The sequence below is a fragment of the Hevea brasiliensis genome, chromosome 7 (assembly GCF_030052815.1).
Source record: "Hevea brasiliensis isolate MT/VB/25A 57/8 chromosome 7, ASM3005281v1, whole genome shotgun sequence".
In the NCBI taxonomy this organism is placed as follows: domain Eukaryota; kingdom Viridiplantae; phylum Streptophyta; class Magnoliopsida; order Malpighiales; family Euphorbiaceae; genus Hevea; species Hevea brasiliensis.
In genome coordinates, this window is record NC_079499.1 from 13,426,557 (window position 1) to 13,498,645 (window position 72,089).

Sequence of the window (72,089 nt, forward strand, 5' to 3'; positions counted from 1 at the left end):
AAACATAAAACAACAACAACAAAAACAGAGCATTGAATTTTCAATTCCCAATTCTACATTCAAAATCAAAACAAAATAATGACTTTTGCAAGTTGCTCTTAGCAAGCAAAGCCCACCATCCAAGCCAAAGGAGAATTGAATTGAATCCATTTTATCACAACAAAAAAGACAAGTAAACAAGCATAAATCTTCAACATAATTGGACAATGCCAATTTTCAAACCATAACAAATTAAAAATTATTCATTGCAAAGCAACCTGAAGCTCAACATCAACATAATCAGCTCCCAACTCCATGGCTAATCTAAGAGCATCCAATCTACTGGGTTCGTCACCTTCATACTGACCTCCCTCCCATATTGGTCTAGAAAAACACTTTTTAAATCAGCTTCGAGAATTAAAAGGTTAAAACCATCCATATCAGGAAAATAGATATCAGCAAAAGTAATTTAAAGAGAGAGAAAGAGAGAGAGAGAGTGAATCTGAGTTCAGGCGAACCTGTAAGTGAAAAGAGTGGGCAAAGGAGAACGAGTTATAAGGGTTTTAAGGTCTTCAGTAGGATTAAAGCTCTTCAAACTATCTAATCGAATCTCCACGAGATCAGCACCGCTAGCTTTGGCCTTATTCAAATCAATGATCATCTTATCGACGGAATCCGCCATGATTGGAGCACAAATCATTGTTGGATTTTTCCTCATACCTCTTACTCCTCCACCACCCATTTGCTCCACCGCAGTAGAAGATGAAGCCAACTGACCAAGACGTTAAAGCAAGTAGAAACATTGGATAGAATTGGAATAAAGCGAAAACGAATTTGCTTTTGTCTCTTTTTTTGCTTTAATTGAGAGAAACGTAAAGTTTACCAAGACACCGCCGCCGGAGTCCATTTTCACTGTCGCAATGCTGATTCTCAGAGAGAGGGAGCGAGGGGGACAACAACGCGAACTTTAGGTGTTTGGTAGAAACAGAAGTGTTTGACAACGGCGTCGTTTGATTGCAGGGAAAGAAAGAATGACAGCTACCAGAAAGAAAAGAAAAGAGTTGAACGGGGACTCCACTTTCTTGTTATTCCATTACCAAGTCGATTCAGAGGGAAGCAATGTAATTGGTGACAGATCCACGTTGACCAGGAGCAATGTATAAAATATTTTGTCGACCCGAAATTTCAAAAAGTTCCATCCCACGCTTCATCTTTGAAAAATTGGAATTAAGTAAATTTTGCTATTAGATGACCAAAGGTCTATTTGGCATTAATATTAAAATTATTATTAAAAAAATTATTTTTAAAATATATTAAAGAGTATTAAAAATAATTTAAAATTAAATCTAATAAATTTTAATTATTAAAATAATAAAATAATTTTTTATTATTTTTTTAATAATATTTAAAATAATATTTGTATTAAAAAAATAATATTAGTTCTCCAAAAGTAATTTCAAATAAACACTAAAGCATCTGCTTTAATAAAAAAATTTTTTATTTACACCCAAATATAAGTAAAAATTACCTTTTATATTTTTATCTAATATAATAATTATATATTAAATTATGATGAGATTTACATAAAACTCATTATCAGAAATCATTGGACGTACATAGTTTCATTTTCATTTTATAGTTTATCCTTCAGAAGATGTGTTGATGATCAATTAATCAAATACTTATCTTACATATGCACTTTGCATATATTTTTTTTAACTTTCTTCTCTCTCATCCCTTTTAGACATAAACAAGTCGTTTTATTGAACTCATCCCATTTTCTTTTATCTTCTTCTTCTTTTAATTTTACCGAGACTTCTTCTAAATTTACTGAGAAACAAATACGAGATTGCATATTATTTTCATTACTGGGGCTGATTCTGAGCAAGGTCAAGAGTTTTCAGTTTAAGTTTATGGGTCAAGGTTGTTAGAATAGGACCTGTAAGCTTATTGTTCTTCAAATTCAAGAATTCAAGTTGCTTGAGTTAAATATAGAAAAGGGTATATATCTCAAATCCAAATGAAATTAAGGTGTGCTGTTCTAATTTGGTTATTTGTAACAATTGAAACAAGAATCAAACTTTTGTTTTGTCATTTTTTTTAATCAGAATTAAAATCAAACTTTGATTCTTAGTATTTTTGGTTTAGCTTTGATTCTACTTTCTGTTCTAATTCGGTTCAAATTTTAGTTTGGTTCTTGGTTCCTACACCCAAAATTATAATATTATTTTATTCCTTGTAAAATTATATAAAAAAAATTATAAATTTCTAACATCAAAAAAACAATAAAAATAATAGTACTAACATTAAAATAACAATACTCATATCAAAATAAAATATCAACAAACTAGCATGAAAATAAATACTTATTCAAGAAAAATATTAAATTCAAACTAATAATCCTCATATAAAAAAATATAAGTTAGCATCAAACATCCATAATAAGTTATAGAATATTTCTATCCCAAATATAAAATAATACTAAGGGCATGTTTAGATTGGTTGTTAGCTGATAACTGATAGCAGATATTTTATTGTAGCTGATTTATGTTAAGTATTTGGTAAAAGGTTAATTGCCAAAAAAACTCTGAAATTTGTCAATTTTTGCAATTAAACCCTGAAGTTTACATAATTGCTAATTAATCCTCACGTTTGATTGATATCTCAAATTGACCCGATCGTTAATAAAATGTTAGTATACTTAATAGGAATTCTACGTTAGTTGCCATATCATCACTGAAGAAGTCACATTAGAAACCCTAAATTAGGTTTAATTGCCAAAAACACTATAAGTTTGCTAATTTTTGCAATTAAACCCTAAATTTTGTATAATTGCCAATTAAACTCTCAAGTTTAATTAATGTCTCAAATTGACACAACAGTCAATAAAACCGTTAGTATGTGATGCTTGGAAGGTAATCGTAATGGTTTTTATTTTGACTATTTTGGTTGGAAGCTATACTTTATTATAAGTTTGTTTATATCTAATATTAATGAATAATTGATTTAGAAAAATAACTGTTTTAGAAATGACTATTCTTTCTTCCATTGGTTTGATCTACCTTGCAATGGCTGGGAGAATAAGCTACTTACACAATTATTTCAATAAAGATATGCTGTTAAAGAGAGAGTTATAGAGTTGGAGGAGATTTACAACAAAATCACTCAAAATGGAGCAACTCAGTGAAAAGTGTGATTAAAATGATACACTAATTAATGATATACAAAGCAGAGTTAAAATGTTAACAAAGACCAAAAAAAATTTAAAGGAAAAAATAGTTTATTTGAAAAAAGAGTTGATTGTGCAGAGGACGAAGAATTTGATTTTGTTTTATTTTGCTTTGTTTCCAAGGTTGTATTTTGTTGTTATGCATATGTACAGTAACAGTTAACAAACTTGTTAATATTGGCTTGAATGTATAGTTTAATTAAAATGAAATAGTGTATTTGTATCTACATAACAGAATTTGGCATTTGATTTCTGATTTATTGAAGTTTACTAATGGTTTATTGATGGTTGGGTCAATTTGAAACGTCAATAAAATGTGAGGATTTAATCAGTAATTATGTAAACTTCATAATTTAATTACAAATATTAGTAAATTTCATGATTTTTTTGGCAATTAACACAAATTTTGAACTTCTGATGTGACTTTTTCAAAGATGATATGGCAGTTTATATGGAATTTCGTTAAGTATATTAATGCTTTTTTGACAGTTGATTTAATTTGAGATATCAATTAAACGTAAGAGTTAATTGATAATTGTGTAAACTTCAAGGTTTAATTGCAAAAATTACCAAATTATAGGGTTTCTTTTTGGCAATTAAACCTTTGGTAAACTGTATATGACTATTACTGTTGATATGTAAAATGATTGATAAGGTATATTTTATACTTTATTTTACTATTGAAATAAATATATAATTATTAATTTATTATATAATATTATTTATTTTATTATTGAAATAAATAAATAAATAAATCTAAAAAAATGTAATTTAATAATTTAAGAAAAAATAAAAGAAATAAATGTTAAAAAGAAAGTGAAATTAGAGTGACAAATTAAAATAGGATGAATGAATTCTTCTAATATTAAATAAATTATTTTCATCTTTTACTGTTATATATATATATATATATATATATATATATATATATATATATATATATATATACTTAAAGAGTTATTCAAAAAGTATGGTTGTCAATATTCTTATAATATTATTGTTCTGAGAGACAAAAGAAAAAAAAAAAGAAAAAAGAAAAAAGAGAGAGAGAGAGAGAGAGAGAGAGAGAGAGAGGGAGAATTGTGTTTATGGGTATTTTTGTCAAACAACTCATATTGTAGATTTGATAGAAAAGGCAACTGATAAATGTGTTTTATCAGTTATCAATTGCCATTTTAAAGGAATTACCAAATAACTTGATTCTATTATTTAGATGCCTATCAGCTATTAGCTGCATCCAACAACTGAATCAAACACCCTCTAAATCAACAAACATAACATAAAGTCAAGCTCTATTACCAAAATTTTCACTCTAAAGTACTCCGATCAACTTCCAAGTTCTAAGCCTTTTTCTAATATGATGACACCTTTATTGTCATACAATTAATCTCATTACATGAAAAAGAAAGTAAGTTGAAAGAAAATTTATTATTAGAACACCAATAAAAATAATAATACTAATATCTAAATAACAATACTAAATTACTAATATATATATATATATATATATATATATATATATATATATATATATATAATCCTTAATAAGTATATTATATATATGACTAAAAGATAATTTAGTCACATCATAAGGTGATTTAATTCATTGATATACATATATCTATTTCTATTCCAGTTCGATATGGTTTCAGTTCGGCTCTTGATAAAAAAATTAAAACTAACCAAAACAGTAAAATAAGTTCAGTTCAACAAGATTCAGCTCCTATATATTCTTTTTTGGTTTAGTTTGGGACCCCCTGAAACTATGCACACCCATAAATGAAATAGAGAAGCACATTTAATGACATGAAGGCTTTCCTTACATCCACCATTTCCCTCACTTATATATATGGCAATCTCCTTTATCATTGAGTGACGAAGCTAGAGGAAAGAGCAGCAAAAACACCACAACTATCAAACAAGTTAAAAATCACTAGCATCTTTTTCTTTGTTCCTCTCCCTACTTCTTTCATTATCAAAAATCCAAAACCAAATCACAAACAACAAGACACAGAGATTGAGCAAGGCAACAAAGTAAAAGCAAACACAGAGCTATGGTTGAGAAGCATAAGATGAGCATGTCTCCACCATCATTTTTCATAAGGGGAGAGAGAGAAAGACAGGTGCTTGGTCTGAATTATGGCAAAAGAGAGTTGTTGTTGCCAACTTAAGGAATCACAGAGCTTGGAATTCATTCCAAGTATATGTGGATGAATATATAACTGAATAACCTTAATACCCTTTTCTTCAATAATAAAATATCAATATTTTATTTATTTTCAAAGTCAGCATTTTTTTTAACTTTCACTTTCTTTTAGAAGTACATTCACACTTCTTGATGATTAGGATTGTAGAGTTTACTTAATTCCAGTTTTTAAAGGATGAGGTGTGAAGGGGTGTGCAGTTTTGATTACAGTTCTGATTCCAATTCGGTTCTTTGTGAGAATCAGAACCAAATTTCAGTTCTTTTATTTTTTGGAATCAAAGATGAACCAAATTTTAGTTCCGATTCTGATTCGATTTGACTCTCAGTTTTAATTCTGATTTTGATTACACTCAATTCGATTCTCTGTTCTAATTTTGATTATAATTCGATTCGATTCTTGGTTCTTACACTCAAAATTATAGCATTATTGTATTACTTTTAAAAAGAACAAAAAGAATTATATATTTCTAACATTAAAATATCAATAAAAATAATAGTATTACCAATATCAAAATAAAATGTCAATAAAGTAACATAGATAATAATTTATTCAAGAGAAATATTAAAATCAAACCAATAATTCTCACATAAAAATAGAAGATAATGCCAAATATCTATAATAAGTCATATATTTTTTCCATCCAAATTATAAAATAATAGTAAATCAACGAGCATAATATGGGGTTATAGGGTTAATGTACCAAAGCCAAAAGTACTAAACTACGTAGTTTTGTGTGTTAGATAAATTCTTTATTATATTTTTATTCAATTCTTTAAAGTTAAAACGTTCTTTGGACAATATATAACTTTTACTAGTTTAAATTTTGATTCACTTTAAGGAGTATTAAAAATAAATTTAATTTTAATATAGTTAATGTTGTCCATAAAAATTTTGTAGATTATAATTAAAACATTTTCAAATTAAAAATAAAATAGCCAATGTAATTTTAAAATTAATGAATTCAATTATTAACATTCACTCCTAAATATTCTTTCGGCCTATATTCTCCACTATCACCGCAGACTTCACAAAATATTTTATTCAGATCATACCACTGGCATTTTGAATGGGTCATAATTCAATTTCATGAAATAATATATCCACAAATTAAGTTATTTCATAACATATATTTTAATAAGTATATTTTACCATCTTATACATATTTTTTTAATTATATAATTTTTAATTAGAAAATATACTGCACAATTAAAAGGTTACTTAATCACATAATTAATGACTATAAAATAATTTAATGTATTTATGATTAAATATAATAAAAATAGACATATATACACTTATAATTAACGACAAATTAAGTTATATATATATATATATATATATATATATATATATATATATATATATATATATATATATATATATATATAATTTTATTGAAACTATATAATATATCTAAAATATATATAAAAAAAAACACATATGTATAAAATTAGTTTTTCATTTGATTTGGTTTCAGTCCAGTTACGGTTTAATTTTTTATGAAGAACTAGAACTGAACCAAAATAGTAAAATAAGTTCAATTCAATTTTTACAGTGACAGTTCTTTTTCGATTCTAGTTTGGTTCTTTGGTTTGATTTGAAGCCCCAGGAACCATGACACTTTGAAAGATCAGGGTGCCACAAGACTATTTTGATAAAGTTCAGAATTGTTCTTATATATTCGGCTAAAATTCTTACTTACAGCAAAGTGTTTGTACATTCAACTAATGAAAAAAATTATTTAATTAAAATAATATTTATTAACGCCAATAGAGATAGCCTAATTGGTTTTCCTCAACCTTTGAAGTGCATGAAGTGAAAAGATCTCGTGTTTGAGTATTCTTATCTACCAATTCTCAAATTATTCGCTTTTATAGTGAGAAAGGGAGAGTCTACCTAGAGATTTACCATTGATTAGATTTAAAACCTATCCTCACATTAGTTAATTTAATTTTATTTCAATAATTCAAAATATGATTTTAAAAAATGAGTATATTTAAGAAATTTTGTTAAATTACATATTTTCTATAAAAATTATAATTTAAATATATTCTAATTACTTTTCTCGTTAAGTTTTAATATAAATTAAAATACTATTAAAAAGATATTATGATAGTCTAAATATACTTTTTTGAAACCTGGCAAATAAAAAAATATTCATAATTTATATATTATTAATAAGAATTACATGAATGAATTTAGAAAAGTAAATGTGACAAAATAGATAAAAGTGAAGTTGTAGAGATTTTATGTACAAATTATGATAAGAAAAATGGGAAAATTATAAAAAAATCTAAACTTTTAAAATTTTTGTAATTCTATCCTAATTAAAAAAAATTACTAATTAAATTTTGTACTTCTTATGTTTCTCTAATTTTACATTACTGTCCCTTTCAAAAAACCAAAAAAAAAAATAAAAAATTACACCTTATAGTCAACAAGATTGTTAATGAGCGAACAAAAACATCAGGTCAAATGTCTTTCACCCCAGTTAACCCAATTTAGGCCCCAATTAACTCAGGGTGTGATCATACAAAACCAGATTTGAATAATCACAAGGTGTGATTAGCTATCAGTTCTTGGCTTCAGGCAGGGGAGACATCAGTTATATACATGGAAAACGTTTTTATGAGCTTTGATTTAAAGAAAGGAAGAAGAAGGTGAGTTGGATAAAAAGAAGGAAAGGGAGGCAATAAAAGCTCTCGACTTTTGGGGAAGAAGAAAGAAGAATTGATTTAAATCATCTTCCTTTTATTTTATTTAATTAGTCTTAATTAGGGTTTCATTGGGCTAATTATGGGGTGAAGGACGTCTAATATGGTGTTTCTATTAGCTTCTTAATGATCTTATTAACAGTATGATGTAAGTGGACAAATATAAAAGGTACGGAGTTTAATTGGTTTTTTTTTTTTTTAATTTAGAGCAGAATTGTAAAAATTTTAAAATTCAGGTTTTTAGGTAATTTCCCCTAAGAAAATTTATTGCCTTTTAGTGTAAAACACTCTTTTTTCACTTGCAATATCTGTTGAACAAAGTGTATGCAGATTTTTTTTGAAGTAAAGTAAGGTAATAAAATGTAAGGTATCAAAACCTCCCAACCCACCAATTTAGTGAGTTAAAAAAACGAGAATTTTTTTTTTAAAAAAAGTTTTGAAATTTCTAAAAACTTTATCTTATTTCATAAATCTTTCTCCATATAAATTTATTACTTTAAAAACTCATACCTTACCTCTGAAATTTCCTCTCAAATATACTATTAAGGGAATTAATGATTTAATCTGAATTAAGCTTTAAAGAGTTCATATTGACTCGTTACATTTTTTTTTTTCACAAAATTTGACCTTAAACTCAACTCATGTTTAGATCTGAAGGTTGAGCTTCGCTTGTATTTAATTCATTTATTAAGATTGTGACTTAACTCTCATTTATCTCCTTTGTTAAATTCGTAAGCTTTGGCTTACATTGCAACATTTCGAATTTTTAAATAATTATTTTATACGTAAAATTATAATATTTTAATGTATTAAATATTATGGTAATTAATTTGAATTTTCTGAGTTTTCAAAATCGGGTTTTAATTTTTCTAGGCAATTAATTTTATCGATTTTTAAAAAATTAATTTAATGACCACATAGTAAATTTAAAAATATATTTGGACTCCATAAATTTTTCTGAGTTTTTTTTTTTAATTTTTTTTGAAATTTTCGGACCTCCTTTTGGATCACAGGACAGAGTAAAAATCAAATTTCGGATACTTTAAATCGAATCGGCCAAATCAAACTAAACCAGATCGAACCGATCGAATCAAACTGACTCATCTTCTTTTTTTCCCTCCCCTCCCTCGCGTCAACTTCCTCCTCCCATTCGTCTTCTCTTTTCTCTCCCTCCTCCCTCCCCCACCACTGGCCGACCACCTCCAGCCCTTCCCCACATGCTGGCGCTCCTTCTGCCTGCTTCCCCGTGGCCTTCCACCTTCCTTAGTGATCGAAAAATGCCCTAAAAGTCCTCCCTTTGTGCGTGAGCCATTTGAGCTTGTAGGTCCTATTCTGGTCGATGCGTCTACCAATTAGACTGGGTCTTGTGTCCATTTTGCTCTACTCCTTGAGAGCTTTCCATAGATACCTAGAACACTCATTTTCATTGAGCTGTTTGTGCAAATCAAACTCGAGAAGTTTTAGCCCATTTTGCCTTTTGGACTAAATTTCTTCGAAACCGAGAACTCTACGGGAATTCTGATACCACTGGCACGCTTCACTACGTGAGAGTTTTGCAACGACATATATTTCAAATTTTTTCGACACCGAAATTCTGGTGGGTCCTATAAACTTTGCAATATTTTTTTAGGCCTTTATTGGGTCTATTTAATTAATAAAAATTATATTCTAACTCATGATATTGTGGGCTTTGAGTAGGTGTTCTCATTTTGGAAAAATTCTACCCACGATCGATATTGCATTTTCAGGCCGGACAGGCGAGCTGCCTAATCCACTTTGGAAGTGGGTCAATATTAAAGTCCTTTCCACCATTTTCTTATGCCCAGGATGCATTCCAGGTGTCAAAATTAGCGTAGGTAAACCCGAACTCCAAATTGCCTTATTTACCTATTGTCGGGTTTAAAATAAAAATTCATAAAATATTCATAGGTAGCCAAAAAATTATTATTCCTTTTGCAATAGTATAATAGCATTGTTAAGGACCGCGAAACATATTTATAGAATTTTTGAAGTTGGGTTAGTTGATTTTTGCAGAATGTTAGTTTTAAGCATTATAGCTGAATTATCTGATTGTTTAAGCTTTGTCTAGTTTGGCGAGCCTAGGAGGGGCCGTGTGATGTTATTAAAATGTGGACTTGAGACATTGGGTTATAGAAGTGTTGTTTGAGTTACTTAACAGGTTAGGTAGGTCTTAGATACATGGAAAACTCTGCCCAATTTTTGACATAGATTAGGATGTCTTTGACTCTTTAAATCCTTGTTTTGTGATAATACTAATAAATTCATAATATAATTGTTTAGGTGATCAGAGTCAGCCTTCTTCCTCCACCCAGCCGACATAGTAATTTCTGGTTGATCTGTGAGTAGATATTAATTTTATTTATAATTTTAATATTATTATATAATCAAGGCATGCTCCTGCATTTATTTATAAATATATGTATATAGTTATTTATTAGACATGTCTTGTATTGCATATTTAACGGATGATATTGTTGTGGATGTCACATTAAGGTGATTTGGAGCTGTGTGCGTGTGTCACCATGCGTATGGTGTGTTTATGGATATGGGTAGGACGGGTAGTCACGGCTGGAGCTTGACTCACTGGGGCTCGATCCTTTTTGTAGATAAGTCGGGATGAGTATGGCTTTAAGTTGATCTTGGTGACTCTCACATTTGGATTATTAAGAGAAAGTCCAGCTCAAGTTGATCTTGTTGGCAAATATTAGAATTAAGAAAGCTGTATAAGGGATTAGCTCCCATATATATATATGATATGATTGATGTGACACACAGGTATGTAAGTGCTCCAGATTATCTTTTGTGTGAATATTGTTTGAATTGTTTGGTAATATGTGTGTATGTTAAATTTCATACATAGAAATGCATTAGGCTTAGACAGTTATAGAAATTATATTTAAAATCAATATCTTACTCTATGAGTCGAACGCTCACTCCTGTTCAACTATTTTTCCCCATGTGACAGGAGGACTCTTTGAGATTAACCTGCTTTCTTTCTCACAGGTTTACCAAAAGCAATTTCATTGCATTTTTATTTCCTTGTTTAATATTCTAGAATTTCACATGTACCAGTAATATATTAGACTTTTTTTGAAATTATAATAACTTATGTAGCTAGGTGTTGTAAAATTTATTATGTGAATGTGCTTGTATGGGGGAGCTGAGCTCCCATTGGATTATATTTATTTGTTTGAGGATTGTAAGGGTGAACTGAGATATATTGTGCTTACAGATCGGATGACCTAAAAACTCCCCGTTTGATAATCCAATTTATGACCGGACTTTATCTATTTATTTTCTTAAAATTGGACTATAATTATTGGCCTTATAGTTGAGCTAGGAATAGTTAGGCTTACTACGGGCTTTGGAGGCCTTATACTGACCCAAGTCCTAGTGCCGATCCAGCCTAGAATTTGGGTCATGAGAAAGTTGATATTAGAGCTTAGGCTCCAGATTCATGGGAAAATGTAAGTCTAGGGTTTTAAAAAGGAGTCTTCTTAGGAGGTCACATGCGGAGTATAGGATCCATAATCGTCCTTGTTTTATTAGCCTTGCATCTAGTTTCTGCCTTTTATACCTATGTGTGTTTGTGATTATGCAATTATGATTAGTATATTGTTTTGGTTTTATGGGCTAATAATGCTTAATTTTAGGCAGAATGCGTAAATGTAGGAGAGCCGCCACAGCACCAGAGCTGGAAGTGTCAGATGAAATATCGGCACAAGATAAGGCACCCACCCTAAGAAAGTTTGGTAGGAGACCCAGAGCTGATCAAGTGGAAGAGCAGCCACAACCTCAGGAATAGTGTTATAGGGCCTAGGGTCCCATGGATCCGATGGCAGCTACCCTGGCAAGTCTATAGAGGACTGTTGACATGATGGCCCTCAATGCAAAGAGCTGAACCATATAAGTAGATAATAAATTTTAAGAAGCTGGTGCCTCAAATTTATGACACTAAGAGAATGCCTATCAAATTTTAAACTCTTGCAAACAGGAAGGAGTGGAGCTACAATTGACAGACAGGAGACTGATTGAGTGTGTCCAGCATGTGTTGGGGCTTGTACCAAGGCAATGGATGATTGACTATGTACTCCCTCAAATTGAAAGGCTATCCTGGGCACAGTTTGTAGAGTTGCTTATAAACAGGTTTGTGCTAGAGAGCTTCAGTGATCAGAAATAGTGAGCCTTTAAGGCTTTAAGACAAAATGGGAGATCAGTAGAGGAATATGCCTTTGACTTTCTAGAATTGAGCAGATATGCTCCAACTACCATGGCCGTTGAAAATATAAAAGTGAAGAGATTTTTAAAAGGATTGGATAGGAGATATGCAAACCTGGTTATGTTATTGGATCGGCCTTTTAATGTGGTAGTGGATAGGGCCTGACAAATAGAGATCAGCTATACGGGTGATGATAGCAGTAGAGCAAAGAAGAATAAAGTTGAAGGGTCATCAGGTATAACCTATATGAATACCATGGGTGGTGGCAGCCAGAGTCATTATAGTGGCAAAACTAGAGAAAACAAGAAAGGTAGCCTGAAACACAGATCAAGAGGTTCAGATTGGGATATGGTTCTAACAGTCGATAGAGCTCAAGCTACAGCAATTCTGGATTTGGTTCAGGGTCTTCTTTTGCACCTTGTACACAGTGTGGGAGAGTACATTCAGGGCCTTGTTTGATGAGTTTAGGTGGATGTTTCAGATGTGGCCAGTCGAGTCACTTTGCCAGGGAATGCCGGTCTCAAGGTTCTGTTACTAACTTACCCCGTCAATTACACCCTGGTACTTTCGATATGGTAGGTAGCCAGTTTAGTGGCCAGCAGAGCCGTGGTCAAGGAGAACACAGTTTTAGAGGTAGATTTAGTGGTAGGAGTTAGTTTTAAGGGTCCACATCCCATGGCAGAGGTTAGGCTGGGGTTTTCACCTTGACACACCAAAATGCTCAGGCTTCGAATGTAGTGGTGGCAGGTATTCTTCCTGTCTATTCTTTTAAGGCTTGTGTTTTAATCGACCCAGGTGCTACGCACTCATTTGTTTTTCCTATGTTCACTCTGAGATTGGATAGAAATCCTACTACTTTAGGGTATCCTTTGTCTATAACTACCCCTAGTGATAATATAAATGTGGATATGGTTTTTTCGGGCAGTCTAGTGGTGGTTGATGGAAAGATCCTCCCAAAAAATTTAGTTCCTTACCGATGATGGATTTTGATGTGATCTTAGGTATGGATTGGCTGTCAACTCATTATGCCACTTTAGATTACATAAATAAAAGGGTGTATTTTCATAGTTCGAGGGTAGAAGAATTTAGTTTTGGTGGTGATTTAATCTAGGGTTCTAAAATTAATCTGATTAATTTTAAAATTTTAAATGGCAAATACAGATCCAAAAACATATTAAAAGAGTTTTAATATGTTGTTTATCATTGAAATCAAATAGATAAAAATAAATCTTACATGATACATGTGACCCTAGGTAAAAAATTTTGAATTCAATGGTATAAACTTGTGTTACGCTTTCGTTCTATCAAATACAACTGCTCAAATGTTTGATACATATAGTACATTTACATCATAAATATGAACTAATGGAGAGAAATCTCCTTGTGTTGGTTGTACAGGGAATAGAAAATCTTGTGAAAAGATATGGAAGAGAAGGAAGAGAAATAGAACAGTCTGTGACAGCGAAAGTACAAGAGGAGGCCCCAGCTCCTCAGAGTGTTGAAGGCCCGACTGTACCAGTTTTGTCAGTACAAATTACTACACAAATGGCCTAGCAACCTAGTGTCAGCCATTAGCGCTAGAAAAATATTAAAGTATGGATGTTAGGGTTATTTGGCACTAGTAAGAGATACATCTGTTGAAGGTACTGATGTGTAGCACATACCTGTTGTTGGGGAATTTATTAGGAGTGGCAATTCGAGCTAATGGGTCGTGTTCGTGTCGTGTCAATATGTGACACGAATACGATTAAGATCGATATGAACATGACACGATTAACAAATCATGTCAAAAATTTAAACACGAACACGACCTTTTTATTATATGGGTTACACAACACGACACAATTAATATTAAATTGTATTAGATGTATTCAACATGACATGACCCATTTAATACGAAATGACTCATATAACATGGTTTGACATAACTTAACCCATTTGACACGCTTTGACATGACTTAACCTATTAACAAGTTTTGACATGACTTAACCTATTTAACACATTTTGACATGATCCAACATGACTCATTTGTCATATTTTGGCAATATCCATCTCATTTGTCATATTTTGACAATATCCAATACTTCTAATATGTATAAAATAAAATATTATATAATCCTACATTAAACAAGCAAACTAAAAGTTTTAATGAAGAAAATTTACTAATAAAAGACTAAAATAAAAGAAGAAAAATATGCAAATACAATATTAAAATAATACATACAAACCAACTAAAATAAAAACAGAAAAACAAAAATCAATCCAACACAATTTCTAAATTTAAATATTACAAACTTATCACACTATATTAATAAAGTTAGAACAATCTGAAGGAGTTGTTTCTTTATCTTCAGTTTTAAGCTCCATAACATCTTAGGTAAGCTCCTCTAAAGCTAATTTTGCATTTTCTACAAAAATAATAAAATATAAAATTGTTAAAAATAGGAGAATATAATTTCATATTTTAATCAAAACTAAAATTATAAACATATTACCTTGTTCACCATAAAGGCAATCTCGAGCACAAACTAATGCCTCCACTAAATCAGGTCTAAGAGCACTTCGATATTGATCAAGCACCCTTCCATTGACACTAAAAGCACTTTTTGATGCAATTGTGGAAACAGGAATGCATAAAACATCACGAGCCATTGCAACAACTTCAGGATATCTAAATTGATTTGCTTTCCAAAACATCAGCACATCCAATTTAGTTTTCCTATCCACCCTTGGTTCATCCAAGTACAACTCAAGTTGTGATTTTTTTGGTGCATCTATGCTATGAAATGAGTCAAATCCCTATATAGATATTAGGACTAATTAGTTATCATACATGAAGATAAATTTCAATAAATTTATGAACATTAAATTATAACCTAAAACACCATTTGAATTCTCAATAATGTAAACTTGAAAATACCAAAAATATAAATTTAAACTCATATACCATTAACTCATCCAAACTTTCTAGAGAGAAGGAGCCTTCAGGTGCATGTAACACATTTTGAGACCCTTGGCCTTGCTGGCAATTTCTTTCCAATGATGTTGATGATGTTGGGCATGCAGAAGCATTAACATATGAATTAAAAAGTAAGAACAACTTTTCTTTCACATGCATAGCTTCAGAAATCCCATTTTCGCTATAAACTCTCTCATAGCACCATTCCACGAAGTGGAACTTGTATCTAGGATCCAAAGTAACTGCAATGGCTAAAATGTCACAAAAAGTGGACCAATATTTTTCAAATTTGGTGAACATTTGACTAGCCACTTTCTTCATGTATTGATCATTATTATTAACTTCTTTCATCAAAGTGACATAGGTTGTATACACTCCTGGAAAATATAAATTTGCAGTTGGATATTTGGTACCCGAAAAGATACACGTGATGCCATAGAAAATAGATAAAAACTTATTCATCTTCTCTATTTTGTCCCACTCAGTCATAGAAAGGCCATGCTTAAAATTTGAGTCACTTAATTCAAGGTGCATAAATGCATGACAATAATAAAGTGCATTGTCAAGCATAATGAATGTTGCATTCCACCTAGTGTGAACATCTTGTCTCAAGCCTCTTTTAGAATCAAGAGAGCAATGAGTGACACACTCCAAAAATTTTTGCTTTCTACTTTGTGATCCTTTGACATATTTTATGCTTTCATGAATTTTTTGAACAGCCTCATCTATATCCTTAAGCCCTTCTTGCACCATCAAATTAAGGATATGAGCACAACATTGAAGGTGGAAAAGTTCGCCGTTACATAAAAGTCCTCCTCCAAAAGACAATTGAGATCTCAATAAATCAACGGAAACATCATTTGCCGAAGCATTATCCAAAGTAATTGAAAAAATCTTCTTCTCAATACCCCATTTAGTCAAAAGAGTGTGTATTTTTTCAAACACTGATATGCCAGTGTGAGGAGGTGGCATAAAACTAAAATTCAAAATTCTCTTTTGAATACGCCAATCCTTATCAATGAAATGAGCAGTTAAGCATATATATCCATCGGTGGTCAAAGAAGACCAACAATCAGAGGTTAAACTTATTCTACCAAGTGTGCTCTCTAACATAGCATGAATCCTCCCTCTTTCCCTCTTATATAATTTAAAACAATCAGCCTTGCAATTATTTCTAGTCACTAAATTCAAATCTTCCCGAAGATAATGTAAAATTGCTCTTATGCCTACCCATTCAACAAATTGAAAAGGAAGATCATGCATGATAATAGCTGCAGTCAACAACTCCCTAAACTTTCCATGATCAAATTTAGAAGTAGACAAAGACATTGAGCCACTACCATGTGCTATAAGTAACTGACCTATATCGTGTGTGTCTCTTCTCACACATGTGTCCATATGTCGCTTCAAATTGCCAGTTCCATATTTAATTTCAGCAAGATAAACAACTCCACATTTCTTACACTTACATCTTCTCTTCTTATCATCACCAATAGGAAGCATTTCAAAGAATGCCCACACTAGCGACTTGAGTTTTCTTTTACGTTTACCCGTTGTCTTCTTAGCTCCCACATCACTAGTTAACTCAACCACATCATCCTCCATTTCTTTAGTTGGCACTTCCATGTTATTCCCACCTTCTACCTCGATGGAATTCATATCATTAATAATGCTTGCCATCTGCATACAAACAATATATTATTATAACTTTGACCAAACAATTAGATATTTCTCTTTTTTTTTTTTTAATTTTCCCTAATGGTTAATTAAATGAGCATGTGAAAGCATTAAGCATACAGAAGATCAAAGACAACAAGTAATCAAAGTATATATAGTCACCATGTTTGATCACCAAAGAGTCCTTGAAAAGAAAATAAATGGAAAGATCATGGAAATGTATTAAGAAAAACAATAATGTTATTCAAGGAAAACCATATTGACTAAAAATGATTCCACACAAAAACATTTCAAGCATGTGGAGATTACCATAATTACTCAATTACTTCTTTTTTCCTAATAATTAGAGAAATGGAGTTTGCAATAATCAAAGCTTGAAAGTTGAAACATCATATGTATACTTTCAATAATAAATATTTTGACCTATGTGGAAATGATTAATTTTCAAGTATCAAATACAAATATTAAAAGAAACTTTTGAAGTGTATCTATGTATTAATTAATTGTAAAATTGAAACTTTCTAAACTCATAGTAATTGAACTAAAATCTAAAAAGTGTGATCGCCAACAGTAAAAAGCTATTTAATTATATCAAAGTATTAATTGAAATATTCAAATAAAAAAATTATTTAATTGTGTTCAAATAGTAAAAAATTGTTTGGATTATTAAATCTGAAATCAAATCAAACTTAAATTAAAAAAAAAAAAGAAAATTGATCAAAATGACATTCTAGGCTTGTAAAAGATTACTCAACAAATATCTAGTATGTGAGATTCTTCCGTAATTAAGAACTAGACCCATTAAAAATATTAGATATTCATATCATTTCCCACTTTATGTGTGCATTGTCACACAGTAGTTACTATAATCTCACCTTCCCTAAAGACCATTAAACAACTCTTTCTCACACTAAATAAATAAACAAAAATTCATGATGCATCAATTACCTAATTTATAGTGAGCTTATGCTGCAAATTGCTATGTGCTAAATCTTTCAGCCTAAGGATTGATTGAGTCAATCGGGAAAAGTACAATTTGAGAAGAAAGCGAGAAGGAATAGAGTAAAGACATAAGAAGAAAGGAAGCAGGTGAAGTGGTTAAAGAAAATTCTTCTCTTAAAAAAACATTCTACTCCAAATCGAATATCCCCAATTTGAAGAGTTAGAAATTAGATTCCATAAAGCACATGAATTTCTTATTTGCTATTGTCTCCATAGAGGGATTTTAATTTGGTGAATAGAGATTAAAAAAAATTGTTAGTTAGATCAATTAGCCTCAGCAATGTTATATCACAGACAATTCAAATCATCCAATCACCTTATAACTTTTAGGTTTAAACCATGCCTACAAATTCTATTGAATGTACCAGTAGTATCTAATAGCAATCCAATCTAATTACGAATGACAACAGAAAGGAATAATATTAATATCTGATACACTTCAAACCATCCAAAATTTAGCACTTAATAAGCTAATCTAGTGGTTACTTTAAGTATCTAAAGTAACATAAGTTGAACGAGGAATTACAATTTCATTGCTGAAATTTCCCAATTATCAAGTAAAAAAAAAACTAAATTTAATGTAAACTACATAGCAACTTCAACCATCCAAGTATGATTAATATAAAATCATAAAAAATGTAACTCTCTCAAATTCTTAAGCACTACAGACATAAAGGAAGCTAATTAGGCTAAATTATCCAAGAACCAAAACAAAACTAAATGCAGAAATTGAAGATAAAAATTGAGCAGAGTACCCATAATGAAGATTATTAAAGTATAACAAAGAAGAAGAATATCACACTTGATAAAAAAAAAAAATCACAGAACTAAAGAGCAAATTAATTTCTTGTTACTCAAATCACCCAAATAGTTCCTTACATGAATCAAAGAGTAAAACTGCTCATAATAGAAACCAAAGAGCAAATCACCAGAGTTTATTTTAGAGCAGCAGCAAAAAAGAATAGAAAATCAAAATAAAATGGCAACTGGTGTCTTCTTGGCACCCCTAATCAAATTCAAATGAAACTCAAAAAAAGGATATCGCGATTGAGAGAGGGTGTGTGGGTGTAGTCGTAAACCCAAGATAAATTTGTGAGCTGGTGCAAGACCGAGAGAGAAAGAGGGTAAGGAGAAAAATGAAACGCAGATTGGATTTTATCAATTTGGTATTGATGGACAGAGTTGGCGGCTGCTTTTTCTATTCAAGTGTAAATTTAGGTTAGGGCAAATGAGAGAGTAAGAGATGGAGAGGTAAGTTTAGGTCTTAAGTTTTTATATAAGTGGGTTAAATGGGTCATAGTGGGTTAAATGGGTTAGTGGGTCATGGGTCAACACGTGACACAAATTTTAAACCATGTCATAAACGTGTTAAATCGGGTTAGCAGGTTAACCCGTACACGACACGATTATACTCATGTCATAAACGGGTCGACACGAATTTGACACGAACACGAATAAGCCTAACCCAAACCCTATATTTTCGTATCGTGTTCGTGTCGTGTTCGCGGGTCGTGTCTAAAATTGCCACCCCTAGAATTCATGAATGTATTTCCTGAGGAGCTTCCTGGGTTACCATCAGATAGGAAGATAGAGTTCTGCACAGATATTGTGTTGGGTACCAATCCCATCTCTGTGCCACCCTACAAGATGGTACCAACAGAGCTAAAGGAACTGAAATAGCAGCTACAAGAGATTTTGGACAAGGGTTTATCTAGCCAAGTACTTCACCTTAGGGTGCTCCTGTTTTATTTGTGAGGAAAAAAGATAGATCATTAAGGCTATGTATTGATTACAGATAGCTTAATAAAGTGACAATTAAGAATAAATATCCGCTCTCTCAGATTGATGATCTGTTTGATCAGTTGCCAGGAGCTAGATATTTTTTAAAATAGACTTACAGTCAGGCTATCACTAGCTGAGGATCAGGAGTGAAAATGTGCCAAAAACAGTATTCAGGATGAAATATGGTCATTATGAGTTCCTGGTGATGTCTTTTGGACTCACTAACCAGCGGCCTTTATGGATTTAATGAACGGGTTGTTTAGGCCATTCATGGATTGCTTTGTCATTGTGTTTATAGATGACATTTTGGTGTATTCCTGAATCGAGAAGGAACATGTTTGGCACTTAAGGATGGTGTTGCAGACCTTGAGGGAGCATCAACTGTATGCTAAGTTTTCAAAGTATAAGTTCTGGCCGGAGAGTATTGCATTCATGGGATATGTGGTCTCTAGTGAAGGTATTTAGGTGGATTTAAGAAAATTGAAGTAGTAACTTATTGGCTTAGGCCTACCACAATCACTGATGTGCAGAGTTTTCTAGGCCTAACAAGTTACTACAGGCATTTTGTGTAGAATTTCTCCAGAATAATAGCTCCTCTAGCACGGTTGACTCAGAAGAATGTCCCATTCTTCTGGTCAGACGAGTGTGAAGAAAACTTTCAGAAGCTTAAGAACTGTCTAACTATAGCTCCTGTGTTGACTTTGCCTATGAGTCAAGAAGAATATACTGTGTACTGTGATGCTTCTAGAGTTGGGTTGGGGTGTGTCTTGATGCAGCATGGTAAAGTTGTGGCTTATGCTTCAAGGTGGTTAAAGAAGCACGAGCAGAATTACCCTACTCATGACTTGGAAATGATGAATGTAGTCTTTGCACTAAAAATCTAGAGGTCCTATCTGTATGGTGAAGTGTGCAAGATATACACTGATCATAAAAGCTTAAAGTACATTTTTCAATAAAGAGATTTAAATTTGAGGCAGAGAAAATGGAGGGAGCTTCTAAAGGACTATGATAGCACCATCCAGTGCCACCCAAGTAAAGCAAATGTGGTAGCGAATGCTTTGAGCAGGAAATCTTCTGGCAGCTTGGCACATATGTTAGCAGAGAGGAGACCATGGATTCGAAAGTTGCATGAGTTGATGGATCAGGGTTTAATCTTCGACATGACTGATTTGGGTGCACTTTTGGCACATTTCGAAGTAAGGCCAGATCTGCGGGATAGAATTAGAGTTTCCTAGCATAGGACCCACAGGTAATATGGATTGTGGAAAGGGAACAGTAGGGAGAAGACTGTGAATTTGGGTTTGATGGAGATGGCACCCTTATGCAAGGCTCTAGAGTGTGTGTGCCAAATGTGGACAACCTAAGGAATGAGATTATGTAGGAAGCACACTACACGCCTTACAGTGTCCACCCAGGATCTACAAAGATGTACCATGATGTGAAAGATCAGTACTGGTGGAATGGCATGAAGAGAAATATAGCAGATTTTTTGTCCAAGTGCTTAACTTGTTAGAAAGTAAAGTTTGAGCATCAGATTCCGTTAGGGAAGTTATAGGAGATTCCCATCCCAAAGTGAAAGTCAGAGAAATGACCACCATGGACTTTGTGACTAGGTATGCCTCGTACTACACATGGGTATGAACTTATATGGGTGATTGTGGATCATCTGACTATGTCAGCTCACTTTTTGCCTGTACGGACTACCTATTTTGTTGCTTAGTACGCAAGGGTGTATATTCGGAATATAGTCAAATTGCATAGAATTCCTGCATCCATAATATCTGATAGAGGGTCCCAGTTTACTTATCAGTTTTGGATGAAACTTCAGGAAGCACTTGGCACACAGTTAAACTTTAGTACAGCCTTCTATCCTCAGATAGACGAGAGTCTGAAAAAATAATTCAGACATTGAAGGATATGCTTTGTATGTGTGTCCTAGATTTTGGAGGCCGATGGGATAATCAACTGCCAATAACAGCTATCATTCTAGTATTGGGATGGCACCCTATGAAGCATTATACGACAGAAAATGTAGATCCCCTCTATGTTGGACAGAAGTTAAAGAAGCGAGAGTACATGACTTGGATTTAGTGCAGCATACTTCAAAGATGGTCTCTTTGATCAGGGAATATTTAAAGACGGCCTTCAGCAGACAACAGAGTTATGCAGATCTTAGGCGAAAAGATGTAAAATTTAGAGTGGGTGACTATGTGTTCTTGAAAGTTTCTCCTATGAAAGGGGTTATGAGATTTGGAAATAAAGGCAAGTTGGCACCCTGTTACATAGGACCTTTTGAGATAGAGTAGAAATAGTTGCCTATCGATTGGAGTTGCCACCAGACCTTTCTCATGTCCACCCAGTGTTTCATATTTCCATGCTTAGGAAGTATATTCCCAATCCTTCTCATATACTGCAACCAGATACAGTGGAGCTAAATGAGGATTTGACTTTTGAGGAGCAGCCAGTAGCCATAGTGGACTATTAAATAAAACAGTTTCGGTCAAAGCATATCCCTATGGTTAAAGTCCTGTGGAAGAGCCAATCTGTGGAGCGATGCACCTGGGAGTCAGAGCGGGATATGCGTAGTAAGTATTTGTATTTATTTAATATGAAATTCTATGTCGTTATTTTGCCTTGTGTAAAATTCGAAGATGAATCTTCTGTAAGGGGGGAAGAATGTGACATCCCGAATTTTTAAATAATTATTTTATATGAAAAATTATAATATTTTAATGTATTAAATATTATGGTAATTAATTTGAATTTTCTAGGTTTTCAAAATCGAGTATTGATTTTTTGAGACAATTAATTTTATTGATTTTTAAAAATTAATTTAAAGATCACATGGCAAATTTAAAAATATATTTAGACTCCACAAATTTTTTTGAGTTTTTTGTAATTTTTTCAGAATTTTCGAGCCTCATTTTGGGTCCTATGGCAGAGTAAAAATCAAATTTTTGATACCTTAAATCAAACTGGCCGAATCGAATTTGATCAGATCAGACTGATCGAATCAAACCGACCCATCTTCTTTTTCTCCCTTCCCTCCCTCTCATTAGCTTCCTCCTCCCATTCTTTTTCTCTTTTCTCTCTCTCTCCTCCCTCCCCCAACACTGGCCGACCACCCCCAGCCCAATCCCACATGCTAGCGCTCCTCCGGCCTGCTTCCCCACCATCGGTCGCCTTCCCCAATGATCGAAAAATGCCCCAAAAGTCCTTTCTTTGTGCGCATGCCGTTTGAGGTTCCAAGTTCGATTGTGGCCGAACCGGCCACTAATTGGACCGGATATTGTGTCCATTTTGCTCTACTCCTCGACAGCTTTCCATAGACACCTAGAACACCCATTTTTAATCGAGCGATTTGTGTGAATCAAGCCTAAAAAGTTTTAGCCCATTTTGACTTTTGAGCTAAATTTTTCCCAAACTAGAAACTCCATGGGAATTTCGAGGCCACTAACATGCTCCCCTCGGCGAGGGCTTCGCAACAATGTATATTTTAAATTTTTTCAACACTAAAATTTTAACGGGTCCTACAAATTTTGCAGTATTTTATTAGGCCTTTATTGAGTCTGTTTAATTAAATAAAAATTATATTTTAACTTCTGATATTGTGGACTTTGAGTAAGTGTTCTTGTTTCGCGAAAATTCTACCTGCGACCGATACTGTATTTTCGGGCCAGACAGGTGAGGTACCGAACTCACTTTGGAAGTAAGTCGATATTACAGTCCTTTTCACCATTTTCAGATGCCCTTGACGCGATCCAGGTGTCAGAATTGGCTTAGGTAAGAACTCCAAATTGCCTTATTTTCCTAATGCTCAGTTTAAAATAAAAATTCATAAAATATTCGTAGGTAGCCAGAAAAATTTTGGAATAGCATAATAGCATTGTTAAGGACCGTGAAGCATATTTATAGAATTTTGGAAGTTGTTTTAGTTAGTTTTTGCATAATATTAGTTTTAAGCATTATAGCTAAATTATCTAATTGTTTGAGCTTTGTCTAGTTTGGCGAGCCCAGAAGGGGCCGTGTGATATTATTGAAATGTGGACTTGAGATCTTGGGTTATAGAAGTGTTGTTTGAGTTACTTTGTAGGTTGGGTAAGTCTTAGGTATAGAAAAAACTCAGCCAAATTTTCAGCATAACTCTTTAAATCCTTGTTTTGTGATAATGCTGATAAATTTATAATATAATTGTTTAGGTAATCAGAGTTAGTCTTCTTCCTTCGCTCAGTTGCCACAATAATTTCTAGTTGATCTGTGAGTAGATATGGATTTTATTTATAATTTTAATATTATTATATAATCAAGGCATACTCATGCATTCACTTATAAATATATGTATATAGTTAATTATTAAGCACGTCTTGTACTGCATTTTTAATTGATGATATTGTTGTGGATGTCTCCTTAAGATGATTTGAAGCTGTGTGCATGTGTTGGCGTACGTGTGATTGTTTATGGATATGGGTAGGACGGGTAGTTGCTGCTAGAGCTTGACTCATTGGGACCCAATCTTTTTTGTGGATAAGTCGGGGTGAGTACGGCTTTGAGTTGATCTCGCTGACCTCCGCATTTAGATTATTAAGAGAAAGTTCGGCTCGAGTTGATCTTGCTAGCAGAGGTTGAAATTAAAAGAGTTGTATAGGGAATTAGCTCCTATATATATATATATATATATATATATATGATATGATATGATTGATGTGATACACGGGTGTGAGAGTGCTCCAGATTATCTTTTGTATGAATATTATTTGACTTATTTGGTAATATGTATGTATGTTACATTTCATACATAGGAATGCATTAAGCTTAGATAGTTATAAAAATTGTATTTAAAATTAATATCTTACTTTATGAGTTGAACGATTGCTCCTTTTCAACTATTTTTTACCAGGTGATAGGAGGGCTCTTTGAGATTAACCTGCTTTCTTTGAGATTAACCTGCTTTCTTTCTCGCAGGTTTACCAGAAGTAGTTTCATTATATTTTTATTTCCTTCTTTAATATTCTAGAATTCCACATATACTAGTAGTATATTAGACTTTTCTGGAATTGTAATAACTTATTCAGCTGGGTGTTGTAAAATTTATCATGTAATTGTGCTTATATGGGGGAGCTAAGCTCCCATTGGATTATATTTATTTATTTGAGGATTGTGAGTGTGAGTTGAGCTTCCAAGATTTGGATATATTGTGCTTACAGGTTGGGTAAGTTAAAAACTCTCTGTTTGATAGTTCAATTTATGGCCGAACTCTGTGCGTTTTTTTTCTTGAAATTAGACTATAATTATGTGACTTATACGGCTAGGAATAGTTAGACCTACTATAGACTTTGGAGGCCTTATATTGACTTAAATCTTAGTGCCGGTCCGACCCAGAATTTGGGTCGTGACATGCATCATTTAGTTCGTTTACAAAGTTCATGAGTTCAAATTAGACTCATCAAATTATTTTAAAAAATTTATTAATTATTATCAAAAACTCTTAATAATAAGCCAATGAATTATAAGAATTAAATTGATAATTATAATGATATTATTAATTAAATTATAATGACCATAAATTATATATTTTAATTTATAATTATACTATTTATAATTTAATTGCCTTACAATTAGTCATAATTATATATATAATAAAATTAATATATAAATAATTTAGCGCAAAAGTTGTTTCATAAGCATATAAACGAGTCAATTCACATGTTTATAAATGAGTCAGCTTATAAGCTTAAACAAACCGAGTAGTATTAAACTCAAGCTCCTCTCATTAATTCAATAAGTCTAAAAATGAAGCTTGAGTTTAACTTGATAACAAATGAGAAGAGTTAAACTTTTATCATGCTGAATCTCAAACAAATCACAAATGACTTGACTTTATTAACACCCCTATTTGTTAGTTAACGATATAAGTTATAAATTAGTATACGAGATTTGTCAAAATCTATCTTAATCCCTTTAATTTTTAATTTAAAATATTTTGTTCTCTTAATTTTTATTTTATCAAAAAATAAGTTCCTTCATTCAAATTTATTCAATTTACCATTAATTATAAATTAAATAACTCTAATACCCTCAACTTTGAATTTGAAACAATTAAGCACTTGAGACTTTGTTTTATTAACAAAATGATCCATACATTTAAATTTTAAATTTAAATAGATAATTATTTTATATTTAAATAATGATATATATATATATATATATAATAAATATAATTTTTTATGAAAATGTTTTTTATTCTGCTAAAATATATGTAAAGTATTATAAATGTATTTCATATCCATGATTATAATTTATAAATCCATTAAATATATATATATATATAGAGAGAGAGAGAGATATGATAAGAAACATATAAAATTTGAAGGTTAAAATAATATTATTATAAATTTTCTTGATTTATAACAACATCTTGCAAGTAAATATTACATTAATCAAATAACTAAATTTTACAATGTGATAATTTTTTATTTATATAATTTTATAAGAAACTAATTCAATCACATTCAATTTTTTAAGAACGCCAATCACATTAATTTTAATTATCACTTAAGATATAAAATTTTATATTATAAAGTAGCGAGTTAGATTTTTTATAAGAAAATATAAAGGAAAAAAAACCATCATGTAAACTATCTTTTATTTGCGCGAAATTTACTAATTTGATCAATATAATATATTATATTATATGTATAAAAAAATAAATTAGCATACTCTGCAATTTATTAATTTGGCTAATATAGTGTTTACCCATGAAACTTTGTTATAAATTATGAAAAATTATAACAGAATTAGTTTTATAACCTTCTAATTTCATGTGTTTTTTTCTATCACATTAACATATCAATCATACAAGTATGAATTACATTTACAATACGATACAAATATTTTAACATATTTATTCTTAAAAATTTAGAACACCACATGTAGAGGACCTTAATCAAAATTTATTTTATATTTTGGATACAATATATTTATATATTATATTTTAAGTATAATATATATAATAATAATTTAAATGTAAAATATATGAACTATTTAAATATAAAATTTAGGTGGAGAGACTATTTTGTCAATATAATAAGACCCCAATAATTTAATTATCTAAAACTGATAATCAGAATTATCAGACAAGAGATGCACCAAGTGAAATTTAATTGGTGCTAAAAGAACTAAAATGTTAGCAAAATGCTAAGAAGATGATTACAGAAAGAGACATTTCTTCCTGTTGATTCAAAATATTGAAATTTTCATGTACACAACTAAGCAACAAGGATCACCAGCTGAAAACTTACAAGACAAAAGTATCTCTCTGCCGCTATGCTCAACCAAGTCCAACACTTTACCAGCAGCCATTGCCATGGCTTTAAATTTTAAAGTTGTTTTAACTATTGCTTGTCTCTGCCTGCTAAATTCGCGTTTATTGACATTTCGATCTCCTCAAGAGTGCGTCCCTTAGTCTCGATTATGAAATAATTAGCAAATACAGCAGCTAACAAGGAAACACTGCCAAAGCCAGTATAGACAGGAGCAACCCCAAAAATCTCCACCATATCCAAGAAGAACAGCCCCACCAAGAAATTGCATACCTGAATTAAAAGTACACTTATTATACAAGGTTTATTAAGCTCTTAATTCGAAAATTTGGTTTGGTTTTCTTGGTAAATTGGTTAAGTTTTTAATTTGAGAAAATTCAATTTATTCGGTTTGGTTTTCTGAAGAAAAAAAATTATTAAAACTAAATCAAATAGTTTATTTTTTAATTAATTATTATTAGGCCTAAAAGAGTTGAAAATAACTAAACTTAGACCGAACCACATGAACCGACTGATGCTCAGCTCTACTTCTTCCTTCCCCATCCACACCCAAAAAAAAAAAAATTCAGAGTAACTGCTGCAATACCTACCCAATGAACAGAAAAACTGAATCCCATAATCTTTCCACGCATTTTGGCACTGCTAAGTTCTGGTATGATAATACCAGTTACTGGACCAGCTCCAATTGCAAAGGCTAAAATGTACCTGCACGCATGATGCAAATTAGGGGTGAACCAAAACCAACCAAATCATTAAAACCAACTAGATCCTACCCAATCCAATCCAAATATATTGGTTTCAGAAATAGTGCGATGCGTTTCAGTTGCAAAACATATTCAAATTGCAAACTGACAATTGGGTCTGGTCATTGATTTATTACACTATTAAACTAACCTAAAGCCAACCAATGCTAATGACAAAATTGTATAGTTCGTATATGCTGCACTGTGCTTTTTCTCATAAAACTACATTCTACATTTTCACCACCTATGTTATCATTTTCAAAAGAAGTACAGTCAAGTTCTAAAAATGAATATAAGGGATTTTAAAATTAGAGCATTAACTTTTGAAAATAAGGCTTAAATTACACAGAGTTTAACAATCTTAAATCTTTAAAATAATCCAAATTGTCCAAACCGACTACCCAAATAAAAATTGACTAGGTTGGGTTAAGTTGAATTACATTATTACTTAATTTTGTTCGGTTTGCGTTACTCCAAGGCAGACTTTACTAGAAATTTTTAATTCAAACCTACCAAACTGAACCATGAGAGCGAATGCAAAAGCAATATCAAAAAATATTTTCAATGGGTTATATACTTCAAATCCCAAATAAAGATAGATTTTGGATGACATATGACATCTTCCTTTTGTCAGGCATTATCTAATCAAAGGTATTATTCATACTTAAAATAAAAAAAGAGAACTAAATGAATCATAAATCATTAATACAGGGGTCACTTCAATTTCTATTACAAACAACACACAAGCTTTTGCAGTTCCATCTTGAAATGCATATAGCTAACTCTAAGGAAGTTATCTTTCTATATGACAATGGATTCGCTACTCATGTCTACAACAAAACATGTATGTGTGGTATATGAATAAAAAGCATCTGGAACAAAGGAACATCCGCAAATGAAGTTGCAGATACAGCAAAAGCAAATGAAGTGTATCTAAATACTTACATGGAGTTATGAACCAATGATCTCATAAATCTTTAACTCAAGAATCCAGATAGAGCATCAGCATATTACCAAGGCTGATATTGATGCAAGCCAGCTATAGAGTGTTAGGTACAGCTCAATGGATCTTAGAACAGGACTCAGACACCTTGCTAGAGTTTTTGATATAAAAGTACGGTAATGAAATTAGTGTTATCAAAGGCGAGAAAAGGCGCTGGGCCAGGCAAGAGGCAAGGCTGTGTCCAGGTGGAGAGAGGCGAGAGCCCAGGACAAAAGAAGTTGAGGCACTGCCTCAGCTTATTAACGTTTTTTTCTTTTTTAATTCAGCAAACAGATGGGATTTTTAAAAGAACCCTAATCTCTCCATCAGTTCACGCCACCAGCAGCAGCACTCCTCCATCAGACTACAAACGAACAAGGTATGTCTCTATCCTCTCTCTCTCTTCTCCTCTCTTCTTCTCTTCTCTCACGCCAGCAGCACTCCAGCAGCACCTGCACAGCACGTTTTTTTTCTTTATTTCCATTTCTTTTTAATTCTTTTATTATCTTCTCTCCTCCTTCTCTCCTTTCCTCTTCTCTTCTCTCACTCCAGCTGCACTCCAGCAGGCAGCAGCATGTACATTTTTTTTTCTTTTTTGTTTTTTTGTTAGATGGGTATTACTTTGTTTCTTCTTAGTTTTTTTTGTTAGATGGTTAATAAGAGTAATATAATTGTGTATTCTATTGGCAGTATACGAATGGACCCAATATGGGAACATGTAAAACAAATTAGTGAAAAAAATAATACTAATGATCTTCAATGCAACTACTGTTTGAAATTTTATAAAGGGGGAGTCAATAGAAGCAAGAAACACTTGCTAGAGGTTATAAAAATATGATTTGATGCCCAAAATATCCAAAAGATGTGAGAATTCTCAAAGAACTTAAGACAAACAATGAGATTGGGTGAGAAAAGAATAGAACAAGATGAGAAGAGAAAAGAGTTTAGAAATGAGAGAGTATTATTGAATATCATTCTTTGAATGAGTTGATAAAGGTATGACTTCTTCCTTTTATAAACAGCAGTAACTGCTTCCTAACAACTCCTTAACACTCTCCAGACAACCAGAACTACCTCTAACTAGTTGAGGCCTTTCCCTCCAAAAGTTGTTGTAGGAATTTCCCTCTAATTCTAGCCACTCTACCCCTGCCACTATTTATTCTTTTTCCTTCTTCTATAATATGTAACCATACCCTCCCCAAGAGAAGCTTCTTGTCCCCAAGAAGATGAAAATTCTGAAAATTGAGCCAAAAGAAAAGGTTGATCTTCCTAAGTTGCTTCTTCAGCCGGAAGATGAAGCCACTTAATAAGGCCCTGGAGAATCTTTTGATTGTTCTTGGTCACCACTCTAGTCTCAACACTTTCTCAGGGGCTATGAGTACTGTATACAACTCAACTCAACTCAACTCAACTAAGCCTTTATCCAAAAAATTTGGGGTCGGTTATATGGATTCTCTTTCTCCATTATAAAACGATTTTGGATTAAATCCTCGGAAATGTATAATGCTTCGAGGTTATGTCGTACTACTCTCCTCCAAGTTAGTTTAGATCTACCCCTTCTTTTCTTTCTATCCTCTAACTGGAACCTCTGTATGTCTACGCTTTACATGACTAAACCACCTCAATCTCCCTTCTCTCAACTTATCCTCAATTGGAACCACTCCTACCTTTTCCCTAATACTCTCATTACGGACTTTATCTATTCAAGTATGGCCACTCATCCACCTTAACATTCTCATCTCCGCAACTCTTATCTTAGACATATACAACTCCTTCAGTGCCCAACACTCACCACCATATAACCCGGCCGGTTGTATGGCTATACAGTAAAATTTTTCTTTCAACTTATTGGGAATCTTGCGATCACATAAAACTCTCGTGGCACGTCTCCACTTCAACCATCCGGTTTTAATCCTATGACTAACATCCTCCTCACATCCCCCATCTACTTGAAGGACTGAGCCGAGATATTTAAAGTGATTACTTTGGGACAGTACCACTCCATCCAAACTTACTCCTTCCCTTTCACCAGTTCGGCCTTCACTGAACTTCCCACTTTCCTTTTTAGTAAGGAAACATGAAAAACAGGATGGATGGAGGCATTTGCATTGTCAGGCAGTTTCAGCTTGCGGGCTATTGCCCCAATCTTTGCCACAACCTGATATGGGCCACAAAATCTTGCTAACAGATTAAAATTCTTCCTTATAGCCAAGGAAGTTTGCCTGAAAGGCTGCAACTTGAGATATACCCAATCCCCAACTTCAAATGCCCTCTCAGATCTCCCCAAATCAGCATATTGTTTCATTCTGTTCTAGGCCAACACTAAATTCTCTCTAGTGAGATGAGACAGCTGCTGCCTTTCTTGTAAAAACTCTGCAACAAAACTCACTGACAGTTCATTTTTTGGAAACATGGCTAAAGAAGCAGGCTGGTAGCCATGTAAAGCTTGGAAAGGGGACATTTTCAACCCACTGTGGTGGCTAGTATTTTGCGCTTAGCCAGTCCCAAGCCCGGATAAAGGAGGAGGGTTGCTGTAGGTGACAACCAGCGTAAAAATTTCGTCACACCCTATGATATGGATTCAAATGATATAAACGTTAGGGCGTCCTCTACTAACGACGCGCTACATCGGAGCCCGGGTGTAGTGATAAATATGCAAGGGTGTAGGGCGTTCACCGAAAGCTACGCGCCATGCCGGCGCCCGGGTGTGGTGTTAAGTGAGCAAGGGTTCCCACATCATGGACGGGTGTGGCTAAAGAAGTTAGTCCATAGGACATATAGTAAAACAAATAGTGAAACAGAACACAAGATAGACATAGAAAATAATAGAAGATATCATAGAAGGAGATCAATTAGGAAGGAGCAGGATAGGAGGAGGATCAGGGTTGGTACTTAGAATGTTGGATCACTTATAGGAAAATTAGTGGAGCTTGTGGATACCTTGGAAAGAAGAAGGGTGAATATTGCTTGCATTCAGGAGACTAAATGGGTAGGAGAGAAAAGTAAGGAAGTGGGTAATTCAGGGTACAAACTGTGGTTTACCGGAAAGGAGAGAAACAAGAACGGAGTGGGTATAATCATAGACAGAACATTGAAAGACGCAGTAGTAGCTGTGAAAAGAGTAGGAGATAGAATTATACTAGTAAAGCTAGTACTAGAAGGAGAAACAATAGATATAGTTAGTGCTTATGCCCCACAAATAGGACTAGACAGTGAGAGTAAACAAAGATTTTGGGAAGATATGGATGATTTAATGCAAAGCATACCGAATGAAGAGAATGTTTTCATTGGTGGAGATTTGAATGGACATGTAGGAAGTGATAGACAAGGTTATGAGAATGTTCATGGAGGTTTTGGTTTTGGCAGTCGAAATGAGGAGGGAAAAAGCATCCTGGATTTTGCTATGGCATACGACCTAATACTAGCAAATACCTACTTTATAAAAAGAGAGTCACATTTAGTGACTTTCAAAAGTGGGCAACATAGAAGCCAAATCGACTTCCTCTTAACCAGGAAGACAAATAGAGTTCTATGCAAGGATTGCAAGGTCATTCCAGGAGAGGCTTTAACAAGTCAACATAGGTTGGTGGTCTTGGATGTCAAGTTTAGGAACAATTCAAGTAAGGTCAGAAGAAATAGTGTAGCTCAAACAAAGTGGTGGGAGTTCAAAGGAGTAAAGCAAGTGAAGTTCAAAAATGAGCTTCTCGAGTCCGAAGTATGGAAGCTAGATATGGAGGCCAATAATATATGGATACAGATGGCATCAAAGATTAGAGAAGTAGCTAGAAAAGTACTTGGAGAGTCTAAAAGACATGGACCACCCTCAAAAGAGAGATGGTGGTGGAATGAGGAAGTACAAAAGGCAGTGAAGAGAAAAAGGGAATGGTATAAGAAATTACCTAAATGTGATAATAATGAGGCATATGAACAGTACAAGATAGCAAAGAAAGAGGCAAAAAAGGCAGTTAGTCAAGCAAGAGCACAGGCCTTTGAAAAGTTGTATGAGAAACTTGGAACTAAAGAAGGGGAGAAAGATATTTATAGATTAGCAAGGAGTAGAGAAAGGAAATGTCAAGATCTCAATCAAGTTAGGTGCATTAAGGATAAAGAAGGAAAAGTGTTGGTGAAAGATGAGGACATTAAAGAAAGATGGAGAAATTATTTTAATGATCTCTTTAATAATAGTCAAAATTGTAATAGCGTGAATATAGATTATAGAACAATAGAAAAGAATGTAAATTATACTAGAAGGATTCGATCTTTAGAAGTAAAGGAAGCACTTAAGAGAATGAAAGTGGGTAAAGCCTGTGGACCCCATGAAATACCAATTGAAGAGTGGAAGTATTTGGGAGATATGGGAGTAGCATGGTTAACTAAATTATTTAATAAGATTTTAAACTCAAAGAAAATGCCTGATGAATGGAGGAAGAGTATTTTAGTACCTATTTTTAAAAATAAGGGAGACATACAGAGTTGCTCAAACTATAGGGAAATTAAACTCATGAGCCATACTATGAAGTTGTGGGAGAGAGTGGTGGAGCATCGACTACATCATGATACTTCTATCTCTCTCAATCAATTTGATTTCATGCCCGTCGTTCAACTATGGAAGCGATCTTTCTCATTAGAAGCTTGATGGAGAAATATAGAGATGTGAAGAAAGATCTACACATGGTTTTTATTGATTTGGAGAAGGCTTATGATAGTGTTCCAAGAGAGGTCTTATGGAATGTGTTAAAATAAAAGAGGGTATCTATTAGGTACATACAAGTATTGAAAGATATGTATTAAGGAGCAACTACTATTGTGCGCACAGTGGGAGAGGACACGAGATTTTCCAATCTCAATTGGATTACACCAAGGATCAGCCATAAGCCCTTACCTTTTTACATTAGTTTTAGATGAACTGACGAAACATATGCAAGAGAGTATTCCTTGGTGCATGATGTTTGCGGATGATATTGTTCTGATAGATGAGACACGAGAAGAAGTCAATAGAAAGCTAGAACTTTGGAGAAGTACTCTAGAGTCAAAGGGTTTTAAGTTAAGTAGAACGAAGACAGAATACATGCACTGCAAGTTCAGTGAAGGCCAAACTGGTGATAGGAAAGGAGTTAATTTGAATGGAGTGGTACTGTTACAAAGTAATCACTTTAAATATCTAGGCTCAGTCCTTCAAATAGATGGGGGATGTGAGGAGGATGTTAGTCATAGGATTAAAGCCGGATGGTTGAAGTGGAGACGTGCCACGGGAGTTTTATGTGATCGTAAGATTCCTAATAAATTGAAAGGAAAATTTTACCGTACAGCCATACGACCGGCTATGTTATATGGTAGTGAGTGTTGGGCACTGAAAGAGTCGTATGCATCTAAGATAAGAGTTGCAGAGATGAGAATGTTAAGGTGGATGAGTGGCCATACTAGACTAGATAAAGTCCGTAATGAGAGTATTAGAGAAAAGGTAGGAGTGGTGCCAATTGAAGATAAGCTGAGAGAAGGGAGATTGAGGTGGTTTGGTCATGTGAAGCGTAGACATACGGAGGCTCCAGTTAGACAAGTAGAGCACATTAGGTTAGAGGATAGAAAGAAAAAAGGGGTAGACCTAAATTGACTTGGAGGAGAGTAGTACAACATAACTTAGAAGCATTACACATTTCTGAGGATTTAACCCAAAATCGTTCAGAGTGGAAAAAGCGAATCCATATAGCCGACCCCAAATTTTTGGGATAAAGGCTTAGTTGAGTTGAGTTGTGGTGGCTAGTATTATACCACCACTCAGTTAGAGAAAGCCACTTGCACCAAGAAGATGGTTTCTAAAAACACAAACACCTTAGATACCCTTCCAAACTTTGATTCAACCTCTCACTTTGACCATCAATCTGAGGATGGTAGGCAGTAGAATAAGAGAGGGTACACCCAAGCACTTTGAACAGCTCCTTCCAAAAAGAGCTTGTAAAAATCTTGTCTTTGTCAGATATAATTGTAGAAGGAAGACCATGCAACATGAAGATGGTATCCAAGAAAAGATGAGCAATAGTAATTGCAGAAAATTGGAATTGCAATGCCAAAAAATGAGCATATTTGGTGAATCTATAGATAACTACCAAAATTGTATCTTTGCCCTTTAATTTGGGAAGCTGCTTCACAAAATTCCTTGTAATATGCTGCCATGCTTGCAATGGCACAGGGAGTGGCTGTAACAATCCTGGAGAAGCTCAATGCTCTACTTTACACCTTGCACACACATCACAACTTCTAACCCAATCCATCAGACTCTTCATCATTGCAGGCCAATGAAAGTGCCTATGTAGCTTGACATAGGTCCCATTAATTCCTGAATGCCCTCCTAAGCAGGAATTATGATACAAGGTTAACAAATGATTTCTGAGGGTGCTGTGCTGCCAATATACAATTTGCCTTTGTGAAAGAGCAACCTATCTTTATATGAATACCCAGGATGAGCTATCTCATCAATAGACACATGGGCAATAATATTAGTAACTTGAGTATCTCCTTCGTAACAACTTGCCACTTTACTTACCCAAGTAGGCTGTAGAGAAGTTTGGACTGTTAAAAGCTGTCCTTCCTCACTAAAAGATTGTCCAGACAAGGCATCTGCTACCTTGTTATCCACACCCCTTCGATACAGAATAGTATACTGCAATCCCAACAATTTAGAGACTCCCCTGACCTGCAAATTAGTATGGAGTTTCTGCTCCAACAGAAATTTAATACTTTCATGATCTGTCTTGATAAAGAAGGGTCTTTGTTTCAGGTAATGTCTCCACTTGGAAATTGCAAAAGTAATTGCCAAAAGCTCCCTTTCATAAGCTGAGAGAGTTCTGGCTCTAGGACCAAAAGCCTTTGAAATGTAGGCTATAGGATGACCACCCTATTGCAAGATTGCCCCCATCCCTGTATTGCTGGCATCTGTCTCCAAAACAAAAGGCTTGGTGAAGTCTGGTAATGCTAACACTAGTGCTTGAGACATAGATATCCTAAGCTGTGTAAAAGCTTGTTGAGCGGCATTATTCCACTAAAATCCATCCTTCTTCAATAATTCAGTGAGTGGTTTAGTAATCACACCATAATTTTAACGAATTTTCTATAATAGCCCATCAATCCAAAGAAACTTCTCAGCTCTTTAACTGATTTGGGAACAAGCCAATTAACCATAGCCTATAACTTACTGGGATCAGTAAAACCCCTTTGGCAGATATGATATGGCCTAGATAATCAATCTCAGATTTCCCAAAAGAGCATTTACTCAGTTTAGCATAAAGCTGCTACTGCTGCAATACTTGAAAACCTTGCTCTAAATGCTGCAAGTGCTCTTGCCATAATGAACTATACACTAGTATATCATAAAAAAAACAAGTACAAACTTCCTCAAGTATTGTTGTAATATATGATTCATAAGAGCTTGAAATATGGCTGGGGCATTTGTTAAGCCAAAAGGCATCACAGTGAATTCATAATGCCCTTGATGAGTTCTGAATGCAGTCTTAAGTACATCCTTGGGGTTCATCCTTATCTGATGATACCCTGCTTTCAAATCTATCTTTGAAAAAATAGTTGCACCATGTAATTCATCCAAAAGATCATCAATGATGGGAATAGGAAATTTATCTTTCACAGTCAAGTCACTGAGCCTCCTATAGTCTATGCAAAACCTCCAAGAGTCATCTTTTTTCTTAACAACTAACGCTGCAGAAGCATACGGACTGTTACTAGGCTGAATTAGTTTATTCTCCAACATTTCAGTCGCCAACTTCTCAATTTCAGCCTTCTAAAAATGTGGATATCTATAAGGCCTGATATTGATAGGCTAAGCAGCAGGGATCAATGGAATGGCATGATTATGTGACCTGAAAGGAGGTAAAGACTTGGGATCTTCAAATATCCCTTTATACTTATGTAATAACAGTTGCAAATCTGGAGAAGAGGCTGCTGAAGACAAAAAAAAAAAAAATACCCAGCACTATTGTTCCTTGCTCCAATTGAATACAAAATAATGGAGCCTGAAAATCCTCTCCACTCATGTGCATTAACTAGTTATAGCTAAGACGGTGTAACACCTTAGACTTAAATGTCCACATCCCCAATATGCTTCAATGAAATAGGCTTTCCCCCATATTGGAAACTGATTGTAAAATGCTGGAAGTCAAAAAGAATGGGATTGAAAGTCTTTAACCAATCCACTCCTAATATAATATTAAAAGTACCCAATTCCAACCTGAAGTCAAAATTAAAACAATATTGCTGAATTTTCCAGCTAAAGGCTGAACAAACATCAGTGCTGAACACTTTCCTTCCATCAGCTACTGTTACTGCAATTGCAGGTCCCTCCACTATAGGCAACTTCAGCTCCCTTGCCACTTTTGCATCCAAGAAACTATGAGTACTACCGCTGTCCACTAATATCAACAATTCCCTATTTTTATGCTTCCCAATTACTCTTATAGTGTCAATCCCACTGCTGCCCTCTATAGCATGCACTGACAAAGTAACTTCTTCAGAAACAGCAGGTACTTCTCCTTCTGTAACATCATGCCAAACTTCCTCTCCCTCATCAATTTCCTCATTCTATATCTGAAATACTAAGGTATCATTCTCTTGTAATTGCAGGGCCATAAGAGTTGTTTTCTGCTTACATTGATGGCCAGGAAAGAATTTCTCTCCACACTTGCAAGTATTGTGGGTAACAGGCATATTGGAAGAGAGTTTATTAATGGGCTGATTAACAGAAGACTGACCCATAGAAATGGAAGGTTTTTGAATAGAATTAATTCGTTTGGCAATGGAAGATTGCTCTCAGTTTGAGGTTTTGGGTGTCAAGAAATAAGGTGACTGAGAAGAAGTGTTTTTAGGGACAAAAGTAGAAGAATAAGAAGGTCTGAAATTATTCTGGTGAGGTCTTGTAACAGAATTAACTTTCTTGCTACAATTCAAAAGTTGTTCTTGGTATTTTACAATTTCAAAAGCATGTAAAAAAGTAGTTGGTTTCATCATCCTGACCATAGGTCTTATATCATCTCTTAACCCACCAACAAAGGCTGACAGAAAATAAGCTTCCCCCAAATTAGGCATTACCCTCTCTAACCTAATTCTTAGATCCTCAAATTTGTCTTGATATTCTTCCAAAGTTCCTTCTTACCTCATCTTCATGATTTCTTCCATTACATCTTCTAACCCTTCCTCTCCAAGCCTCCTACAAAGATCTTTTTCAAAATCCTCCCAAGAGTGAGAACCATCCCCCAACATCCAATTGTTATACAAAGCATTAGCCCTATCCATTAAAAACAAACTAGCAATGCCAACCCTTTGCTCTTTAGGAACCCCATACACCTCAAAGTACTTGACACATTTCCTTACCCAAGCCCTAGGTTCTCTCCCTTCAAAAGTAATCAATTCAATTTTTGGCAACATTTGGGACATACCTTCAACATTAATTGCAGATCCATTACTGTTGCTGCCTCCTCCTTGCCGTTGATTGACTTTTCCCCTAGAATTAGGAAGAATTCCTATGCCCCCAAGAGTTGCTGCAGAAGTTTCAACCTCATCATTCCCTCCTGGACCAACCTTAGGCATGGAATCACAAAAAATGGATCGCAATTCTTCCCTGATCATATTGCGAGTCTCAATTGCTTGCTGTAAAGCATTCTGCTTCATCTCCTCCCTCAATTCCCCTTTATCCTTCCTTGACTCATTCTACACAGCCCTAATTACTTCCTCCAATTCAGAGAATCTGGAACCTTGAGCAATTACCCCAGATCTAGTCATTTTCAATGCCACAGATCCAAAATTGAAGCTGTTCCCTCACACAACTCAGCTCTGATACCAAATGTAAAGTAACAGGTCTGAATCAATCTCAGGGAAGGAATTGAAACAGAATTCTCAAAGAACTTAAAGAGAAACAGTGAGATTGGGTGAGAAAAGAATGGAACAATATGAGAAGAGAAAAGAGTTTAGAGATGAGAGAGTATTTTTAAATATCATTCTTTGAATGAGTTGATACAGGTATGACTTCTTCCTTTTATACACAGCAGTAACTGCTTCCTAACAACTCCTTAACACTCTCCAGACAACCAAAACTACCTCTAACTACTTGAGGCCTTTCCCTCCAAAAGTTGTTATAGGAATTCCCCTCCAATTCTAACCACTCTATCCTTGCCACTATTTATTCTTTTTCCTTCTATAATATGTAACATACTAGTGCTTCAAAAAAATCAAAAGTTCAACAAAGCAATAGAGGGCCCATTGATACTTATTTTTCTAATAAACTAGCCATTTTGAGAAGAAGTGTGAAGTAAACTACTATTATTAAAAATAATCCAACTAAGGAATTAAGCAAGCGTGCTTGTATTGCAATAGCATGTTGCTTGTATGATATGGGAATAGCTTTCAATGATGTGAATTTTGATAGCTTTGGAGAAATAATTTGAGCCATTGGAAATTATGGGAGGGACCAAAGTGTAGAAGACAGAGAATTTGGAGAATTTCTTTTATATTTCTTCATACACAAATGATTTACAAGCATTCTAATTTATATACAAAAGCTAAGACTAAATAGGAAACTAATAAATACAATGATTCCTAATTATATTCTAATTTACAGCTAATTTACACTAATTAAGGGATTTACACTAATTAAGGGATTCTTACACTCTCCCTCAAGTTGGTTCATGTATGTTGCACATGCTCAACTTGCAAACTAGGGTATGAAACATTTTACAACTTAATCCCTTAGTGAACACATCAGCTAACTGATCTTTCGACCCTACGTAAGAGATACTTACGAAACCATTGACAACTTTTTCTTTTATGAAGTGTCTATCAATCTTTATATGCTTGGTCCGATCATGCTGAACTGGATTGTGAACTACACTGATGGCAGCTTTGTTATCACAAAACAAGGACAAACCACTAGCTTCCAGCAATTTTAATTCCTCCATCAACTTTCGTAACCACAATAGTTCACAAATACCTTGAGCCATTACTCTACACTCAACCTCTGCACTGGATCTCACTGTCATATTTTGCTTTTTACTTCTCCGAGTGACTAGATTACCACCAACAAAAGTACAGTAACCAGATGTCGATCTCCTATCATCAAGAGATCCAATCCATTCTACATCTGTAAAGGCCTTAATCTGAAAATAGCCATGCTTTGAGAAAAGAAGTCATTTCCCAGGTGCAGATTTTAAGTATCGCAAGATGAAAAAAACAGCCTCCAAATGAGGTTAACGAGGATCATGCATATACCGACTCACTATATCCATTGCATATGCTCTATCTGGTCTAGTATGCGAAAGGTAAATCAGTCTGCCAACCAACCTCTGATATCTCCTTATATCCACTAATTCTCCAACTCTAGCTTGCAATTTGTGATTTGTCTCAATGGGAGACTCTGCTGGTTCACAACCTAGCATTCTTGTTTCCTCCAACAAATCCAGTATGTACTTCCTTTGAGAAATAAAGATTCCTTTATCTGATCTGGCAACCTCTATTCTAAGAAAGTACTTTAGCCTTTCCAAATCTTTGATTTCAAACTCCTATGCTAGTCTCTCCTTTAAATGAGTTATTTCTTCCCTATCATCACCAGTTCAATGCTCCTCAAATAAATCTGAACAGTTTTGCTCCACTCCAAGTAATTCAAGCCATTAAGTTTATTTTCAGTGATTTTAGTCATCACTGGGACTACATCAGTAATTATAGACTTGGTCTCACCCTCAGCCATTGCACCTTAACTGTCCATAGTCCACTAATAGCCCAAGCTATCGAATATCAACAGATTCAATGACTTGAAAAAAAAGAATCTTCAAACACTGCCAAGAACGAAGCCTCAAAACCAAACACAGCCTGCAAGGATGGAATCACCACATCGGGGCAACGCCAGGGAAGGATGTCTAGCCATCGAAAGTTGCCGGAAAACACCACATGCGCGGACACGCGCCGACGCGTGGAACAGGAATTAGAACAAAGAAGTGGGGCATGGACACCACTCTCTTCAAGTCCGATCACCGGACTTTCAGGGATGGCTGATTAGCACCTGGGTTTCCTTCTAAGACTGGCTGTGAGGTACCGTGATAGCCCTAGGGAGTCCTCCCAGGTTACAGTTTGTCGATGAAAGAAAACAGGGGAACAGGAGGAAATTCTCAGGAAAAGAGCTTCGGAACTAGGGACCTGTGGCTCTGATACCATGTAATTAAGGTATTTTTCATATATTCAAAGGTGTTAATACACACACACACACACACACACACACATATATATATGTATACAATCATCTTCTAGTCTAAATGGATTAAAATTCTACTTCTACATGAATTAGGAATCCTTTATGAGGATATCCTATAGAAGTTAGTCTCCTAATTGAAAAAGACTTCTATAACAGTTTTATTTCTATATCCGCTTCATGAACTAAGTTTGAACTTCTAGAATTTATATATTCTATTCAATGATTCAATAACTCTTATTACTATTTGTATTGTTGCTTATGCTATGAAATTTTAGTTTTACGGCCTCACTTTTATCTTACACTTAAGCTAGAATTGTAGATACGCACTACTTTCTATTTTTCCTATATTACATACAGCGCAAATAAATTTTTTTTTCTTTTCAATGTGCTTTTTTACTTATTAAACTAGTTAAAAATATGATATTTTTATCTTAAAAGTATATAGGCGCCTCACTTCAAAAAGGTCCTCGCTTTCCCTCCCCTCCCGTCACTCAAGTCAATATTCGCCTCTCGCCTTAATAATACTGAATAAAATATTAGGCCTAATGAAATATGTAACGAGTTTTTAATTCTACACCTTCTTGAAAAGGCACAGGCATCAATTTTCTTACATCTCACAAGTGCCCTACGAAAAGAAAATAGACTTTCAAGCATGTGAGAAAGCATGATCTTTGTTGTCATAACAAACTTTTTTATTAAAAAGACATCTAAACACAGGCTAATTATTAGATACACCAGGAGTACTAAAAAAATGGTCCTCCCTCTCTCACAAAAAAAGTGAGTCATCTCCATAATATGGAGAGTAGGTCCCACGTGATTGTGAGTGGATCCCACGTGATTGTGAGTGATGGTGCATGTACACTAGGTGCACCTAATAATTTCTCCTAAACACAACGCAGAAGAGTAAACAATTGAATAAATGTAAACACTCGAGAGTTCTCTATAGCTCTCTCTCATAAATAAAATTTAAATACTGCATTGTAACAATTTGCTTACATGAGAACTCCAATTATTGACAAGTTGTGACTGAGATCTTCATCTATAGGAAAATTGATTGCACATGCGACAAGAAACATTGACACGGCCTGCAGAGGGATAACAAATTTGTAACTTAGAATCATCAATGTGTCTCTTTTTTTTTTTTGGGAATCATTAGCTTCTTTCTCGTATAATCATTTCATGCTAACTTACCATTCCCAAGTAACTAGCAATTAAGAGCTTTTGTCTCCCTTCCTTCTCCATTAAATATGAAGCACTAAGTGAACCTGAAGATTGACAAAATAAAGAGACTGTTTCACACAAGAAATAAGTTCTAAAGTACAAACATAAAAATAGATAAAAGATCTCAAATCTCAAACCTGAAAAGTTCGCGAGCCCACCAAATAAGCTTGCTAAAGCACCACTTGTGATGCCAACATCTTTAAAAGTCAATGATGAAAAATAAAGAACTCCATTTATGCCAGCAAATTGTTGCAGTATAAAAAGGGAACCTCCAATAAATGCAACTACAATGACACAAAAACATCAAAATCTGCAGGTGAAAACCACAACAAAATAGAAAATGACCTTACTACTTAAATTGATGAAAGAAGACGAATGATTTTCAAATATATGTTCAAAATTTTTTCAGGAGAACATGTAGCATACAAAAGGAGACACCAGCTAGAAACTCTTACAATTTATATTTCATTCTGCATAAATTTACTAGTCAAATGTGATATCCACAGAGAACCTTGATACTACCTCTAGAGTGTGGCTCCTCCAGGAGTTCCGACCACCTACTGCTCACATCAGCACCATCATTCTTAATGACTAATTGGAATTCTTCAATTGATCTTTCAACTTCTGATGGTCCCCATAGACTAAGGATAACTGCTTTAGCATCATCTAATCTGCCTACCTACCAAACAAAATCATTACAGTTTCAGGAATGATAGTCATTATCGAAAAACCAAATCTTGGAGACATTTGCACAGAAAAACAAAAGATTCATACTTTGCACAGCCATCGGGGACTGTCCACAGCAAACTGCATACCGATTGAAAGAATAAATGCAGGAACACTTGCAATATAGAGTATTGTCCTCCACCTGAAGAAGATATGTTATTAAACTCTATGTAACAATTCAAAAAAGAATATCTAAGCTTGAAAGGTCCAAATCTACCAAATATTTATCAGAAAAATAATGACATCTCCTTTAAACCCTTTGAAAATCGCTGTGACTCATTGTTAGAATAGCAGCTCAAGTAAAAGTTCAGGCTCAGGATAGAATGGACTGGACCAGGTTACAGAAAAATGTGAAGAAGCAGGGAGTCTTGGAAGCATCAGCAAATGAGAAGGCAAAAGAAAATTCTGGAATCAAACAGCCGGAATTGGTTAACTTGGTTTGGCAGTTAGAGGAAAATACAGGAGCAAAGCCACATGGGAATGGGAAGCAGAAGGGTGCTCCATCTCCAGTATAAATGAGGTCTTGGAGAGAAGAAGTCCGCAGGCATTTTATCAAAGCAACGGCAGTAGCTGGGCCTAGCTTGGCAAGTTCGGGAGATTTCTCCTAGTTATCTTTTTGACTTAATCATTTCAATTGTATTTCCTTTTCTGTTGAGACTAGTAGAAGAAGAAGCGATGATTTGTAATTGAAACTTCTGTGTAAAAGTCATTTCTCATTATCCCATCAATACAATTACAATTCTCCAATTCTATTCTCTTTTTTACAATTATCAATTGTTCCTAACTCTATCACTCATGTTGATGCATATTGATGTGGATTAAAAAGCAAAGTGAATGTGATTAGGTACTTAGGCATCCTACATAGTAGATTATACAGCACCATATCAAAATAGATTTAATCTGCATGATCTCTCATGAATCTAAATATAACCTACACCTGCAATAATTTTCACATTGTTTTAAATATCGGTCAATACATAACAGAATTTTGGTTGCATGATACATTACAGGCCAATCTCATCAGCTTGTCATGTTTCACATCCAAAATGGCTTACATAGACTCATACAGTCCAATAAACACTGTTACAACGGTATAGCCTTTAGTGATATAAAAGGCCTTTTGGATCCCATTTGTGTGCAGAAGCAGTTTCTCAAAGGCAGAAAGACTCCAAACCTTCCATTTTTGCATTTCTCAGCCCCCATAACCCAAAATTTACCTCCAAATTTCAGTTTTAATCGGATTTATCACTATGCCCTCAAATTCCAAGAGTAGGGAAAAAAAGGAATTTTTTTAAAAACAAGAAAATATTTGATTAAACGATTTCTCGCTACCAAGATTCTCCACGATATTCCTGCCATAGTTATTAAAGACTCAAGGTGCATTAAGGCGTCAAGGGGTACTAAAGCCTAGGCACAAGGCACTGGCGCACACCTGCGCGAGGTGAGGCACAAAAAAAAATCATAAAAGTCTAATAAATGTGACCCCATCAAAATTCAAATAACATAAAACTAAAAATAATAATAACTAATAAGCATTCAAAAACTAATATTCTAAAAATTGAATAGTCTTTTAATGTCTCAAAACTAAAGTCAGGCAATTATAAAATAACTATTCTTCAATCTTTATCAAGAGTAATATCATAATCTTCTTCTACACCTTCATTCTCTCGATACTCGTCATCAAAATCAATATCTTCATCATCTTCCTCATCTTTAAAAATTAAGAAGTATTATTTAGTTCTCAAGTTAGTGGATAATCTTTTTCCTTTTTTTCTTTTGGCGTAGATCCAGTGTTATCAAAGCGACAGGCGCCAGCGGCGTCGGCGCGTGGCGGCGCCCCTGGAACGCCTGACTCGGCTTGGAGGAGGCGACGCCTTCGGACGGAGAGGCGAGAGGCGAGGCAGGCGAGAGGCGACGCCTCTTCACAGCAACGGTAAGTGTTGTTTTTTTTTTTTTTTTTTTTTAAATTAAAAAGTCAATAAACTGCGTACCTGATGCAGCCACCACCAGCAGATACATCTTTCTCCTCAACCTCACGAACCTCACGAAGACGCTTTTCTCCTCAACGGCTCAACCTCGACTTCAACAACAGGTACGCTCTTTCTCTCTCTCTCTCTCCTCTTCTTCTTCTTCTTCTCCTGCTTCGATCTCTCTCTCTCTTACGTCCCTTTCTTTTTTTTTTTCTCCCTCTCCACCTCTGTTCGATCTCTCTGAGGTCCTTTTTTTTTTCTTTTTCATCGCTCTCACGTCCCTCTTTTTCTTTTTTTTTTTTTTTTCTCTCCCTCTCCACTTTTCTTCTACTGTTGCGCTCCTCTGTTTCGATCTCACTTTTCTTCTACTGCACGTCCCTTTCCTCTGCTCTGTTTTTTATTTTTTCTTTTTTTTTTTTCTCTCCTCTCCTTCTTCTTTCAGCAGTCCCTTTTTATTTTTTCTTTTTTTTTTCCTTCTCCTCCTTTTAATTAATTAGTTATTATTATTTATTTATTTATTTATTTATTTAATTATTTTATTTTTGTTAATTAATTATTTAAATTTTATGGGTATTGATAAATTGATTATTTTACTTTGTATTCTTGTTTAATTAATTGATTAATTAATATGGGTATTGTTGATTTGTTGGTATTTAGTTTAATTTTTATTTATTATTCTTATTAATTTAATTAGATATTATTTATTAATTAATTATTTATTTTATATAGGTATTATTAATTTATTGTTAATTTAATTTTTTATCTTTTTATTATTGTTAATTAATTATTTAATTTATATGAGTATTATTAATTTATTATTAATTAGTTTACCTTTTACTTGTTATTATTGTTAATTAGTTTTAATTTGATTAATTTTACTTTTTTCTTGTTAATTAGATATTAGATGTTTATTTTATATGGGTATTATTAATTTATTATTAATTTGATTATTTTTATTTTTGTTCTTAGTAAGTAATTGTGTAATTTATATGGACATTATTACTTTGTTGTTAATTAGTTTACTTTTTACTTCTTATCATTGTTAATTAGTTGTTAGATTAATTAGTTTTACTTTTGTCTTGTTAATTAGACATTAGTTGTTTATTTTATATGGTATTATTAATTTATTATTAATTTGATGATTTTACTTTTTGTTCTTATTAATTAATTGTTTAATTTATATAGGCATTGTTAATTTATGATTTTACTTTTTGTTCTTATTAATTAATTGTTTAATTTATATGGGCATTGTTAATTTGTTGTTAATTAGTTTAGTGTTTTACTTTTTACTTATTATTCTTGTTAATTACTTATTTAATTTATATTGGATATTGTTAATTTGTTGTAAATTAATTTATTTTTTATTCTTGTTAATTTTTTTGTTAGATTATAAATGGGTGATAAGAATAATACATCTGGATCTTCTGCTAGTAGTAGAAGAACGGACCCAGGATGGGCACATGTAATTCAAGTTAGTGAAAACAATACCAATGATCTTCAATGCATGTACTGTATGAAAGTTTATAAAGGAGGAATTAATAGAATCAAGCAACATCTTCTTTGGAGGTTACAAAAATGTAATTCGGTGTCCAAAATGTCGGAAGATGTAAGGAATCAAATGCGAGAATTCATTGCTAAAAAAGAGAGCAAAAATCAATTATGAATATGGAAAGACCACGAATTTGATGATGTTGAAATCTGGGATTAGATGAAAATGAGGAAGAGGAAGAGTTGATGCAAGAAATTGGCGTGAAAGAAGAAGGCAAATCTTGGAAGTTCACAGTACTAGTGCTTTTAAAAAATCAAAAGTTTTACCACCACAAAGTAGTAGAGGGCCTATTTATTTTTCCCCTAGACCTGCTGTTTTGGGAAAAAATATAAGGCAAACTACCATTGATGAAAATAGTCCAGCTAAAAAGGAGTTAAGGGAGCGTGCTTGTGTTGCCATAGCACGATGGATGTATGATGTGGGAATTGCTTTTAATGCTGTGAATTATGATAGCTTTGGGGAAATGATTCGAGCAATTGGAAATTATGGGAAAGAAATGAAACCTCCAAGTTTTCATGAGGTTAGAGTTCGGTTACTTAACAAAGAAGTGCAAATCATAAATGATCTTCTCGAGTCTCATAAAGAAGAATGGGAAAATTATGGATGTACATTGATGTGTGATGGATGGACGGATAGAAAAGGGAGAACCTTGATTAATTTCTTGGCTAATAGTCCAAAGGGAAGTGTATTTATTAAATCAGTTGATGCAAGTGATGAATCAAAGACAGCGGCATTGTTGGCTAGTTTGATTGAGAAAGAATTGATGGAAATTGGTCCTGAAAAAGTAGTTCAAGTTGTTACAGATAATGCATCAAATAATGTTGCAGCAGGTAAAATTTTTATTTAATTTTTTATATTACTAAAAAAAATATCATTTTATTTTTATTATTAATGGAACGAATTTTTCTACTTGTTTATGACAGGGAGAATATTGGAAGCAAATTTTTCTCATCTATACTGGACTTCATATGCAGCTCATTGTATAGATTTGATGTTGGAGGATATCTTTAAGATCCGTGTTTTCAAAGAAACATTCCGCAAAGCTGTTGAGCTTACTGGTTTCACATATGGCTCTTCAGGAGTTCTAAATATGTTGCGGAAGTTTACTAATGGAGTAGAATTGCTAAGGCCAGGGCAAACTAGATTTGCTACTGCTTTTATTACACTGGGAAGGATTCATCTTCAGAAAGCCAACATTAGAAAAATGTTTACTTTGGAAAGTTGGACAACTAGTAAATGGGCTAAAGAGGTGAAAGGCAAAAAGTGTGAAAGGACGGTTTTGAGTCCTGCCTTCTGGAATCATGTTGTTTATGCTCTTAAGGTTTCCGGTCCTCTTGTTCGTGTGCTTCGACTTGTTGATAATGAAAAAAAACCAGCTATGGGATATATTTATGAAGCCATGGATAGGGCTAAAGAAGCCATTGCCAACTCATTCAATGGCAATGAAGAGAAATACAAGAGCATTTTTGAGATTATTGATGCGAGATGGTCACTTCAATTGCATCGTCCTTTGCATACTTCTTGGATACTTTTTGAATCCTGAATTTTTATCCAAATAAGATGAGAATTGAATCGATGAAGAGGTCAATACAGATTGCTTTCATGCATTCATAAAATGGAAAAAATTCAGCAAAAGTTGATATGATTCTTGATGAAATTGAGAAATACAAGGCAGGACCTTTGGTTTTCCTTCACTATTAGAGGAAGAACAACCAAATCTCCAAGTTATTAATTTAATTCTTATTAATTTTTCATTTTGCTCATTTATTAATTTATATCATGAATTTAACAATCATTGGTTCTATATTTTAATAGCTGCTTGGTGGAAAACATATGGTTCTTCAACTCCAAACCTACAAAAGTTTGCTGTAAAGGTTCTGAGTCTCACATGTAGTGCAAGTGGTTGCGAAAGAAATTGGAGTGTATTTGAGCATGTAAGTAATATATATATATATAGATTTCTTAATTTGTTATTTTATCTTGAGCCTTTTGAGTTTGAAGTTTAACTTATTTGTTACTGTAAAATAAATGACAGCTTCATAGTAAGAAAAGAAATCGGCTATTTCAAGAACGCTTGGACAATTTGGTATATGTGAAGTACAATAGAGCGTTGCTACGCCGACACACTTTTGGGGATATCACAACACCTATTGATTTGGCAAATATTGATGAGAGTAATGAATGGTTGCTTGGTGAATTAGAAAAAGGTGATGGGGATGATGATGATGATGATGATTCTCTTGTTTTCATGAATGACGTATTGACCTGGGGTGATGTTGGTAGAGCGGTGGAGTTCGAATCTCGTTATGAATCGAGATCGGCTGCAAGATCAACACCACCAGTTGAAACTCCATCATTTCGAAGGCCTCGTGCAATGACAGGTGCATCCTCTTCACAAGTTGATGATGATGAAGAGGAGGAAAAATTTGTGATGGCCGTTGTTGAAAATGAAGATGATTTTGGAAATCTTGATGATGAGTAGTTTTAGTTATAAGTTTTTTATGTACTTATTGCATTTTGTTTATTATGACTTACAACTTATTTTTATGTATTAATGTTTGAACTTCTATAATTTATATTTTCTATTATGTGACTTATGACTTATTTCTAATTTTTTATTTATTATGTATAATTTTATAGCGTCACTTTTATCATATACATCTGCTGAAAATTCAGGTATGAACTATTTCTTTTTTTAACATCTCTTATTATTATGTGTGTTTTTACTTATGCTATATATTTTAATTTTACAGTCTCATACTTTCACTTGTATCTTATACTGGAAATACAGGTATGCACTATTTTCAATTTCTCTTATTTTAGATATAAACATAGTGTAAATCATATTTTTTTTCTTTTTAATATGTTTTTTTACTTGTCAACTATTTAAAAGTATATATATATATATATAATTTAAACAATTAAGGTTATGGCGCCTCACTTCAAAAAGGCCCTCGCCTCGCCTCTCGCCTCTCGCCTAAGGCAATAGAATACTCTATCGCCTTAGTGTCGCCTTTCGCCTTGATAACACTGCGTAGATCTTGAAATAGGTGCAGATGCAATATTTTTTTTTTTTTTTGAAAAAGATAATAAGAGAGTGCCATTATTGAAAATGGAAATATAGGAGGTTTGCGGTCCTGAGTGTGGTGGTTTGATAAGATTTTGACGACTAGTTATCATAAGCCATATTAATGTCAAAAACTTCCTAGATTCTAGTAGATTGACAAATTTCGAGTTTAGTGATAGTGTATTTTGGTAATGAAAGTGCTCACAGAAGGTAGAAATAAAGAAGGTGCACCTTTCTAGAGCCTTACACCTAGAACAAGGCGCACGCATAGAACAAGGCGCATAATGCGAGAGCATGGTAAATGTCGTCCGCCTTTCTCCTATAAAGGTACTAGGGTTGAAGCCTAGTGAGCCTTGAGCCTGAAGTGCGACTTTAATAACTATGATTCCTGCCAGTGGTGACCACCAAATATGTCTAGTCATACATCACTCTTCAATTAAAAAATTATTTTAGGTGTTTAAAATATTAATATTTTGGTGTATTTAGTAAAATTTTTAGTTAAACTATAAATTTTGGTATACTTGGTTAAAGTTTTAAAACTACAAATTTGAGTCATCCTTTTATTTTTTTTTTCTCCTTTTCAATAAAAATTTGTGACATTGACAGGATACAGCTAGAAGAGCTTGCATGATCATTGCAATGCATGACCATGTTGTAGTCTTCAACTTTTTGTTTTTAAATTTTCTTAATTCTAATGAATGTCATCCATGTCAAACTCAAAGAAAACATTCAAATGCATCTAAGACATAAGTGGGAAAAAAAAAGCCAATCATCACTCTATTGAGCACCAGTAAAGAGCATAAGGAAAAGAATCTCACCAATGTGGATCAATTTCAGAGGGAATTCCAAGGGACAGTGATGTAATAATCCCAAGGCATGTGCCAATTTGACACAAGCTTCCTAGTGAACCCCTGTATTTTGTTGGGGCAACCTGAAAGACATGCAATCATAAATAGAAAAGAGAAAAAAGAATTGGGCATTGCCATTAAAAATACTATCCGAGTCCCAAAAAATATAAGGTCAAGTAGAGAAGTTCAATTGCACAAAGAAAACATGATATGAACATAATTTACACATTATTTGGGGTCACATTGTATTTTTTTGGGTAGTGTTATGTAGAATTTATATTAGTTTTATTGTGTTCTTATTCAATTTTATTATAATAATTGTCCCAAGTAAATTTGTTCTTATTTTTTATGTTTATCAGATAAGAAAATAAGCCAAAATTCTTTGTGAGATGAAGCCTTCTCCATTTGGTACAAAAAGATGCTTTTCATAAGTTTTTTGTTAAAGTTGGACAGAAAGTTGCATGCCCTGGGCATGTACTTTACTGTCTCTGAAGGAAGTTTGAAGAAATTGGAGAATTTAAAGTTTGGCAGGATGTTGCATGCCCTGGGCATGTGACAGAGCAATATAACATGCCCAGGGTATGTCAATGGCCAAAAAATGCTCTATTTTTGCACAGGCTATGAAATTGATTAAAGGTAATTCATCTCCAGGGCAAATAAAAGAAGTTTTCTGCTGAAGACTAGGATTTTATCTCATTATCCACACAAGGAGAGCAGCCACCAAGATTGAAGCAAGAGAGCAAGCAAGGATTTACAGACCTAAAAGCTCCTATTGAAGATTTTCAACATTAGAATAGTGATTTCTTCCTTTTTCTTCTATTTTTCTGTGTTGATATTGACATTATGAGTCATTTTGTTTCTTTAATTTCTTGTGAGCTAATTGAAATCATGTTGTACTAAATCTCTTATTCTAGGGTTAAGGATGTAGCAAATCAACTTGACTATGGCTGTAATTTGATTTTGGTTCAATAAAATTTGGAACTTTCAATCTCTTGTACACTTAATGCTTGCTTTGTATTTAGTACCCACTTTGCAAGATTTTTATAAATCAAATCAAAAGCATAAAGGTGAGATTTGTTATAAAATATACAAGAACTGAACCTAGGGTTCTTGACCTAGAGATAGGCTAAACTCCATTGAGAAACTACTTTTCTTTGAATGATCAAAATTCTTAAAGGGTCTTACTTAGGTTAATCCCATGAAAATAGGCGTTACGCAACATAGGATTATTCTCCTTCAAAATATAATTAATTTACCCATAATTGGCCAAAATTATATTTTATGCTTAATTGATATTGTGAACCCCTAGCTCTAGAGCTTTCATAAAGTGGTTGGTAGTTTTATTGTGCTTGAGAATTCCATTTAGTTATTAATTTAGCTTTTATTTGTTAATTTAGATTTAATTTAGCTTAATCCAATATCAATCATCTAAATAACTAAAATTATTAATATCCGATACTCAACACGGTCCACGAAGGAATGATAACTTTTCTATATTACTTGTTAATGATCCGTACACTTGTAGGATTTTGCAACAAGTATTTTTCAATGACATGGTTGAACCAAAGGCATTATTAACATATATTTATAGCACTTGCATTTCCAATATTTAAATTGCTTCTCCTCTTCTTCCAAACATGTCATACTTATAGTCAATTTCTATAATTATTCTATAATAGCATAAAACCACAAATTGTTATGTTGTGAAAGTTGAAAACTAGAGTTCTAAAAAAGGAACATCAGTACATGAACCACCACCACAACAACAACAACATATACCTCTGAGATATAAATTGGAACCAGAACTGTGTTCACACCAATCCCAAGGCCAACAAGAAATCTCCCCCACAGTATTTCATCCAAGGAATGGGCTTGTGCACTGTTACAAATTACTCTGTTATATCTAAACATGGGAACGTAAAGTTATAAATTGGATAGTATTATAAGAAACAGTCCTTGCCTGATACAAAACCTCTGAACCATACTCGGAAAATCCATAAACTAAATGTAGATTATGAACCTCACAGATGGGCAGTTTCTGGCATGCATAGTTTCATTCCAACAAATTTATAGTCAATTTATCTCAGACATGAATTACCTTACAAGTGCACCAAGAATTAATGGAATTGAGTCAAACTGAAAGGTGCGGCGACATCCAAGTTTGTCCACAAGAAAACCAGAGTTTATGCTTCCAATAAATGCCCCAGCTATAAATATGCTGACCACAAGTCCCTCAAGAATTGGGTCTCCTTCAAAACCAAGCTCTCGTGCAACAGAAACAATAGGGCCATTCATCACTCTGCAAATCACCATCAATCAACAATAATCATTCAGCCAGGCATAAACAAAAATACAGCATATATGAGTAAAGAAGACTCACCCTATGTGATAACCAAAGAGGAAATTCGACATAGAAGCAATCAAAGCGTGAGGAAAGGCAGGCAACCATCCGAAATCAGCACTTTCACCTTCCTTTTCTTCTACAAACGATTTTTCAACACCATCTGCAATGAAATTTTGAACAAGCAATTTATTTTTTCTTTAAAGGACGAAATGAATTAATCTACGTATTATAGACCTGGCTTGGGATTCTGTAGCTCCGGCAGTGGCTTCTTCGATGCCGAAACTTTGAACCTTAAGCGCCGATTTCGGAATCCGAAACGAAAATGTTCCTGTATCGGGTTTGGAGAAGATGTAAGTGGAGCCGAAACCGGAAGAACCGGCTGGGAAAACACGGTAGCCACCCGCATCAGATGAGAGGAAAGTAGGAGTGGGGACTGTGGAGTGTTCGTTAATGAAAGACGAGAAGCGAAATCATGTGATCCTTTCCAATTTTCGCACGTGGCTTCGAACTGAAGCAGGAAAAGGAGAAGACTGTCTGGGCAAGCAACTCAGCAAGGAAAATGGCGGAATGCCACGTGGCTGTACGGAATGGGCAGAGATAAGCTAAGTGCGTGGTGCCTGACCCGACCCATCAAGTGATTGGATACGGGCAACAATTTTTGTCTCAAACCCAATCCAGCCCGATTGTATTCCAGCCAACACCGAGGCCGGGCTTGGAGGGTAAGCTCATCTCATCTCACTTGTTAAATAAAGGGGAAATCGCTTTTTTTTTTTTCTTTTACTCATTTTCTTAAAGGTGTTAATTGAATTAATGTTTTTTTGATAAATTCTCACATTTGAAAATTTTAAAATTATTAAAATTTAATTCTTTTAATTAAAAAGTTATTTAAAAAAATGAATTTTACAAGAATTTATTATGAAATTTTTTATTAGATATCAATAGCACCCATTTAAATTATATTTATTTCTTTATAAATAAGGGACAAAATATGAAAATAAATATAACTTCACTTATCAATTATTCTAAATAATATTATTATTTTAAAAAGTATTTTAAATACATGAATTTTCTTAAAAATTCATTTAAATTATAGCTTGTTTGGAAACACATTAGATAAAGAACTATAAAGTGGTGCTACACATGCAGAAACTACAAGTGAAGTATGGGCTGACTTGCAAGAAAGATTTACACAAGGATTGGCACCAAGGGTGTATGAACTAAAATGTGCAATTGCATTGTTACAGCAGGCAAAGACACCCATTTCAACTTATTATGAAAGAATGAAGGCTGTTTGGAATGAGTTACAAGCACTCAACCCTGTACCCACCTGCACTTATGGATGCACTTATGGGGCTACTGAGAAAATGCAATCCATGCGTGAAGAAGAGAAAGTTTTTTATTTTCTCATGGGCTTACATGAAAACTTTAGTGTTGTTCGATCCCAAATCTTGAGCATTGATCCTTTGCCCACTTTGGACCGAGCTTATGCTCTCGCAGCCTAAGAAGAAAAAAAAAAGAATCTTGCTATAGATCACACACTTGTGATTGAATTAACCATGCTGCTCACACGTGGAGATTCAAATGGAAAACGAAACACTAACATTGCAGCAAATGGTGGATGGAGGACAGATAAGGGGCATTGCAGTCATTATGAGAAAGGAAATTACAGTTGTGATAATTGTTTTGAAATCATCGGTTACCCAAAACATTGGCAGAATAAGACACGCAACTCAGGAGGCCATGCTCACAATGAATCAGCATCTCATGGTCGAGGGGGTGGGCCTTTGACCTCCCAAAGAACAGTGGCTAGTTCTGGATTTACAGGAACCATTGACAGTGGCTCCACAACTTCACCCATACCAGGACTCTCGACTAAGCAACATTAACAGTTGTTGGCTCTCCTTGTTAGTGACAACTCTACCTCTCCTACTGCAAATCTAGTGAACAATTTATCTGGTAAGAAGTTTAAACCTTGGGTTATTGATACAAGTGCAACGGATCATGTTTCTTGTAATATTGATCAGTTATCTACTCTTATTATGCATCCTAATATTCCACCAGTGCAAATTCCTAATGGTGATTCAGTCCAAGTTAATGATTTAGGGACTGTCTACTTGGATAGGAATCTTGTATTAAAGAATGTTCTTAGAGTACCAAATTTCTATTTTAACTTGGTGTCAATAAGTAAGTTGACAAAGGACTTAAATTGTACAGTAACCTTTTGGCCTAATATTTGTGTTATACAGGACTTACCATCAATGACGCTGATTGGAATGGGTAAAATGAGCGATGGGCTATATTATTTGGAAATAAGAGAAGAGGGCAAGGTATTAATGGCTCAATGTTCACAGAAGTCTAGCTTATGGCATCGACGATTGGGGCATCTTCCAATGGATCATCTTTATCTTGTTCCAACTATATCTATTACTCATGATGATAAGAAAGGAAATTTTTGTGATGCTTGCTGTAAAGCAAAACAAACTCATCTGCCTTTTCCTCTCCATATCAATAAATCATCACATATTTTTTATTTAATTTACTGTGATATCTGGGGACCATATAAAATTGCATCTATGACACATGCTCACTATTTTTTAACTATCGTTGATGATCATAATAGGGCAACTTGGATTTTTGTGATGAAATTTAAATCTAAGACATGTGGTTATCTACTTTATTTCTTTAGATGAGTGCAGACACAGTTTAACACTATAGTAAAAGCTATTTGCACGGATAATGGACTTAAATTTCAACATCGTGAACTTTTGGCTTATTACATGAAGCATGGTATTAAGAGACAGTCTAGTTGTTCTCACACTCCACAACAAAAATATGATTTGACTTTTTACATAATAACACAATAAAGAAAATATATGATTTCCCTTAATTCATGAACTATAATGTCGGAAAATCACAGATTTGCACCTGTGGCAAAACTTGTTACAATCCGTTATTTACTTGCTAATTCTTTAGTCAGAAATTGGAAGCATCACCAATTAGATGTTAAAACTGCCTTCCTTCACGGTGACCTCGATGAAGAAGTATAAATGAAGATCCCGCAAGGATTTGCTCGAAAAGGGGAGACGCATGTGTGCAAGCTTCAAAAATCACTTTGCCGACTTCGACAGGCTTCTCAAAACTGGTATCACAAATTCACTACAGCATTACTTACAATCGATTTTCATCAGTCTCATGCTGATCATTCTCTATTCACCTTTCATCATGGCTCATCCTTTGTTGCTTTTTTAATTTATGTGGATGATGTCATTATTACTGGCAATGATACCATCCGCATTCGCCAACTCGAGTTATCTTGATCATAAATTTTACATTAAAGACCTTGGAAAGCTTAAATATTTAGCACGCTCTTCTTCTGGTATTGTCATATGCCAAAGAAAATATATACTGGATATTCTTGAAGACAGTGGACTTTTAGGTGCTAAGCCCTCTTCTTTTCTAATGGATACTAAATGCAACCTTCATGATGATGCAAGCCAATGGTTCAAACCCAGGTCATTATAAACGCTTAATAGGCCGACTTCTCTATCTCACTATCACACGGCCTAACATCAGTTATGCCGTCCATGTCCTCAGTCAGTTCATGCACTATCCATGATAATCACATCTTAATGCTGCCTTTTGTGTGTTGCGCTATTTGAAAGGATCTCCTAGTCAAGGCCTTTTCTTTCCTTCTAATGGCTCTTTATCTCTTCAAGCATACTGTGACGTTGATTGGGCTAGTTGCCCACTATCCATTATTCCACCACAAGTTACATTGTGTTTCACGGCTCATCTCCTATTTCTTGGCACTCCAAGAAACAATCTATAGTATCTCGCTTGTATGCCAAAGAGGAATATCGTGCTATGGCTTTCACTTCTAGTGAAATCATCTGGCTTATTTGTCTTTTGAATGATCTCCAAGTACCTTGTCATTAACCAGTTCCACTTTTTTGTGATAATCAAGCAGCTCTTCACATTGCTGCCAATCCTGTATTCCATGAATGGACAAAAACACATCGAGATCGACTGCCATTTTATCCGACAACACATTCAATCTCATACTTTAATTCCCAAATCTATTTCTTCTCAACACCAGTTGGCGGACATCTTTACTAAAGCACTCAGTCGAGCTTGGTTTTTTGAGTTATTTAGCAAGTTGGGCATTTTCAATCTTCATGCGCCAACTTGAGGGGGAGCAATGGAGGAAAATCTATGATTTTTCGACATTATATTTCATGAATTAAGGGAAATCATATATTTCCTTTATTGTGTTATTATGTACAAAGTCAAATCATATTTTTTGTATAGGATCCTTAATTTTAGGCTTTAGCATTAATACTCTGCACTATATATATGTAACATTTTTCTGACAATAAAATTATCCAAGAGAATTCTCAAATTCTTTAATGTCACCATATAAAAAGAGCCTCCAAACACCTATTCAAGTACGTTCTTTTTTAATACACAACTAAAATACTATTTCATTGCCATCTCAATATCTTCATTGACTTAATTATTGGAATAGCTACTGACCTCGTCTTTTTCTTAGTTTTAGGCTACTTGAGAACCTAACATCCATCATCTGATGACTCAAAGAACCACGGCAACAACAATAAATGTTCGATAAAATTTGACAATTCACTAATAACCACAATCGCTTAAGAAAACATGTTGTTAGTTTTTTCCATAGATAAGATGCCACTTCTAATGTATTGATGTTAATTAAATCAAGTAGTTTAGTAAAAAAAAGATAGGCCAAGTGAAAAAAAAATTTTATACATATTTTTAATTTTAATCAAAATTTATAATTTTATTAATTTAATTGTTATATTTTAATAATTTTTAATTTTTGCAATAATTTATTTATTTTAAAATTGTTTAAGTTGAATCAATTAATAAAACTTTTTTATGAAAATAATGATGCTTGTTAATAAAATACAAAATACAAATTTTTTATTTTAATGAACACACCATTTAATAATAATTTTATATGTTTTCATCTATCAAAAAACTTGATTGCTTAAGTGAAATAAATATCAAAATAAAAATTTGAATATTAAAGTTTATATTGAAAAAATATGTAATTTTTTTATAAATCACAATTTAGTGCTTAAAATACAACAAAATCATAATTTAATCCTTTATTTTTTATGAATAATTAACAAGTTAATTCTTGAAATATGTTTTAATTAACAAAATAATCTTTATATTAAAATTCACCATTAGTGAGTTGAAAATTATAACATTTTAGTCCATCTCATTTCATTTTTTTTAATGATTTATTCTCTATAATTTTAATATTTATAACAATTTAATATTTTAGACTTAAGTTGATTGCTTCAATTGCGGTTAATTAACAATAAATTTTAACAGAATGGACTAACATGTTTTTTGATAAAAATAAAAAATTCAACTATAATTTTTATCATACTTCAAAAACTAAATTATATACATATCATTTAGTAAAAGATATGACTAATTAAGGGTCTGTTTGGCATTGCGTTTAGAGGTCTGAAACTACTTTTCTGAATAAAAATACTATTTTGGATACTATTGAAAAAAGTAGTTTGAAAAAAGTTTTTTTGTTATTTTAATATTCTTATGACTAAAATTTATCAAATTTAATTTTAAATTATTTTTTAAATACTCTCTAAGTAGTATATTTAGAAAAATAATTTTCTCAACAATAGTTCCAACAATAATACCAAACAAGCTCTAAGTGGAGGATCTGTCAAATAATAAGACTTAGCTCAATAAGCCAAATGTTATTTCCCTATAGACTGACAAACAAAATGTTGTTAAAAAAAAAAATCTCTTAACCGCATAGAGCCAAGAAAGTGTTTATCTTAATTTATAAGTATTTAAAATTTAAAATAATTATGTATTTAATTAAAATATATATAAGTAGTTGACATATTTAATAAAAAGCAGTTTATAAGTACATTTATAATTAAAATAATTAAAGAAGTGCTAAATTATTTTCTCAAATAATAAATTATATTAATTTAATATTTTATTATTATAATATTATCAAAACATATTTTAATCATATTATAATTTAATTTAATTTCAAATTAAATAAAAAAATATTTCATTTAAATCAATAAAAAATAAATTTTAAATTTATTACAAATAATGTAAATAATTTATTTAAATTGTTTGAGGAAAATAAATTTTTTTAACATGAATATGAGAATAAATACAATAAAAATAGATAGTAAAATTATAAAATTAAATAAAAGTTTTACAATAAAATATTTGATTAAAGTAACTTATAAACATTAAAATGAAAAATTATTCTCTTTCAGTTTTTTTTTTATGATTTATAAGCTCTAAAATTAGTCATTTTAAAATTATAACTTATAAACTGATTTGATTAACTTATAAATTAAGATAAATACTTTCTGAAGAAAGAGAGACTATTCTTAAATTATAATATGTTTTTTTTATTCTCATTCATTCCTCCTCTTTTCATAATCATGATATTTAAAGCTAAGTTTTTAAAAATCCATTGGATTAAAAATCCGTTAGCAATTCAATTCAGTTTATAAGGTATTTAAATAACGCCTTCTTTTTTTTTTTTTTTTCTAAATGATTGCAAAAATAAAAATAAGATAAATTATTAGATACTTAGTATAAATAATTTTCTATTTCATTTTTTTTTTGAAATAATATTTATTTTTATAGAAAAAATAAAATAATGATAATATCAACATATATAAATTTGGATGTAATTCATAGTAAATAATAAGGAAAATGGCAAAAAAATAATTTATATATTTTTATAATTATACTTGGAAACTTTCTTTTAATAATTATATCATGAGTTATTGACAGCAATGCAATTATAATTAATTTATCATTAACTGCATCATTAGAAATTAACGAAAGTGCTATTTCAGTAATGTCCCAATTTATTAAATTATCCCTAAAAAATAATCTTTAATTAAAAGAAAAGGCTCTATGATTTCACTACCACCTCACACGAACAATTTATAAATTTAAAAATTTTTTATTTGGCTAATAAAAATAATTATTTAAGGTTGAGCCATTTAATTATGACGGATTGGATTTAAAATAATAAGATAAATATAATTATTTTAAATCTTTAACTTTTAAATTTCTAATATTATAAATCTAAATTTATAGGGTCAAAGCCCTCCATCCAATTCATTCATTTGTCTTTTTTTCTCATCTACACCTAGGGGTGAGCAATCGGTTCAAACCGAACCGAACCGAATCGAACTGAATTAAATTATAAAAACTGAACTGTTAATTTTAGAAATCGAACCGAACTGAAATTGGTGAAAAATCGAATCAAACCGAATTGCTTTATTTCGATTCGATTTGATTTAAACTAATCGGTTTGATTTTTGATTGATTTTTTAATTTAGACTTGATTTTTAAGTTATTTGGTCTAATTTTAACTTTGGTTTGAACCTAATAACCATTAATCAATGAAATTAAACAATTAATATATATATAATTAAATATAATTCATAAATTTTCTATAAAAATAAATTAATTCAAAAATCGATTCGGTTTGATTTGACTATATAAATCACTATTCGGTTCGGTTCGGTTTAATCGATTTTTTCTCTTCAAACAGAACCGAACCAAAATATCCAAAATTTTTATAAATTAAAATCGAACTGAATCGATTAAATTTTAAAATCGAACCGATTAAACCAAATTAACTAGATTCGATTCGATTTTTCGATTTGAACTGAATTTTGCTCAGCCCTATTACACTGTTCTCCGCTGAGTGCGGCAACGATTTTGCCCGTCCAAAGCAACGCATCATTCTTCCAATCTTCGGCGATAATTTGAAGTGGCTAGTCTATCTCTAAGGTGCGTAAATAAGTAATAAAGCTCACCAATCAAAATTTTTTCTATGTGCATGGATTGAAATTTGGATTATCCTTGCATGCAATTTGAAAAATGAAATAATTAAATTTTCATAATCATGCCATTCACCTTGAAAAATAAAAATGATCTACCCTATTCAAGAATACAAATTGAAGTCCGGCCCATTTGGATATACAAATAAAAAAGATCATGTTAAATTGTAATGATAGCTTGAAATATCAAAGCGATTGTAAAAATGAATGATGGTTTTGAAATTTTTTATTTGAAAATATTTTCTTAGGAGTCAAAATGTGATTGAAAATTTTTTTTATTGTATTCTCCTCAATGGGTTTGAAAACTCTTCAATTTTCAAGTTTTGGACTGAAGAGGTAATTTGGTTAAAGCATGGTTATCAAATCTGGCTCTAACCTTAACTTGACCCAAAAATCTTGTCAATAAATCACTGCACTGGTTTAAGTAGTGAATCATAAAAATTAATTGATTTTATTTAAATATTTTATTAATAATTAAAGTTACTAATGTTGTATAATATAAGAAATAGTCAATTAATTTTATTTATAACAAAATAAAAATGATTTTATTTGGTATTAATTAAAAAAAATCCGCTTAACTTGAAAACAACTGAAAATGACTGCAACCTTCTCCTTTATCGGATGCAATAGTCACCCCGAGAAGCACATGTATTCATGGAGAGATCATTGAGGAGGAAGATTTTTTATCTCTAATTATATTACATCATAAATGGTTTCATTCTATTTTATTTTTTTAATTAAAAAATATTATATTCAATCTAATTTTACTTATGATTCTATTCAATTGATAAAATAAAAAAATATATATAAACATAATTTAATTATTCGGTTTGACCTATAGATGACTATACAAGCATATATTTCATGTTTGTTTGAATAATAATAGGATTTTCAAAGGAAAATGTCCAATTTTATGGGCTAGAAAGGTTCTTAGGGCAAAAAATATTTAAAAGTTAAAAAAAAAAAAATCATTAAATCTGATGATAATTTAATAAAAAAAATAGAAGTAAGGTTGTCTAACTCATTTTTCTAATTAAGGTTGTCTAACTCATTTTTCTAATTAAGGTTGTCAAACTCACTTTTTTAATTTATAATTAATAAAAATCGTATCGTAAAATCATAAGATTTTATAATATGCTTAAAATATTTTTTAAAAAATATATAATCATATTTATATAAATAAATTAGAAATTTTTATTTACATTTAAGTATAAAAAAGTTATAAATAAAATTATTTTAATTTTAAAAGAAATATTTTTTTTACTATGTTATTAATATGAGAATAATTAAAATTATATATATATATATATATATATATATATAAACTTCATATTTGAAAGTATAATTCTAAATTTTTAACTTTAAAAGGATGTAAATATGAATAATAGGTAGTTAGTGAATAATATATAGCAATTATATCATATTTTGATAATTGAAATAAACAACAGTTATTTAAAGAATAATATAAAAAATTATAATATATACATGATAATTATAGTAGTAAAAATAATAATTATTACTATATTTAAAAATTTTAAAAATCTAAAAATAGTGTCAAAATAAACAAAGTAACAATAATTTTAATAAATTAAAAATATTTTAAGTTATAAAAATTTAAATATATAAAATCATATTATTTTTAATCCGATTTAATCGATTTCTACCTTGATTTTATTTAATTTCAATTGTAAATATATTTTAATTTATTTTAATGATTTTAATTTGTAAATTATATAAGTAAGCTCACGATTTTAACATTTATGAATACAGTATATAAAAATTAAAATTTTATTTTATTTTTCTAAGGATAAAAGCGTATTTAAAATACGTAACCACCCAATTCTGTGAGTATTTTTATAAAAGTCATTAAATTTTAATTTCTTTTATAAAAATTATTAAATTTCAATTTGATTTTATAAAAGTCACTTTTATTAAAAATTAAAAATTTTTAAATTAATTTACTTACTTGTTAACTATTTTACAAATAAAATTACTTAACTACTGATTACTGATCGGGAAGAAACGAAAAAAAAGAAGAAGTTTGACAGTGAGAGAGATAGCGTGATGTATTTTATTTATTTTATTTTTTTTAATAAATTAATAAAATAATATAATTTTATTTATAAAATAAATTAATATATTATTTTAAATTTTTTTTTTAATTGTAAATATTTTTTAAAAAAAAATTAAAAAATAAAATTTTTTTAAAAAATGAAAAAAATTAAAATTTAATAATTTTTATAAAAATATTTATAAAATTAAATAATTATGTATGATATTTATTTAAAAATAAAATGATACAACTACAAAAACAATTATGATCAAAAGCCCAATTTACTAAAAGAAGATTAAAAAAAAAAAAGGAAAAAAGTTATCAATGAAATGATGAATGTCAAAGAAAATTCAGATAAGATGACAAAACCTCTGAAAAGATTTTGAAATTTCAAATCGGTTGTTGTTTTTTTTTACCTTTGGATTTTAAGCGGGAATTATTGTGCATACGATAATCTTACACTAAACTAGGAAGACTAGGCTTTATGTTTTGGGTTTTGTCCCTCATTACATGGATGAGCACCGGAATGTCGGCCAGGGAGCAGAGCAGGCCCACCGCCAGTCGGTGCTTCAGGTTTACCGGCCAACCCGGTGCTCCACTTTTTCGAAGACCGAGCAAGCCAGTCAGTCTTCGTAAATTGAGGAATAGAGCCATATAGCCGTACGGTCCAGTCTCTTACACGTGGAGGTACCACCGACAATTTAAATATGAGTGTGATCCTTGGTGGCTGATGAGTGAGTTGATGGCAAATTAATTTCGGAGGGAAAAATCGTTAATTGTACTTGATCATGAATTAGAATTAACAAATTGCTTAGGATGAATTTGATGCCCAATAATAGAATATGATTGAAAATTACATGATTAGATGGAGATAAATAAAAGAGAAAAGAAAAACTATAATTTGCATGTTTATTGATAAGGGTTTGAAAAATTTTTTTCCCATTTAAGAGTTTATATTATTATTATTTTATTAATACTTAAAAATAAAATTATTAAATAGCGTCAAAATATATTGATATAAGTTTTTCTATATTTCTAAGTTGATGTGATAAATATTTTTCACTTATTTAGCTATTGTAGATATTATATTTTGATCGATCTTTAAAGGTATAACTCATGTAATTAATATATAATTTTTAATAAGGGCTGTAATTTAGTCAATCTCTCATTTTAGTGTTTTATTCGATTTCAACTAGTTATTTGACCGCATGCCATTTTTTTTTGAACTAGTAATGATCTAAGTTATCTTCCCGGTAAATAATAAATTTAAAGTTTATTCTACCTCATGTACGTTCAAGTCAATTTTTCTACGATCTCTCCATCTCTACTCAACTCATTTAGATTGGTATCGGATATTCGAAATACTTAATCTTACATTTTGTTGATTTCCAATCTCTCTATGTTAAAAAAAAAATTCAAATTGCGGGTATTTTTGTGATCAGTTATCTCGCTCTAATTGTTAAAATGTCTAACCAATTTAATATTTTATCCGAACTCCAAATAGTGGTCCCGATCCTAACAAACTTCGACTAAGGACTCGATCTAAAGTTATTTCCTACCTTTACAATTTTAAAATTCATTCAAAGTGTTTCAAAATTTCAATTGATATTCGGTCGTAAAATCTTTCAATCTCATGTTCGCGAGTAATGTTTTTTCGATCTCTTTAAGCAGTCTTATGTGCTATGATCAATAATCGATCTCAGGTTCTATGTTCAATTTTATTCAATCGATTTAGAATTGACTCAATACTCATGCAAGCTTGGTTTGATATTTTTCGATCTCATCAAGAATTAATCACAAAAAAAAAAAAAAAACTTAATTCATTCCAAGAGAAAAATACAGTCATTCAGCAGGAGGATCTTCCCTAGCCTGCTCTTCAGGTACAATTTCCACATTTTCTCCCTCCTCTCTCTCTTGCTCCTTTTCACTCTCGGCCTCAACACCAGGGGCAAGCTTCTCCAACCAGGTGAAGTCTTCTTTAGGGTAGCGCTTCTCTAGCTCGGCTAGAAGATCGTTATGGGCTTTCACATAGGCACCGGCTTCCTTCATCAGAGCTTTGTCCTCCTTGGCCCTTATCTCTTTAGAGAATTGGACCATATCGGTAGCCCGATAGGCCCGAGCATCTTCAAGCTCCCTATCCAACTGAGCTGTTCTTTCCTCATAGGACCTCACCTGACCTTCTAAGTTAGCGATCCGATCATTGGCAGCTGAGAGTTGAATCTTTGCAGCTGCTGCATCCTAGACCGCCTTGATGATCTCCCTCCTTAAGAGATGTGTTAGTAGTATGCCCTAGAGCATATCATTTAGTATGTATCTTGTAAATATTTTATTAATAAAAGGCATTTTCATTTTTTCGTTTACATAATATATTTATGTGTAATAGAAAAGGTCCATTGATATTTTGTTAGAAATTCTATTCTTAAGTTGTTAAGAATATGAGTGACAGTATTTCTAGTATAAAGTATCATAAATTGATTCACAATTGAGGATACTTCACAATAAAGACATGACTTATCCAAAAAGATTGTAATCATGTTTGTTCCCTAGTTATTTATATGAGATGTAAATAAGATGGAATGGTGAGTCTCATGCCATATAACAAACATGATAGGCACTTATACAAGATAAGTAGGTCGAACCAGTGATATTTATGACAAGCACATGGAGTTTACTCTTGTCAATGTATTGTCATAAATCATATAAGTGCTTATAATCTTTAGACCTGAGATAGCACAGTTATCTTGTATATAGGTGGTTTGAGTTTGATACTGCTTTCATACTTATACTGTGTATGGGCATGTGTTGGCTCATACTAGTTATATATGGAGGTAGGTATTGATCAAGATGGAATCTGTTACCCTAAGTAAATAGGGATAAAATCCTATGTTCATTTAGTTGTTCTTGATATTTCATGTTCCTGGCTAGGACAGATAGATTTATTCAGAAAAGAGTTTCTGATGAGAAAATCTTTTTAATCAAGAACTGGAATTAAAAGAGAACATAATATTCATAGCAAATGGGGTTTAACGTAAACCATGACTCCAGCTTAAATTGGAATTTTGTAACAGAGAGATTCTAGTGCATAGTAACATATGATTATAGGTTCATTTAAGGTAAACCTTATTACTGATTGGGTGGTTATGGCATGCTATGCTAGGTGTTAACCATAGTCTATGAGTTGCATAAAATGATTTAGAGAAATTATTTATGGTAAGAAAAAGTTCTGATGATATTAAGAGTTGATATCATGTCTCATTATCAATTAGTGATGAGCCTAGTAAGTCACACACATACACAAGTAATCACCAAATTAAATATGATTTAATTAATTAATTAAAGAGTTTAATTGATTAATTAAATAGGTTTGGTTTGTAATTAGATTACAAAGTCTCTAGCATGGCTTGAAATCAAATCTAGGTTATTGGATGTATAACATAAGTTAAATTTATATTTAAAGTGTTTAAATATGAATTTAATTAATGAGAAATTAATTAATAGAGATTAATTAATTAATTTATATTTGATATAAATTGATTAGAAGAAGAGAAATAATTATTTTGGGTTGAGAACTCAAAATTAAGACACAGGGATATTTTGATCATTTCACAGGGTGACATGTGGCACCATAAGATGGTGACACATGACACTACACATAAGCTTGCTAATTGTCTTTTAATCATGTAAGATGATCAAAGTCAAGATTAAATCTAGGTTTGACACTTGGCACAATGTGATTGGGTCAATTAAACCTAGAGCCAATCAGAATGTGACATATGGCAAGGGTTTTAAGCGGTGACCTAACTATATAAGTGTAAGGATGAAAGAAAAAAATACAAGCTGCTGTTATCTCTTTGATGCTGCCACCTTTGAGTGCCTCATCCTCTCTTCTTCTTCATCTCTCATCAATTCAAAGAGATTAGCCAACAATCTCTTGAATTAAAAATACTAGAAATCGTTTCTAGTGTCCTGTTTACATCTGTAATCTCTCAAAAAGCAAAACTTGATTTTCTAATTGATTGAAAAAACTTTAGAAGCTGTTCAAGGGCTGACATTGGTGATCTTGGTGTGGACAAGCTAGAGAGACAACATCTAGTGTCCTAGGCGCATCCCAAAAGTGCCCAACACACTGCAGTGCATCAAAAAGGTTAGTGTACTTGTTCTTGATCTAATCTAGGGTTTGTTCTTGATCTAATAGGGTTCTGATGAATTAATCTGTTAATTCTAAAATCTTAAATGGCAAATATAGATAAAAAAAAAATATTAAAAAAGTTTTAATATGCTGTTTATCATTGAAATGAATAGATACAAATAAATTTTGCATGATGCATGTGACCCTAGATAAAAAAATTTTTGAATTCAATGATCTAAACTTGTGTTTTTCATACTTTCGCTCCCTCAAGATGGGCCTTCTTTTTGATCAGTTGCTGGTTCACAATCACCTCCAAGCCCAAACTTATTGTCTGAGTAAGAAGATCATCGATGCTATCCTGGGCCATTCGAGTTTGATCTTTTGGAAAACAGATTAAAGCGCCCAAGACTTTAGCCAGATCAAGATTTCTCCAAACTGAGCGGTTCCTCTCTAGTGACTGAAGTAGAACTTGAGCACCTCGGGAAAGTGGTTGAGCGGCCAGAATGACTAGTCCAGAAGAACCGCCCTCTGCATCCGAAGAGAACGGAAGTGGAAGAGGAGGTTCTGCAGGTCGAGGTGGGGGCTCCAGAATGATGACTTCTACTTCTGAGGCTGGCTGCTCTTGAGGTCGAAAAAGGGAGCTCGACACCTCTACCAGTGCCCATCTTTGTGCTTGGTCAGCGGTAGCTTCTTCTTTCATCTCCAACACTTTTCGGGCGAGCTCCCTTTTTTCGCTTGCGACTCTCCCTTGTGAATTCGCCCCTAGCCATACCTGTACATAAAATAAGTTAGTGAGTTCGTTAAGACTAGAAGACCTAAGGTTTAGGTTTCACCAGGGCCGAGGTTAGAGAGTTGCAGTTCGTAGTTTTAGCAGGCGATCACTCACATCATCCACCATTTTAGTTTAGCCATAATCACGTTCGAACATGAATATTTGTGAGTGATCACCTGGTTCTTCAATTCCTTCACCATGGCATCCTCAGCACTGTTCAAAGTAATCTTCTTTGGTGCTTTGGGGATCAAATAATTTTAGCTACATGGAATGCCCTCGAAACCATTAGGATCTTTACTCCTAAGTATGAAAAACCGATCTTTCTAATTCTTTAGCGAGGAAGGCAGATCGGTGAAGAGCCCGTAGTTCTGCAAGCTTGTGTAGTTTAACAAAAACTTTCACTATAGGCTCAAGTCCCGTAGCTTAACAAAGACCTTTAAAGGCCACCATAGTCTGCTAAGAATTTGGATGCACTTGAGCTACACTGACTCGGTGAAAATTCAGAACGTCTTTATAAAATTCATCCAAGGAAAACCGCAGCTCGACTTTTAATTGTTCTTCATATACCATGATCAGGTCGGTTTCGTCAAAGAAATGATCGCCTTGAAGATTCCCATGGCATCTGATAAGCTCGAAAGAGTCGATCGGGAGATTGTATTCTTGGCTAATGGATTGGAGTTTTGCATCCCCAAGGACAGATGACAGTTCGTCCACGAGTAGATTTTCTCTCCTTGTGGTTGAAGCTTGTGCTTGTTTTGATCCGGCTGCTAACTAGAGATTGGAATAATGGCCGTAGTAGGTTCAGATCGCCCACTCAGCCCAGTTGCATCACCTTTTTTCTGAGGTCCATGAAATGTGAACAGAAGGAGAACTTGCAACTCTTTGACCTTCGGTACCGCTAATTTTCAAAGAATAAAGATAAATTTGATAGGAAAAAGATTAAGACCCTTACCAAAGTGTAAATCTGCGTCGAAAAATTCAAAAACTGAGGAAGAACATCGGGTTACTTAGAGGAATTAGAAATGGCATAAGTGTGCGAGTGACTACCCCTCCCCTCATATTTATACTTGTCCAAGCATTAAATGCTCGCTAGGCCCTAGGTGACGCATCAATTAGCGAAAACCCAGTCATTTTAGTTTTGCATCAAGGGAAAATTCCAGAAGCATAGGGAGGAGATCGGACAAGTAAGGTCAGTTATGGAGAGTGACCATAGAGCGGATAGCAATGGAATTCAGACACAGTTATTAAAGATAAAAAAAACGATTAATGCAATGTGAATAATAAAGATAAAATAAAATAAAAATAGAATAAGTAAATAAAAGTCCATTTCATTTCCAAAAGGACAAATTACATCATTTAGACGATCTTTTTAGATCAGCAATTACAAATATCCCTTACCCTACACTCTACCTATCTTGTTCCCACAGTTCGGACTCCTCCCAATCTCAACATATTGTTTAAGAGATATGTGAAGATCGGGAAGGTAGTTCTTGTCAACTCTGGCAAAGATTACGGGAATTTCGGTGTCATCGTCGATGTCATCGCCTAGAACTGAGCTACAGTCAGGACCCCTGAGATGGTTAAGAGCTAAATGAACTTTAAGAGGCGATCAAAGACATCAAGATTGAAATTAGCACTCCCCTTGTTTGCGATTGGTCCATGGTTCGAACCAATAAGCTGATCAAAAGATAGACCGATAGTCATTTTGGACCCTGATCGGTCAATTAGTCTAGTTCCCTCGCTGTCATCAGGTGACGTTCTCATAGTTCTCTGATCGCCGGTATCGTCCATTTTTAGGCGATGGGCAGAGAAGGCTATCGAAAAAAGATTGAGGCAGTTATCATGATGAGAATTTTTACCGAGAAAACAAAGTCTAGAAAGAAAGCACATCGGAAATTTACCGGAGAGGGAAAGATGGAATGTGAAAATGACAGGGTTACTTCCCTCATATATATAGGCCTGGGTATTTAATGCTAGCAGAACTTAAAGCTGCTCATCGGTAAGTGGAGAATTAAATGCTTCACCATTATTCGAGGTTCACAGATATAGATCAGATAGGGAAAAGAGATAGGATGGAAGTCAGGAAGTAAGAAGAGATCGGACTTGAAAGAAGTTGGGTTAAGAGATCGAGATAGGAGGTCCAAAAGCTGCCAACCATAGTAAGAGATCGGGTAGACCAAGAAATAGCCAACAGAGATCGGACGGTTTGGGGAATCGAATCACTTTCGATCATGACCCTTAATTTGTAAGATTAACTCCTCACCATCAGATCTCAAATGGTTAAAGCATCCCAGTATGTCTCAATTCACATCGTTGATCGCACTTGTAAGGATGAATTTAAGACCTTCAGATTAAAAGTAAATAACTAATTTGGCAATTTTCATTCCCAGCCCTTGAATATATTCTGTAAGGCAAAACCCTTGACTGTTCGATTAGAGAATGAAGGACAGAAATTCTGAACCAAATCCCAACCCTCAATTTTGATTCTCTTTAATTCCAAGATATCGGATTCTATCCTTTTAAATCCAGACTCTTCATCCCTTCCTGCTAAAATCTTGACCCTCCATTTGGAGCACCCGTCTGCTATAAATACCTGCCTGCAATACTGTAGAAAAAAAGAAAGGAGGAGGAGAAAAATCATTGTATTGGAAGAAATCTCTGAATTTAAATATTGCTGTAGCCTTATTGCCTTCATTCTGAAGCTCTTAAGGTTTCTAGAGACTTTAAAAACAAGTTTTCTAAAGGATTTTGTCACTAGAGCTACTAATACAACAATCTATATCCTCAGTACTCACGCACCATCTTGAAGTTCCAATTTCAGTTCATCATCAAGATCTCATTTTCATCATCTTTGGTAGCCCAAGTCACTTTGTCACCCCAGCTTTAGCAGTCCTAGCTTTGCGGGATATTAGTATTGGCTCTTCCATTACTGCAGCTCTCCACAGGTAAGCGTTTTAACCTATCATTCTCCAAATATAATTAACCTGTGTTCATGATGTAAGAACTTTTAAGATACCATGTCATGCCAAACTTTCAAGATAGGATAATATCAAGTTGACTTATCTCACAAATATCACCTTTGACTTTCTATTGTGACGTCTACATCACCTCAAAGAATTTTATTTTTATTCATTTTTATTTTTATTTTTATTTAGTATGAGAATAAAAGTTTGGTGATATAAAAGTTACTGGAATTTCATAAGTACTGTAAGGAGTATGGATGGAAGTGATGACATAGAGAGTTCCGATCTGATTAAAGGGGAAAATAATTGGGATAAATAGACATAGTTCAGGTAGGTGTAAGAAGGTTCGAGCAATTAATAGGAGATCAGAAACCGAGATGAGCTCGGACAAGTTACGAGATTGGAAACCGAGACGAGCTCAGACCATAAGTTATGAGATCGGAAACCAAAAAAGTTTGGATAATAAAGAGATTAAGAAATTACGCGTGTGATACACTATTCTGATTCTCTAGAAGGGGATCGAGAAAGAGTTTGGCTCAACACCCATGATTTTTAAAATTCACTTTTCAAAATAGAGGGATCGGGAGAGAGTCCTTTCCTGAAATTCTTTTAGTTTTTTAAAAAAATTGTTTGGTGTAAAATAGAGGGATCGGGAGAGAGTCCTTTTCTGAAATTCCCGTAGCTTTTGAAAATTCTCTGGTATTAAATTAGAGGTATTAGGAGAGAGTCCTTTCCTTAATAACCTCCACATTTTTTTTCGCAGACTATTATAAACAAAATTTATCACGCATTCTAATAATTAGTTGGCGGGAGAGTCCTTCCAAAAATCCTGAATTTTATATTGGGACCCGATGAAGAGTCCTTCTCAAGATCCTCATACTTATATTATTAAGGGAGAGTCATTCCTTCAGTTCGGTTTAATCAACAAATACTTCAGTTTTGAAACATCAAATTATTTTAAAATGAAATGATATGGGTAAAGGTTATACAAGTAATTATACTAATGACGAGACCTCCTTTCATGAACTGAGAGTCCTCATTAATGAAGGGAATTCTCTAGGTTTTAATTAATACATCCCTTTTGAATTAGAGTCCTAATTAAAAGGAATGAAAATCTATACCCATATCGGTTCTTGTATATCCATTACATACACCGCACCCTAAGTTATTTGAATGCCAATGATGAGGAACATAATGTGTGAGCAGAGAGTCCTCCTCACTCATTATGAATCTTTAGGGACCGAATAACACCTCTTCAGAATTAGAGTCCTAATTCAAAGAGGGAGGAATTTAACATATATATAACAAATTAAATAAACACAACATCAATTCACTATAGGGATATCCTATATACTCGTGTTCTTGGGTAATCCAAAATGGTGAAATATCAAACGTTCCTTTTATCAATAACATGGACCAACATCATAATTCTAACTTTAAAATTATCGATCTTAAATTATAAAAAGCACAT

General features: G+C 33.0%; 2 protein-coding genes and 1 long non-coding RNA gene across 4 annotated transcripts in view; 1 reads left to right on the top strand and 2 right to left on the bottom strand.

The window, feature by feature from the left end:
- The window catches only part of LOC110649444 (bifunctional 3-dehydroquinate dehydratase/shikimate dehydrogenase, chloroplastic), a 6,806-nt gene extending 5,630 nt beyond the window's left edge, over positions 1–1,176 (bottom strand). Inside the window, exons 1-3 of the mRNA XM_021804018.2 lie at positions 863–1,176; positions 498–751; positions 258–363 (exon numbers count right to left, since the gene is read on the bottom strand). Of these exons, the coding sequence (XP_021659710.2) occupies positions 258–363; positions 498–751; positions 863–886 (384 nt within the window). The 5' untranslated portion in view covers positions 887–1,176. The remainder of the gene's footprint in view (positions 1–257; positions 364–497; positions 752–862) is intronic.
- Positions 1,177–26,860: 25,684 nt separating this feature from the next.
- LOC110644978 (probable plastidic glucose transporter 1) lies at positions 26,861–53,349 on the bottom strand. Of its 2 annotated transcripts, none has more exons than XM_058150018.1 (12): positions 53,035–53,349; positions 52,837–52,936; positions 52,555–52,755; positions 52,236–52,335; positions 50,427–50,539; positions 43,071–43,164; positions 42,819–42,975; positions 42,434–42,580; positions 42,267–42,340; positions 42,072–42,160; positions 27,700–27,814; positions 26,861–27,382 (listed from the first exon to the last, which is right to left on the bottom strand). In XM_058150018.1, exons 1-12 carry the CDS (start codon positions 53,204–53,206, stop codon positions 27,182–27,184), a joined length of 1,563 nt encoding a protein of 520 aa, XP_058006001.1. In that variant the 5' UTR covers positions 53,207–53,349; the 3' UTR covers positions 26,861–27,181. The 2 variants fall into 2 exon arrangements, with proteins under 2 accessions (XP_058006001.1, XP_021653650.2); XM_021797958.2 differs by having other exon boundaries at positions 52,837–52,960.
- Positions 48,275–48,628, top strand: LOC131181516 (uncharacterized). Its single transcript, XR_009150046.1, has 2 exons — positions 48,275–48,475; positions 48,585–48,628. It is a non-coding gene; the product is annotated as an uncharacterized LOC131181516 (long non-coding RNA).
- Positions 53,350–72,089: the final 18,740 nt, after the last annotated feature.

Coding starts and splice junctions, on each gene's coding strand:
- LOC110644978 (XM_021797958.2), bottom strand. CDS start 53,206: ATGCGGGTGGCTACCGTGTTTTCCCAGCCGGTTCTTCCGGTTTCGGCT. Junction 42,581..42,818: donor GGAGGAGCCACACTCTAGAG/GTAGTATCAAGG, acceptor GTGTCATTGTAG/TTGCATTTATTGGAGGTTCC. Junction 42,341..42,433: donor TGGGCTCGCGAACTTTTCAG/GTTTGAGATTTG, acceptor GTCAATCTTCAG/GTTCACTTAGTGCTTCATAT.